The sequence below is a fragment of the Schistocerca gregaria genome, chromosome 5 (genome assembly GCF_023897955.1).
Source record: "Schistocerca gregaria isolate iqSchGreg1 chromosome 5, iqSchGreg1.2, whole genome shotgun sequence".
Taxonomy (NCBI): domain Eukaryota; kingdom Metazoa; phylum Arthropoda; class Insecta; order Orthoptera; family Acrididae; genus Schistocerca; species Schistocerca gregaria.
Genome location: NC_064924.1, coordinates 18,780,711 through 18,852,799, shown reverse-complemented (window position 1 = coordinate 18,852,799; position 72,089 = coordinate 18,780,711).

Genomic DNA, 72,089 nt, shown 5'->3' with positions numbered 1-72,089 from the left:
TCCCGATGCAATTTCTGTGTTTTATCAACATTCGGAACGTCCACAGATTACATGAAGCCACCAGATGTCATTCGGAAAGTAATACTGGTGCCCCATGGAATGATCAAAGCGTAGACAGTTTGAGACATTACTCCCATGGAGAAAAGACTGCATGGTGCTTGTTGCATTCAATCCCGATGCAATTTCTGTGCTTCATCAACACTCTGAACGTCCACAGATCACAGGAAGCCTCCAGATGTGCTTCGGAAACTACTGCTGGTCTCCCAGGGAACGATCAAATCGTAGAAAGTTTGAGACATTACTGCCAAGGAGAAAAGTCCGCAATTGGCGTGTTGTATTCAATCCCGATGCAATCTCTGTTTTTCATAAACACTCTGAATGTCCACAGATTACAGAATGCCTCCAGATGTGCTTCGGAATCTAGTACTGGTCTCCCAGGAATCGACCAAATTGGTGACAGTTTGAAACGTAACTCCCATTGAGAAAAGACCGCATAGTGCCTGTTGTATTCAATCCCGATTCAATTTCTGTGATTCATCAACACTCTGCACGTAGACAGATTAAAGGAAGCCTTCAGATGTGCTTCGGAAACTGTAACTGGTTTCCCAGGGAACGATAAAAGTGTAGACATTTTGAGACATTACTCCAATGGAGAAAAGTCCGCATAGTGCCTGTTGTATTCAATCCCGATGCAATTTCTTTGATTAATTATCACTCTGAAAGTCCATAGTTTATATGAAGCATCCAGATGTGCTTCGGAAACTACTGCTGGTCTCCCAGGAATCTATCAAAGCGTAGACAGTTTGGGATATTACTCCCATGCAGAAATTTCCGCATGGTGCCTATTGTATTCAATCCCGATGAAATTTCTCTGTTTCGTCAATATTCTGAACGTCCACAGATTACAGGAAGCCTTCATATGTGCTTTGGAAACTACTACTGGTCTCCCAGGGAACGATCAAAGCGTAGACAGAATGAGATTTTCACTCTGAAGCGGATTGTGCGCTGATATGAATTTTCCTGGCGGATTACAACTGTGTGCCCGACCGAGACTCGAACTAGGGACATTTGCCTTTTGCGGGCAAGTGCTCTACCATCTGAGCTACCGAAGCACGACTCTCGCCCGGTACACACAGCTTTACTTCTGCCAGTATCTCGTCTCTTTCCTTCCAAACCTTACAGACGCTCTAATTCTGGAAACATCCCCCAGGCTGTGGCTAAGCCATGTCTCGGCTACATCCTTTCTTTCAGGGGTGCTAGATCAGCAAGTTTCGCATTAGAGCTTCTGTAAAGTTTGGAAGGTAGGAGACGAGGTACTGGCAGAAGTAAAGCAATGAGTACCGGGCATGAGTTGTGCTTCGGTAGCTCAGATGGTAGAGCACTTGCCCGCGAAAGGCAAAGGTCCCGAGTTCGAGTTACGGTCGGGCATACAGTTTTAATCTGCCAGGAAGTTTCAAAGTGTAGACAGTTTGAGACTTTATTCCCGTGCAGGATAGTCCGCATGGTGACTGTTGTATTCAATCCCGCCGCAATTTCTGTGTTTCATCTACACCCTGAACATCCACAGATTACCGAATGCCTCCATATGTGCTTCGGAAACCACTACATGTCTCCCAGGAATCGATCAAAGCTTAGACAGTTTGAGACATTACTCATATGGAGAAATGTCCGCATAGTGCCTGTTGTATTCAATCCCGATGCAATTTCTGTGTTTCATCAGCACTCTGAAGGTCCACAGATTACAGGATGCCTCTAGAAGTGCTTCGGAACCTACTACCGATCTCCAAGGAATCGATCAAATCGTAGACAGTTTGAGACATTACTCCCATGGAGAAAAGTACGCATTAGGCCTGTTGTATTCAATCCCGATGCAAATTCTGTGTTTCATCATCACTCTGAACGTCCACAGATTACAGCAAGCTCCCAGATTTGTTACTTAAAATACTACTGGTCTCCCAGGGTACGGTCAAAGCGTAGACAGTTTGCGACATTACTCCCATTTAGAAATGTCCGCATAGTGCTTGTATTTAATCCCGATGCAATTTCTGTGTTTCATCAACACTGTGAAGGACCACAGATTGCAGGATCCCTCCAGATGTGCTTGGGAAGCTACTACTAGTCTCCCAAGAATCGATCAAAGTGTAGACAGTTTGAGACATTAGTCCCATTGAGCAATATCCGCATGGAGCCTGTAGTATTTAATCCCGATGCAATTTCTGTCTTTCATCAACACTATTTAGGTCCACAGATTACATAATGCCTCCAGATGTGCTTCGAAAACTACTACTGGTCTCCCAGGAATCGATCAAAGCGTAGACTGTTTGAGACATTACTCCCATGGAGAAAAGTCCGCATTTGGCCCTTTGGTTTCAATCCCGATTCAATTTCTGTGTTTCATCAATATTCTAAACGTCCACAGATTACAAAAAGCTTCCAGATATGCCTCGGAAACTACTACTGGTCTCCCAGGTATCGACTAAAGTGTAGACAGTTTGAAACGTAACTCCCATTGGGAAAAGACCGCATGGTGCCGGTTGTATTCAATCCCGATGAAATATCTGTGCTTTATCAACACACTGAACGTCCATATATTACACAATGCCACCAGATATGCTTCGGAAAGTACTACTGTTCTCCGAGGATTGGATTAAAGCGTGGAGAGTTTGTGACTTTACTCCCTATGACAAAAGTCTTCATTGTGTCTGTTGTATTCAATCTCGATGCAATCTCTGTGTTTCACCAACACTCTGAACGTGCACAGATTACAGAAAGCTTCGAGATGTGCTGCGGAAACTACTACTGGTCTTCGAGGAGTCGATCAAAGCGTAGACAGTTTGAGACATTACTCCCATTTAGAAATATCCGCATAGTGCTTGTATTCAATCCCGATGCCATTTCGGTGTTTCATCAACACTCTGCACGTCCACAGATTACAGGAAGCCTCCCGATGTGCTTTGGAAACTTCAACTGGTCTCCCAAACGACGATCTAAGCGTAGAAAGCTCGTGACATTACTCCCATAGGGAAACGTTCGCATGGTGCCTATTCTATTCAATCCCGATGCAATTTTTGTGTTTAATCAACACTCTGAACGTCGACAGATTATAGGATGCCTCCAGATTTGCTTCAGAAACTACTTGTGGTCTCAAAGGGAACAATCAAAGCGTAGACAGTTTGAGACACTACTGCCATGGAGAAAACTCCCCATTGTGCCTTTTGTATTCAATCCCGATGCAATTTCTGTCTTTCATCAACACTCTTTAGGTCCACAGATTACAGCATTCCTACAGATGTGCTTCGAAAACTACTACTGGTCTCCCAGGAATCGATGAAACCATATGGAGAAAAATCATCATTTGTCCTTTTGTTTTCAATCCCGATTCAATTTCTGTGTTACATCGATATTCCAAACATCCACAGATTACAAGATGATCACAGATGTGCTTCGGAAGCTACTACTGGTCTCCCAGGTATCGACCAAAGTGTAGACAGTTTGAAACGTAACTCCCATTGGAAAAAGACCGCATGGTGCCTGTTGTATTCAATCCCGATGAAATATGCTTGGGAAGCTACTACTAGTCTCCCAGGAATCGATCAAAGCGTAGATAGTTTGAGACATTAGTCCAATTGAGCAATCTCCGCATGGTGGCTGTTGTATTTAATACCGATGCAATTTCTGTCTTTCATCAACACTCTTTAGGTCCACAGATTACATAATGACTCCAGATGTGCTTCGAAAACTACTACTGGTCTCCCAGGAATCGATCAAAGCGTAGACTGATTGAGACATTACTCCCCTGGAGAAAAGTCCGCATTTGGCCCTTTGTTTTCAATCCCGATTCAATTTTTGTGTTTCATCAACACTCTGAACGTCCACAGATTACAGGAAGCCTTCAGATGTGCTTCGGAAGCTACTACTGGTTTCCCAGGGAACGATAAAAGTGTAGACAGTTTGAGACATTACTCCCATGGAGAAAAGTCCGCATGGTGTCTGTTGTATTCAATCCCGATGCAATTTCTGTGATTTATTAACACTCTGAACGTCCATAGATTATATGAAGCCTCCAGAAGTGTTTCGGAAACTACTGCTGGTCTCCCAGGAATGTATCAAAGCGTAGACAGTTTCGGACATTACTCAAATTCAGAAATTTCCGCATGGTGCCTGTTGTATTCAATCCCGATGCAATTTCTGTGTTGCATCAACATTCAGGACGTCCACAGATTACAGGAAGCATTCAGATGTGCTTTGGAAACTACTACTGGTCTCTCAGGGAACGATCAAAGCGTTGACAGAATGAGATTTTCACTCTGCAGGATTGTGCGCTGATACGAATTTTCCTGGCAGATTACAACCGTGTGCCTGACAGAGACTCGTACTAGGGACATTTGGCTTTTGCGGGCAAGTGCTCTACCATCTGAGCTACCGAAGCACGACTCTCGCCCGTTACTCACAGCGTTACTTCTGCCAGAATCTTGTGTCCTACCTTCCAAACTTTACAGAAGCTCTAATTCTTTAAACATCCCCTAAGCTGTGGCTCAGCCATGTAGCGGCTATATCCTTTCTTTCAGGGGTGCAAGATCTGCAAGTTTCTCTTTAGAGCTTCTGTAAAGTTTGGAAGGTAGGAGACGAGATACTGGCAGAAGTAAAGCAATGAGTACCGATCGTGAGTTGTGCTTCGGTAGCTCAGATGGTAGAGCACTTGCCCGCGAAACGCAAAGGTCCCGAGTTCAACTTTCGGTCGGGCACACACTTTTAATCTGCCAGGAAGTTTCAAAGTGTAGACAGTTTGAGACTTTATTCCCGTGGAGGATGGTCCGCATGGTGACTGTTGTATTCAATCCCGATGCAATTTTTGTGTTCATCAACACTGTAAAAGTCGACAGATTACAGGATGCCTCCAGATTTGCTTCAGAAACTACTACTGGTCTCAAAGCGTAGACAGTTTGGGACATTACTCCTATGCAGAAATTTCCGCATGGTGCCTCTTGTATTCAATCCCGATGCAATTTCTGTGTTTCATCAACATTCTGAACGTCCACAGATTACATGAAGCCACCAGAAGTGCTTCGGAAACTACTACTGGTCTCCCAGGGAACGATCAAAGCGTAGACAGTTTGAGACATTACTCCCATGGAGAAAAGACTGCATGGTGGCTGTTGCACTCAATCCCGATGCAATTTCTGTGTTTCATCAACACTTTGAACGTCAACAGATCACAGGAAGCCTCCAGATGTGCTTCGGAAACTACTGCTGGTCTCCCAGGGAACGATCAAATCGTAGACAGTCTGACACATTACTGCCATGGAGAAAAGTCCGCATTTGGCGTGTTGTATTTAATCCCGATGCAATCTCTGTGTTTCATAAACACTCTGAATGTCCACAGATTACAGAATGCCTCCAGATGTGCTTCGGAACCTAGTACTGATCTCCCAGAATCAACCAAAGTGTAGAAACTTTGAAACGTAACTCAAATTGAGAAAAGACCGCATAGTGCCTGTTGTATTCAATCCTGATTCAATTTCTGTGATTCATTAACACTCTGAACGTCCACAGATTACAGGAAGCCTTCAGATGTGCTCCGGAAACTGTAACAGGTTTCCCAGGAAACGATAAAATTGTAGACAGGTTGAGACATTACTCCCATGGAGAAAGGTCCGCATGGTGCCTGTTGTATTCAATCCCGATGCAATTTCTGTGATTAATTAACTCTCTGATCGTCCATAGTTTATATGAAGCCTTCAGATGTGCCTCGTAAACTACTGCTGGTCTTCCAGGAATCTATCAAAGCGTAGAAAGTTTGAGACATTACTCCCATTGAGCAAAGTCCGCATGGTGCTCTTGTATTCAATCCCAACGCAATTTCTGTGTTTCATCAACACTCTGAAGGTCCACAGATTACAGATTGCCTCCAGATGTGCTTCGGAAACTACTACTGGTCTCCCAGGAATCAATCAAACCTTAGAAAGTTAGAGACATTACTCCCATGGAGGTATGTCCGCATAGTGACTGATGTATTCAATCCCGATGCAATTTCTGTGTTTCATCAACTCTCTGAACGTCCACAGATTACAGCAAGCCCTCAGATGTGTTACCTAAAATACTATTGGTCGCCCAGGGTACGATCAAAGCGCAGACAGTTTGAGACATTACTCCCATTGTGAAAAAACCGCATGGTGCCTGTTGTATTCGATCCCGATTCAATTTCTGTGCTTCATCAACACTCTGATCCTCCACAGATTACATGAAGCCTCCAGTTGTGCTTCGGAAACTACTACTGGTCTCCCAGGAATCGACCAAAGTGTAGAAAGTTTGAGACATAACTCCCATTGAGAAAAGTCCGCATGGTGCCTGTTGTATTCAATCCCGATGCAATTTCTGTGTTTCATCAACACACTGAACGTCCAAAGATCACAGGAAGCCTACAGATGTGCTTCGGAAACTACTACTGGTATCCCAGGGAACGATCAAAGCATAGACAGTTTGAGACATTAGTCAAATTTCGAAAATTCCGCATTTTGCGTGTTGTATTGAGTCCCGATGCAATCTGTGTGTTTCATAAACACTCTGCATGTCCACAGATTACAGAATGCCTCCCGATGTGCTTCGGAACCTAGTGCTGGTCTCCTAGGAATCGACCAAAGTGTAGACAGTTTGAGACATTACTCCCATTGAGAAAAGTCCGCATAGTGCCCGTTGTATTCAATCCCGATGCAATTTCTACGTTTCATCAACACACTGAACGTCCATATATTACAGAATAATTCCAGATATGCTTCGGAAACTACTACTGGTCTCCCAGGAATCGATTAAACAGTAGAGAGTTTGAGACATTACTCGACCTGACAAGAGTCTACATGGTGTCTGTTGAATTCAATCCCGATGCAATTTCTGTGTTTCATCAACACTCTGAACGTCCACAGATTACAGGAAGCTTCGAAATGTGCTGCGGAAACTACTACTGGTCTCCCAGGTTTTGATCAAAGCGTAGACAGTTTGAGACATTACTCCCATTTAGAAATATCCGCATAGTGCTTGTATTCAATCCCGATGCAATTTCTGTGTTTCATCAACACTCTGAAGGACCACAGATTACAGGATGCCTCCAGATGTGCTTGGGAGCGTACTACTGGTCTCCCAGGAATCGAACAAAGCACAGACAATTTGAGACAGTACTCCCACGGATAAAAGTCCTCATGGTGCCTGTTGTATGCAATTCCGATTCAATTTCTGTGTTTCATCAACACTCAGAACGTACACAGATTACAGGAAGCCTTCAGATGTGCTTCGGAAACTACTGCTGGTCTCCCAGGGAACGATCAAATCGTAGAAAGTTTGAGACATTACTGCCAAGGAGAAAAGTCCGCAATTGGCGTGTTGTATTCAATCCCGATGCAATCTCTGTTTTTCATAAACACTCTGAATGTCCACAGATTACAGAATGCTTCCAGATGTGCTTCGGAATCTAGTACTGGTCTCCCAGGAATCGACCAAATTGGAGACAGTTTGAAACGTAACTCCCATTGAGAAAAGACCGCATAGTGCCTGTTGTATTCAATCCCGATTCAATTTCTGTGATTCATCAACACTCTGCACGTAGACAGATTAAAGGAAGCCTTCAGATGTGCTTCGGAAACTGTAACTGGTTTCCCAGGGAACGATAAAAGTGTAGACATTTTGAGACATTACTCCAATGGAGAAAAGTCCGCATAGTGCCTGTTGTATTCAATCCCGATGCTATTTCTGTGATTAATTATCACTCTGAACGTCCATAGTTTATATGAAGCATCCAGATGTGCTTCGGAAACTACTGCTGGTCTCCCAGGAATCTATCAAAGCGTAGACAGTTTAGGATATTACTCCCATGCAGAAATTTCCTCATGGTGCCTATTGTATTCAATCCCGATGAAATTTCTCTGTTTCGTCAATATTCTGAACGTCCACAGATTACAGGAAGCCTTCATATGTGCTTTGGAAACTACTACTGGTCTTCCAGGGAACGATCAAAGCGTAGACAGAATGAGATTTTCACTCTGCTGCGGATTGTGCGCTGAAATGAATTTTCCTGGCGGATTACAACTGTGTGCCCGACCGAGACTCGAACTAGGGACATTTGCCTTTTGCGGGCAAGTGCTCTACCATCTGAGCTACCGAAGCACGACTCTCGCCCGGTACTCACAGCTTTACTTCTGCCAGTATCTCGTCTCCTACCTTCCAAACCTTACAGAAGCTCTAATTCTGGAAACATCCCCCAGGCTGTGGCTAAGCCATGTCTCGGCTACATCCTTTCTTTCAGGGGTGCTAGATCTGCAAGTTTCGCATTAGAGTTTCTGTAAAGTTTGGAAGGTAGGAGACGAGATACTGGCAGAAGTATAGCAATGAGTACCGGGCATGAGTTGTGCTTCGGTAGCTCAGATGGTAGAGCACTTGCCCGCGAAAGGCAAAGGTCCCGAGTTCGAGTTACGGTCGGGCATACAGTTTTAATCTGCCAGGAAGTTTCAAAGTGTAGACAGTTTGAGACTTTATTCCCGTGCAGGATAGTCCGCATGGTGACTGTTGTATTCAATCCCGCCGCAATTTCTGTGTTTCATCTACACCCTGAACATCCACAGATTACCGAATGCCTCCATATGTGCTTCGGAAACCACTACATGTCTCCCAGGAATCGATCAAAGCTTAGACAGTTTGAGACATTACTCCCATGGAGAAAAGTACGCATTAGGCCTGTTGTATTCAATCCCGATGCAAATTCTGTGTTTCATCATCACTCTGAACGTCCACAGATTACAGCAAGCTCCCAGATTTGTTACTTAAAATACTACTGGTCTCCCAGGGTACGGTCAAAGCGTAGACAGTTTGCGACATTACTCCCATTTAGAAATGTCCGCATAGTGCTTGTATTTAATCCCGATTCAATTTCTGTGTTTCATCAACACTGTGAAGGACCACAGATTGCAGGATCCCTCCAGATGTGCTTGGGAAGCTACTACTAGTCTCCCAAGAATCGATCAAAGTGTAGACAGTTTGAGACATTAGTCCCATTGAGCAATATCCGCATGGAGCCTGTAGTATTTAATCCCGATGCAATTTCTGTCTTTCATCAACACTATTTAGGTCCACAGATTACATAATGCCTCCAGATGTGCTTCGAAAACTACTACTGGTCTCCCAGGAATCGATCAAAGCGTAGACTGTTTGAGACATTACTCCCATGGAGAAAAGTCCGCATTTGGCCCTTTGGTTTCAATCCCGATTCAATTTCTGTGTTTCATCAATATTCTAAACGTCCACAGATTACAGAAAGCATCCAGATATGCCTCGGAAACTACTACTGGTCTCCCAGGGAACGATCAAAGCGTTGACAGTTTGAGGCATTACTCCCATGGCGAAAAGTCCGCATGGTTAGTTTTGTAAACAATGCCGATGAAATTTCTGTGTTTCATCCATACTCTAAACTTCAACAGATTACAGGAAGCCTCCCCATGTGCTTCGAAAACTACTACTGGTTTCCCAGGAATCTATGAATCCATAGACTGTTTGGGACATTACTCCCATGGAGAAAAGTCATCATTTGACCTTTTGTTTTCAATCCCGATTCAATTTCTGTGTTTCATCTATATTCCAAACGTCCACAGATTACAAGAAGATCCCAGATGTGCTTCGGAAGCTACTACTGGTCTCCCAGGTATCGACTAAAGTGTAGACAGTTTGAAACGTAACTCCTATTGGGAAAAGACCGCATGGTGCCGGTTGTATTCAATCCCGATGAAATATCTGTGTTTCATCAACACACTGTTCGTCCATATATTACACAATGCCACCAGATATGCTTCGGAAAGTACTACTGTTCTCCGAGGTTTGGATTAAAGCGTGGAGAGTTTGTGACTTTACTCCCTATGACAAAAGTCTTCATTGTGTCTGTTGTATTCAATCTCGATGCAATCTCTGTGTTTCACCAACACTCTGAACGTGCACAGATTACAGGAAGCTTCGAGATGTGCTGCGGAAACTACTACTGGTCTTCGAGGAGTCGATCAAAGCGTAGACAGTTTGAGACATTACTCCCATTTAGAAATATCCGCATAGTGCTTGTATTCAATCCCGATGCCATTTCGGTGTTTCATCAACACTCTGCACGTCCACAGATTACAGGAAGCCTCCCGATGTGCTTTGGAAACTTCAACTGGTCTCCCAAACGACGATCTAAGCGTAGACAGCTCGTGACATTACTCCCATAGGGAAACGTTCGCATGGTGCCTATTCTATTCAATCCCGATGCAATTTTTGTGTTTAATCAACACTCTGAACGTCGACAGATTATAGGATGCCTCCAGATTTGCTTCAGAAACTACTTGTGGTCTCAAAGGGAACAATCAAAGCGTAGACAGTTTGAGACACTACTGCCATGGAGAAAAGTCCCCATTGTGCCTGTTGTATTCAATCCCGATGCAATTTCTGTCTTTCATCAACACTCTTTAGGTCCACAGATTACAGCATTCCTACAGATGTGCTTCGAAAACTACTACTGGTCTCCCAGGAATCGATGAAACCATATGGAGAAAAATCATCATTTGTCCTTTTGTTTTCAATCCCGATTCAATTTCTGTGTTACATCGATATTCCAAACAACAACAGGTTACAAGATGATCCCAGATGTGCTTCTGAAGCTACTACTGGCCTCGCAGGTATCGACCAAAGTGTAGACAGTTTGAAACGTAACTCCCATTGGAAAAAGACCGCATGGTGCCTGTTGTATTCAATCCCGATGAAATACGCTTGGGAAGCTACTACTAGTCTCCCAGGAATCGATCAAAGCGTAGATAGTTTGAGACATTAGTCCAATTGAGCAATCTCCGCATGGTGGCTGTTGTATTTAATACCGATGCAATTTCTGTCTTTCATCAACACTCTTTAGGTCCACAGATTACATAATGACTCCAGATGTGCTTCGAAAACTACTACTGGTCTCCCAGGAATCGATCAAAGCGTAGACTGATTGAGACATTACTCCCCTGGAGAAAAGTCCGCATTTGGCCCTTTGTTTTCAATCCCGATTCAATTTCTGTGTTTCATCAACACTCTGAACGTCCACAGATTACAGGAAGCCTTCAGATGTGCTTCGGAAGCTACTACTGGTTTCCCAGGGAACGATAAAAGTGTAGACAGTTTGAGACATTACTCCCATGGAGAAAAGTCGCATGGTGTCTGTTGTATTCAATCCCGATGCAATTTCTGTGATTTATTAACACTCTGAACGTCCACAGATTACAGGAAGCCTTCAGATGTGCTCCGGAAACTGTAACAGGTTTCCCAGGAAACGATAAAATTGTAGACAGGTTGAGACATTACTCCCCTGGAGAAAAGTCCGCATTTGGCCCTTTGTTTTCAATCCCGATTCAATTTCTGTGTTTCATCAACACTCTGAACGTCCACAGATTACAGGAAGCCTTCAGATGTGCCTCGGAAATTACTGCTGGTCTCCCAGGAATCTATCAAAGCGTAGAAAGTTTGAGACATTACTCCCATTGAGCAAAGTCCGCATGGTGCTCTTGTATTCAATCCCAATGCAATTTCTGTGTTTCATCAACACTCTGAAGGTCCACAGATTACAGATTGCCTCCAGATGTGCTTCGGAAACTACTACTGGTCTCCCAGGAATCAATCAAACCTTAGAAAGTTAGAGACATTACTCCCATGAAGATATGTCCGCATAGTGACTGTTGTATTCAATCCCGATGCAATTTCTGTGTTTCATCAATTCTCTGAACGTCCACAGATTACAGCAAGCCCTCAGATGTGTTACCTAAAATACTACTGGTCGCCCAGGGTACGATCAAAGCGTAGACAGTTTGAGACATTACTCCCATTGTGAAAAAACCGCATGGTGCCTGTTGTATTCGATCCCGATTCAATTTCTGTGCTTCATCAACACTCTGATCCTCCACAGATTACATGAAGCCTCCAGTTGTGCTTCGGAAACTACTACTGGTCTCCCAGGAATCGACCAAAGTGTAGAAAGTTTGAGACATAACTCCCATTGAGAAAAGTCCGCATGCTGCCTGTTGTATTCAATCCCGATGCAATTTCTGTGTTTCATCAACACACTGAACGTCCAAAGATCACAGAAAGCCTACAGATGTGCTTCGGAAACTACTACTGGTCTCCCAGGGAACGATCAAAGCATAGACAGTTTGAGACATTAGTCAAATTTCGAAAATTCCGCATTTGGGGTGTTGTATTGAGTCCCGGTGCAATCTGTGTGTTTCATAAACACTCTGCATGTCCACAGATTACAGAATGCCTCCCGATGTGCTTCGGAACCTAGTGCTGGTCTCCTAGGAATCGACCAAAGTGTAGACAGTTTGAGACATTACTCCCATTGAGAAAAGTCCGCATAGTGCCCGTTGTATTCAATCCCGATGCAATATTTACGTTTCTTCAACACACTGAACGTCCATATATTACAGAATAATTCCAGATATGCTTCGGAAACTACTACTGGTCTCCCAGGAATCGATTAAACAGTAGAGAGTTTGAGACATTACTCGACCTGACAAGAGTCTACATGGTGTCTGTTGTATTCAATCCCGATGCAATTTCTGTGTTTCATCAACACTCTGAACGTCCACAGATTACAGGAAGCTTCGTAATGTGCTGCGGAAACTACTACTGGTCTCCCAGGTTTTGATCAAAGCGTAGACAGTTTGAGACATTACTCCCATTTAGAAATATCCGCATAGTGCTTGTAATCAATCCCGATGCAATTTCTGTGTTTCATCAACACTCTGAAGGACCACAGATTACAGGATGCCTCCAGATGTGCTTGGGAGCGTACTACTGGTCTCCCAGGAATCGAACAAAGCACAGACAATTTGAGACAGTACTCCCACGGATAAAAGTCCTCATGGTGCCTGTTGTATGCAATTCCGATTCAATTTCTGTGTTTCATCAACACTCAGAACGTACACAGATTACAGGAAGCCTTCAGATGTGCTTCGGAAACTACTACTGGTCTCCCAGGGAACGATCAATTTAAACAGTTAGAGACATTACTTCTATGGAGAAAAGTCCGCATGGTGCCTGTTGTATTCAATCCCGATTCAATTTCTGTGCTTCATCAACGCTCAGATCGTCCACAGATTACATGAAGCCTCCAGTTGTGCTTCGGAAACTACTACTGGTATCTCAGGCGTCGATCAAATCGTAGACATTTAGAGACATTACTCCCATGGAGAAAAGTCCGCATGGTGCCTGTTGTATTCAATCCCGATGCAATTTCTGTGTTTGATCAACACTCTGAACGTCCACAGATTACAGGAAGCTTCAGATGTGCTTCGGAAACTACTACTGGTATTCCAGGGAACGATCAAAGAATAGACATGGAGAAAAGTCCGCATGATGCCTGTTGTATTCAATCCCGATGCAATTTCAGTGTTTCATTGACACTCTGAACGTCTACAGACTACAGGAAACCTCCAGGTGTGCTTCGTAACCTACTACCCTACTAATGGTCTCCCAGGAATCGAACAAAGTGTAGAAAGTGTGAGACATAACTCCCATTGAGAAAAGTCCGCATAGTCACTGTTGTATTCAATCCCGATGCGCTTTCTGTGTTTATCAACACACTGAACGTTCATAGAATACAGAATGCCTCCAGATGCACTTCGGTAACTACTACTGGTCTCCCAGGGAACAATCAAAGCATAGACAGTTTGAGACATTACTCCCATGGAGTATAGTCCTCATGGTGACTGCTGTATTCAATCCCGTTGCAATATGTGTGTTTCACCAACACTCTAAGCGTCCACAGATTACAGAATGCCCCAAGATGTGCTTCGTAAACTACTACTGGTCTCCCAGGAATCGATCAAAACGTAGACAGTTTGAGACGTTACTCCCATTGAGCAAAGTCAACATGGTGCTGTTGTATTCAATCCCAATGCAATTTCTGTGTTTCATCAACACTCTGAAGGTCCACAGATTACAGATTGCCTCCAGATGTGCTTCGGAAACTAGTACTGGTCTCCCAGTAAACAAACAAAGCGTAGACAGTTTGAGACATTACTCCCATGGACAAAAGTCCGCATTTAGCGTGTTGTATTAAATCCCGATGCAATTTCAGTGGTTCATCAACACTCTGAATGTCCACAGATTACAGAATGATTCCAGTTGTGCTTCGGAAACTACTACTGGTCTCCCAGGAATCTACCAAAGCGTAGACAGTTTGAGACGTAACTCCCATTGAGAACAGTCCACATGGTGCCTGTTGTATTCAATCCCGTTGCAATTTCCGTGTTTCATCAACACTCTGAACGTCCATAGATTCAGAATGCCTCCAGATGTGCTTCGGAAACTACTACTGGTCTCAAAGGAATCTATCAAAGCGTAGACAGTTTGGGACATTACTGCTATGCAGAAATTTCCCCATGGTGCCTGTTGTATTCAATCTCGATGCAAGTTCTGTGCTTCATCAGCACTCTGAACGTCCATAGATTACAGGAAGCCTTCAGATGTGCTTTGGAAACTACTACTGGTCTCCTAGGGTACGATCAAAGCGTAGACACAATGAGATTTTCACTCTTCAGCGGAGTGTGCGCTGATATGAATCATCCTGGCGGATTACAACTGTGTGCCCGACCGAGACTCAAACTAGGGACATTTGCCTTTTGCGGGCAAGTGCTCTACCATCTGAGCTACCGAAGCCCGACTCACGCCCGGTACCCAAAGCTTTACTCCAGCCAGTATCTAGTCTCCTACCTTCCAAACTTTACAGATGCTCTAATTCTGGAAACTTCCCCCAGGCTGTGGCCAAGCCATGTCTCCGCTATATCCTTTCTTTGAGGGGTGATAGATCTGCAAGTTTCGCATTAGAGCTTCTGTAAAGTTTGGAAGATAGGAGATGAGATACTGGCACAAGTTAAAATCTGAGTACTGGGCGGGAGTCGTGGTTCGGTAGCTCAGATGGTAGAGCACTCGCCCGCGAAAGGCAAAGGTTCCGAGTTCAAGTTTCGAACGAGCACACAGTTTTAATCAGCCAAGAAGTTTAAAAGCGTAGACAGTTTGAGACCTTATTCCGTGGAGAAAAGTCCCCTAGGTGCCTGTTGTAATCAATCAAGATGCAATTTCTGTGTTTCATCTACACTCTGAACGTTCACAGTTTACAGAATGCCTCCATATGTGCTTTGGAAATTACTACTGGTCTCCCAGAAATCGAACAAAGCTTAGACGGTTTGAGACATTACTCCCATGGAGAAATGTCCGCATAGTGGCTCTTGTATTCAATGGCGGGTCAATTTCTGTGTTTCATCAACACTCTGATCGTCCACAGATTACATGAATCCTCCAGTTGTGCTTCTGAAACAACTACTGGTATCTCAGGAGTCGATCAAATCGTAGACAGTTTGAGACATTACTCCCATGGAGAAAAGTCTGCATGGTGCCTGTTGTATTCAATCCCGATACAATTTCTGTGCTTCATGAACGCTCTGATCGTCCACAGATTACATGAAGCCTCCAGTTGTGCTTCGGAAACAACTACTGGTATCCCAGGAGTCGATCAAATCGTAGACAGTTTGAGACATTACTCCCATGGAGAAAAGTCCCCTAGGTGCCTGTTGTATTCAATCCCGATGCAATTTCTGTTTCTTTTTTTCAACACTGAGAGAGACCACAGATTACAGGATGCCTCCAGATGTGCTTGGGAAGCTGCTACTGGTCTCCCATTAATCGATCAACTCGTAGACAGTTTGAGACATTACTCTCACGGAGAAAAGTCCGCATGGTGCCTGTTGTATTCAATCCCGGTACAATTTCTGTGCTTCATGAACGCTCTGATCGTCCACAGATTACATGAAGCCTCCAGTTGTGCTTCTGAAACAACTACTGGTATCTCAGGAGTCGATCAAATCGTAGACAGTTTGAGACATTACTCCCATGGAGAAAAGTCTGCATGGTGCCTGTTGTATTCAATCCCGAAGCAATTTCTGTGTTTTATCAACACTCTGAATGTCCACAGATTAAATTAAGCCTCCAGATGTGCTTCGGAAACTACTACTGGTCTCCCATTAATCGATCAACGCGTAGACAGTTTGAGATATTACTCCCATGGAGAAAAGTCCGCAGGGTGCCTGTTGTATTCAATCCCGATACAATTTCTGTGCTTCATGAACGCTCTGATCGTCCACAGATTACATGAAGCCTCCAGTTGTGCTTCGGAAACAACTACTGGTATCCCAGGAGTCGATCAAATCGTAGACAGTTTGAGACATTACTCCCATGGAGAAAAGTCCCCTAGGTGCCTGTTGTATTCAATCCCGATGCAATTTTTTTTTTTCAACACTGAGAGAGACCACAGATTACAGGATGCCTCCAGATGTGCTTGGGAAGCTGCTACTGGTCTCCCATTAATCGATCAACTCGTAGACAGTATGAGACATTACTCTCACGGAGAAAAGTCCGCATGGTGCCTGTTGTATTCAATCCCGATACAATTTCTGTGCTTCATGAACGCTCTGATCGTCCACAGATTACATGAAGCCTCCAGTTGTGTTTCGGAAACAACTACTGGTATCACAGGAGTCAATCAAATCGTAGACAGTTTGAGACATGACTCCCATGGAGAAAAGTCTGCATGGTGCCTGTTGTATTCAATCCCGAAGAAATTTCTGTGTTTTATCAACACTCTGAATGTCCACAGATTACATTAAGCCTCCAGATGTGCTTCAGAAACTACTACTGGTCTCCCAGGAATCGATCAAATGGTAGAGAGTTTGAGAAATTACTCCCATGGTTAAAAGTCCGCATTTGGCCTGCTCTATCCAATTACGATTAATTTTCTGTGTTTCAACCATACTCTGAACGTCCACAGATTACCTGAAGCCTCCAGATGTGCTTCTTAAACTAGTAATGATCTTCCAGGGAACGTTCAAAGCGTAGACAGTTTGAGACATTACTCCCATGGAGAAAAGTAATTATGTGCCTGTTGTATTCAATCCCTATGGAATTTCATCAACACTCTGAACATCTACAGATTACAGCAAGCCTCCAGATGTGTTTCCTAAAATACTACTTTTCTACCAGGGTACGATCAAAGCGTAGACAGTTTGAGACATTACTCCCATTTAGAAATGTACGCATAGTGTTTCTATTCAATCCCGATGCAATTTATGTGTTTCATCAACACTGTGAACGTCCACTGATTACAGAATGCCTCCAGATGTGCTTGGGAAACTGCTACTGGTCTCCCAGGAATCGATAAAAGCGTAGACTGTTTGAGACATTACTAGAATTGAGAAAAGACCGCATCAATCCTGTTGTATTCAATCCCGATGCAATTACTGTGTTTCATCAACACTCTGAAGGTCCACAGATTACAGGAAGCTGCCAGATATGCTGCGAAATCTACTACTGGTCTCCCAGGAATCGATGAAAGCGTAGTGAGTTTGAGACATTACTCCCATTTAGTAATGTCCGCATAGTGCTTGTATTCAACCCCGATGCAATTTCTGTGTTTCATGAACACTCTAAACGCCCAAAGATTACAGGAAGCTTCCAGATGTGCTTCGGAAACTACTACTGGTCTCCCAGGAATCGATCAAAGCGTAGACCGTTTGAGACATTACTCTCATGGAGGAAAGTCCGCATGGTGCCTGTTGTATTCAATCCCGATTCAATTTCTGTGCTTCATGAACGCTCTGATCGTCCACAGATTACATGAAGCCTCCAGTTGTTCTTCGGATTCCACTACCGGTCTCCCAGGGAACGATCAAAGCGTAGACAATTTGAGACATTACTCCCATGGAGAAAAGTCTGCATGGTGCCTGTTGTATTCAATCCCGAAGCAAATTCTGTGTTTTATCAACACTCTGAATGTCCACAGATTACATTAGGACTCCAGATGTGTTTCGGAAACTACTACTGGTCTCCCAGGAATCGAACAATTGGTAGACAGTTTGAGAAATTACTCCCATGGTTAAAAGTCCGCATTTGGACTGCTCTATTCAATTACGATGAATTTTCTGTGTTTCAACCATACTCTGAACGTCCACAGATTACATGAAGCCTCCACATGTACTTCTTAAACTACTACTGATCTTCCAGGAAACGTTCAAAGCGTCGACAGTTTGAGACATGACTCCCATGGAGAAAAGTAATCATGATGCCTGTTGTATTCAATCCCTATGGAATTTCTGTATTTCATCAACACTCTGAAAGTCCCCCGATTACAGAATGCCCCCCAGATGTGCTTCGGAATCTATTACTGGTCTCCCAGGAATCGATCAAATCGTAGACAGTTTGAGACATTACTCCCGTGGAGGAAAGTGCGCATTTGCCCTGTTGTATTCAATCCCGATGCAATCTCTGTGTTTCATCAACACTCTGAAAGTCCACAGATTACAGAATGCCTCCAGATGTGCTTCGGAACCTACTAATGGTCTCCCAGGAATCGACCAAAGTGTAGACAGTTTGAGACATAACTCCCAATGAGAAAAGTGCGCATTTGCCCTGTTGTATTCAATCCCGATGCAATCTCTGTGTTTCATCAACACTCTGAACATCTACAGATTACAGCAAGCCTCCAGATGTGTTTCCTAAAGTACTACTGTTCTACCAGGGTACGATCAAAGCGTACACAGTTTGAGACATTACTCCCAAAGTGAAAAGTTCGCATGGTGCACTTTGTATTCAATCCCGATGCAATTTCTGTGTTTCATCAACACTCTGAACGTCCACAGATTACAGAATGCCTCCAGATGTGCTGTGGAAACTACTACTGTCTCCCAGGAATCGATAAAAGCGTTGAGAGTTTGAGACATTACTCACTATGACAAAAGTTTTCATGGTGTCTGTTATATTCAATCCCGATGTAATTTCAGTGTTTCATTAACACTCTGAACGTCCACAGATTACAGGAGGCCTCCAGATGTGCTTCGGATTCCACTACCGGTCTCCCAGGAAACAATCAAATCGTAGACAGTTTGAGACATTACACCCATGGTGAAAAGTCCACATGGTGACTGTTGTATTCAATCCCGATGCAATATCTGTGTTTCATCAACACTCTGAACGTCCACAGATTACAGGAAGCCTCCAGATGTGCTTCGGATTCCACTACCGGTCTCCCAGGGAAAGATCAGAGCGTAGACAGTTTGAGACATTACTCCCATGGAGCACAGTCCGCAAGGTCCCTGTTGTAATCAATGCCGATTCAATTTCTGAGTTTCATCAACACTCTGAATGTCCACAGATTACTGAATGCTTCCAGATGTGCTTCGGAAACTACTAATGGTCTCCCAGGAATAGACCAAAGTGTAGACAGTTTGAGACATAACTCCCATTGAGAAAAGTCCGCATGGTGCTTATTGTATTCAATCCCGATGCAATTTCTGTGTTTCATCAACATACTGAATGTCCATAGATTACAGAATGCCTCCAGATGTGCTTCGGAAACTACTACTTTGCTCCCAGAAATCTATCAAAGCGTTGACAGTTTGGGACACTACTCCCATGCAGAAATTTCCGCATGGTGCCTGTTGTATTCAATCCCGAACCAATTTCTGTGTTTCATCAACACGCTGAACGTCCACAGATTACATGAAGCTCCCAGATGTCCTTCGGAAACTACTACTGGCCTCCCAGGAATCGATCAAAGCGTAGACAGTTTGAGACATTACTCCCATGGAGAAATGTCCGCATAGTGGCTGTTGTATTCAATGCCGGTGTAATTTCTGTGTTTCATCAACACTCTGAACATCTACAGATTACAGCGAGCCTCCAGATGTGTTTCTTAGAATACTACTGGTCTACCATTGTACGATCAAAGCGTAGACAGTTTGAGACATTACTCCCATGGAGAAAAGTCCGCATGGTGCCTGTTGTATTCAATCCCGATGCAATTTCTGTGTTTCATCAACACTCTGAAGAGCCACAGATTACAGGAAGCTGCCAGATGTGGTGCGAAATCTACTACTGGTCTCCCAGGAATCGATCAAAGTATAGACAGTTTGAGACATTACTCCCATTTAGTAATATCCGCATAGTGCTTGTATTCAAACCTGATGCAATTTCTGTGTTTCATCAACACTCTAAACGCCCACAGATTACAGGAAGCTTGCAGATGTGCTTCGGAAACTACTAATGATCTCCCAGGAATCGATCAAAGCGTAGACCGTTTGAGACATTACTCCCATTTATAAATGTCCGTATAGTGTTTGTATTCAATCCCGATGCAATTTCTGTTTTTTATCAACACTGAGAAGGACCACAGATTACAGGATGCTCCAGATGTGCATGGGAAGCTGCTACTGGTCTCCCATTAATCGATCAACGCGTAGACAGTTTGAGACATTACTCCCATGGAGAAAAGTCCGCATGGTGCCTGTTGTATTCAATCCCGATACAATTTCTGTGCTTCATGAACGCTCTGATCGTCCACAGATTACATGAAGCCTCCAGTTGTGCTTCGGAAACAACTACTGGTATCCCAGGAGTCGATCAAAACGTAGACAGTTTGAGACATTACTCCCATGGAGAAAAGTCTGCATGGTGCCTGTTGTATTCAATCCCGAAGAAATTTCTGTGTTTTATCAACACTCTGAATGTCCACAGATTACATTAATCCTCCAGATGTGCTTCGGAAACTACTACTGGTCTCCCAGGAATCGATCAAATGGTAGACAGTTTGAGAAATTACTCCCATGGTTAAAAGTCCGCATTTGGCCTGCTCTATTGAATTACGATGAATTTTCTGTGTTTCAACCATACTCTGAACGTCCACAAATTACATAAAGCCTCCAGATGTGCTTGGGAAACTGCTACTGGTCTCCCAGGAATCGATCAAATCGAAGACTGTTTGAGACATTACTCGAATTGAGAAAAGTCCGCATGAATCCTGTTGTATTCAATCCCGATGCAATTTCTGTGTTTCATCAACACTCTGAAGGTCCACAGATTACAGGAAGCTGCCAGATGTGCTGCGAAATCTACTAATGGTCTCCCAGGAATCGATGAAAGCGTAGACAGTTTGAGACATTACTCCCATTTAGTAATGTCCTCATAGTGCTTGTATTCAACCCCGATCCAATTTCTGTGTTTCATCAACACTCTAAACGCCCACAGATTACAGGAAGCTTCCAGATGTGCTTCGGAGTATAATACTGGTCTCCCAGGAATCGATCAAATCGTAGACAGTTTGAGATATTACTCCCATGGAGAAATGTCCGCATTTGCCCTGTTGTATTCAATCCCGATACAATCTCTGTGTTTCATCAACACTCTGTACATCTACAGACTACAGCAAGCCTCCAGATGTGTTTCTTAAAATACTACTGTTCTACCAGGGTACGATCAAAGCGTAGACAGTTTGATTCATTACTCCCATATAGTAATGTCCTCATAGTGCTTGTATTCAACCCCGATCCAATTTCTGTGTTTCATCAACACTCTAAACGCCCAGACATTACACGAAGCTTCCAGATGTGCTTCGGAGTATACTACTGGTCTCCCAGGAATCGATCAAAGCGTAGACCGTTTGAGACATTACTCCCTATGACAGAAGTTTTCATGGTGGCTGTTGTATTCATTCCCGATGTAATTTCTTTGTTCCATCAACACTCTGAACGTCCACAGATTACAGGAAGACTCCAGATGTACTTCGGAAACTACTTCTTGTCTCCCAGGTATCGATCAAAGCGTAGACAGTTTGATACATTACTACCATGGAGAAAAGTCCGCATGGTCCTTGTTGTATTCAATCCCGATGCAATATCTGTGTTTGATCTACACTCTGAACGTCCACAGATTACAGGAACCTTCAGATGTGCTTCACAATCTACTACTGGTCTCCCAGAGAACGATCAAAGCGTAGACAGTTAGAGACATTACCCCCATGGAGAAAAGTCCGCATGGTGCCTGTTGTATTAAATCCCGATGCATTTCCTGTGTTTCATCAACACACTGAACGTCAACAGATTACAGAAAGCCTTCAGATGTACTTCGGAAACTACTACTGGTCCGACAGGGAACGATCAAATCGTAGACAGTTTGAGACATTGCTCCCATAGTGAAAAGTTTGCATGGTGCCTGTTGTATTCAATTCCGATGCAATTTCTGTGTTTCATCAACACTCTGAACGCTCACAGATTACAGAATGCCTCCAGATGTGCTGTGGAAACTACTACTGGTCTCCCAGAAATCGATCAAAGCGTAGAGAGTTTGAGACATTACTCCCTATGACAAAAGTATTCATGGTGCCTGTTATATTCAATCCCGATGCAATTTCAGTGTTTCATTAACACTCTGAACGTCCACAGATAACAGGAAGACTCAACATGTGCTTCGGAAACTACCCCTCGTCTCCCAGGTATCGATCAGAGCGTAGACAGTTTGAGACATAACTCACATGGAGAAAAGTCTTCATGGTGCCTATTGTATTCAGTCCCGATGCAATTTCTGTGTTTCATCACCATACTGAACGTCCATAGATTACAGAATGCCTCCAGATGTGCATCGTAAACTACTACTGGTCTCCCAGAAATCTATCAAAGCGTAGACAGTTTGGAACACTACTCCCATGCAGAAATTTCCGAATGGTGCCTGTTGTATTCAATCCCGAAGATATTTCTGTGTTTCAGGAACACGCTGAACGTCCACAGATTACATGAAGCCTCCAGATGTCGTTCGGAAACTACTACTGGTCTCCCAGGAATCGATCAAAACGTAGACAGTTTGAGACATTACTCCCACGGAGAAAAGTCCGCATGGTGCCTTGTGTATTCAATCCCGATGCAATTTCTGTGTTTCATCAACACTCGGAACGTCCACAGATTACAGGAAGAGTCAACATGTGCTTCGGAAACTACCTCTGGTCTCCCAGGTATCGATCAAAGCGTAGACAGTTTGAGACATAACTCCCATGGAGAAAAGTCTTCATGGTGCCTGTTGCATTCAATCCCAAAGCAATATCTGTGTTTCATCAACACTCCGAACGTCCACAGATTACAGAAAGCCTCCAGATGTACTACGAAAACTACTACTGGTCCCCCAGGGAACGATCAAATCGTAGACAGTTTGAGACATAACTACCATGGAGAAAATTTTGCATGGTGCCTATTATATTGAATCCCGATGCTATTTTTGTGTTTCATCAACGATCTGAACGTCGACAGATTACAGGATGCCTCCAGATTTGCTTCGGAAACTACTACTGGTCTCCCAGGGAACAATCGAAGCGTAGACAGTTTGAGACATTACTCCCATGGAGAATAAGTCCGCATGGTGCCTGTTGTATTCAATCCCGATGCAATTCCAGTGTTTGATCTACACTCTGAACGTCCACAGATTACAGGAACCTTCAGATGTACTTCGCAAACTACTACTGGTCTCCCAGGGAACAATCAAAGCGTAGACAGTTTGAGACATAGGTCCCATTGAGAAAAGTCCGCATGGTTCCTGTTGTATTCAATCCCGAAGCAATTTCTGTGTTTCATTAACACGCAAAACGTTCACAGATTCCATGAAGCCTCCAGATGTGCTTCGGAAACTACTACTGGTCTCCCAGGATTCGATCAAAGCATAGACAGTTTGAGACATTACTCCCATAGAGAAAAGTCCGCATGGTGCCGGTAGTATTCAATCCCGATGTAATTTCTGTGTTTCATCAACACTCAGGACGTCCACAGATTACATGTAGCATCCAGATGTGCTACGGAAACTACTACTGGTCTCCCAGGGAACGATCAAATCGTAGACAGTTGAGACATGACTACCATGGAGAAAATTTTGCATGGTGCCTATTATATTCAATCCCGATGCAATTTTTGTGTTTCATCAACGCTCTGAACGTCGACAGATTACAGGATGCCTCCAGATTTGCTTCGGAAACTACTACTGGGCTCCCAGGGAATAATCAAAACGTAGACAATTTGAGACATTACTCCCATGGAGAAAAGTCCGCATGGTGCCTTGTGTATACAATCCTGATGTAATTTCTGTGTTTCATCAACACTCGGAACGTCCACACACTACATGAAGCCTCCAGATGTGCTTCGGAAACTACTACTGGTCTCCCAGGAATCGATCAAAGCGTAGACAGTTTGAGATATTACTCCCATGGAGAAAAGTCCGCATGGTGCCTGTTGTATTCAATCCCGATGCAATTACTGTGTTTGATCTACACTCTGAACGTCCACAGATATCAGGAACCTTCAGATGTGCTTCGCAAACTACTACTGGTCTCCCAGGGAACGATCAAAGCGTAGACAGTTAGAGACATAACTCCCATGGAGAAATCTAGGCATGGTGCCTGTTGTATTCAATCCCGATGCAATTTCTGTGTTTCATCAAAACTCTGAACGTCCACATATTACAGAAAGCCTTCAGATATACTTCAAAAACTACTACTGGTCTCCCAGGGAACGATCGAATCGTAGACAGTTTGAGACATTACTCCCATAGTGAAAAGTTCGCATTGTGCCATTTGTATTCAATCCCGATGCAATTTCTGTGTTTCATCAACACTCTGAAAGTCCACAGATTACAGATTGCCTCCTGATGTGTTCCGGAAACTACTACAGGTCTCCCAGTAAAAGATAAAAGCTTAGACAGTTTGAGACATTACTCCCATTGAGCAAAGTCCGAATGTGGCCTGTTTTATTAAATCCCGATGCAATTTCAGTGTTTCATCAACACACTGAATGTCCACGGATTACAGAATGATTCCAGTTTTGCTTCGGAAACTGCTACCGGTCTCCCAGGAATCGATTAAAGGGTAGAGAGTTTGTGACATTACTCCCTATGACAAAATTCTTCTTGGGGTCTGTAGTATTCAATCCCGATTAAATTTCTGTGTTTCATCAACACTCAGAACGTCCACAGATTACAGGAAGCTTCCAGATGTGCTGCGGAAACTACTAGTGGTCTCGCAGGAATCGATCAAAGTATAGACAGTTTGAGACAGAACTCCCATGTAGAGAAGTCCGCATGGTGCCTGTTGTATTCAATTACGATGCAATTTCTGTGTTTCATTAACATTCTGAACGTCCATAGATTTCATTAAGCCTCCATATATGCTTTGGAAACTACTACTGGTCTCCCAGGAATCTATCAAAGCGTTGACAGTTTGGGACATTACCACCATGCAGAATTTTCCGCATGGTGCCTGTTGTATTCAATCCTGATGCAATTTCTGTGTTTCATCAACACGTTGAACGTCCACAGATTACATGAAACCTCCAGATGTGCCTCGGAAACTACTACTGGTCTCCCAGGAATCGATCAGAGCGTAGACAGATTGAGACATTACTCCCATGGAGAAAAGTCCGCATGGTGCCTGTTGTATTCAATCCCGATGCAATTTCTGTGTTTGATCTACTCTCTGAACGTCCACAAATTACAGAAAGCCTTCAGATTTACTTCGGAAACTACTACTGGTCTCCCAGGGAACGATCAAATCGTAGACAGTTTGAGACATTACTCCCATAGTGAAAAGTTCTCATGGTGCCTTTTGTATTCAATCCCGATGCAATTTCTGTGTTTCATCAACACTCTGAACGTCCACAGATTACAGAATGCCTCCAGATGTGCTTCGGATTCCACTACCGGTCAGCCAGGAAGCGATCAAAGCGTAGACAGTTTGAGACATTACTCCCATGGAGAAAAGTCCGCATGGTGACTTGTGTATTCAATCCCGATGCAATTTCCGTGTTTCATCAACACTGAACATCCACAGATTACAGGAAGACTCCAGATGTGCTTCGGAAACTACTCTGGTCTACCAGGTATCGATCAAAGCGTAGACAGTTTGAGACATTACCCCCATGGAGAAAAGTCCGCATGGTACCTGTTGCATTCAATCCCAAAGCAATATCTCTGTTTCATCAACACTCTGAACGTCCACAGATTACAGGAAGCCTCCGGATGTACTACGAAAACTACTACTGGTCCCCCAGGGAACGATCAAATCGTAGACAGTTTGAGACATAACTACCATGGAGAAAATTTTGCATGGTGCCTATTATATTGAATCCCGATCCTATTTTTGTGTTTCATCAACGATCTGAACGTCGACAGATTACAGGATGCCTCCAGATTTGCTTCGGAAACTACTACTGGTCTCCCAGGGAACAATCGAAGCGTAGACAGTTTGAGACATTACTCTCATGGAGAATAAGTCCGCATGGTGCCTGTTGTATTCAATCCCGATGCAATTCCAGTGTTTGATCTACACTCTGAACGTCCACAGATTACAGGAACCTTCAGATGTACTTCGCAAACTACTACTGGTCTCCCAGGGAACAATCAAAGCGTAGACAGTTTGAGACACAGGTCCCATTGAGAAAAGTCCGCATGGTTCCTGTTGTATTCAATCCCGAAGCAATTTCTGTGTTTCATTAACACGCAAAACGTTCACAGATTCCATGAAGCCTCCAGATGTGCTTCGGAAACTACTACTGGTCTCCCAGGATTCGATCAAAGCATAGACAGTTTGAGACATTACTCCCATAGAGAAAAGTCCGCATGGTGCCGGTAGTATTCAATCCCGATGTAATTTCTGTGTTTCATCAACACTCAGGACGTCCACAGATTACATGTAGCATCCAGATGTGCTACGGAAACTACTACTGGTCTCCCAGGGAACGATCAAATCGTAGACAGTTGAGACATGACTACCATGGAGAAAATTCGGCATGGTGCCTATTATATTCAATCCCGATGCAATTTTTGTGTTTCATCAACGCTCTGAACGTCGACAGATTACAGGATGCCTCCAGATTTGCTTCGGAAACTACTACTGGGCTCCCAGGGAATAATCAAAACGTAGACAATTTGAGACATCACTCCCATGGAGAAAAGTCCGCATGGTGCCTTGTGTATACAATCCTGATGTAATTTCTGTGTTTCATCAACACTCGGAACGTCCACACACTACATGAAGCCTCCAGATGTGCTTCGGAAACTACTACTGGTCTCCCAGGAATCGATCAAAGCGTAGACAGTTTGAGATATTACTCCCATGGAGAAAAGTCCGCATGGTGCCTGTTGTATTCAATCCCGATGCAATTACTGTGTTTGATCTACACTCTGAACGTCCACAGATATCAGGAACCTTCAGATGTGCTTCGCAAACTACTACTGGTCTCCCAGGGAACGATCAAAGCGTAGACAGTTAGAGACATAACTCCCATGGAGAAATCTAGGCATGGTGCCTGTTGTATTCAATCCCGATGCAATTTCTGTGTTTCATCAAAACTCTGAACGTCCACATATTACAGAAAGCCTTCAGATATACTTCAAAAACTACTACTGGTCTCAAAGGGAACGATCGAATCGTAGACAGTTTGAGACATTACTCCCATAGTGAAAAGTTCGCATTGTGCCATTTGTATTCAATCCCGATGCAATTTCTGTGTTTCATCAACACTCTGAAAGTCCACAGATTACAGATTGCCTCCTGATGTGTTCCGGAAACTACTACAGGTCTCCCAGTAAAAGATAAAAGCTTAGACAGTTTGAGACATTACTCCCATTGAGCAAAGTCCGAATGTGGCCTGTTTTATTAAATCCCGATGCAATTTCAGTGTTTCATCAACACACTGAATGTCCACGGATTACAGAATGATTCCAGTTTTGCTTCGGAAACTGCTACCGGTCTCCCAGGAATCGATTAAAGGGTAGAGAGTTTGTGACATTACTCCCTATGACAAAATTCTTCTTGGGGTCTGTAGTATTCAATCCCGATTAAATTTCTGTGTTTCATCAACACTCAGAACGTCCACAGATTACAGGAAGCTTCCAGATGTGCTGCGGAAACTACTAGTGGTCTCGCAGGAATCGATCAAAGTATAGACAGTTTGAGACAGAACTCCCATGTAGAGAAGTCCGCATGGTGCCTGTTGTATTCAATTACGATGCAATTTCTGTGTTTCATTAACATTCTGAACGTCCATAGATTTCATTAAGCCTCCATATATGCTTTGGAAACTACTACTGGTCTCCCAGGAATCTATCAAAGCGTTGACAGTTTGGGACATTACCACCATGCAGAATTTTCCGCATGGTGCCTGTTGTATTCAATCCTGATGAAATTTCTGTGTTTCATCAACACGTTGAACGTCCACAGATTACATGAAACCTCCAGATGTGCCTCGGAAACTACTACTGGTCTCCCAGGAATCGATCAGAGCGTAGACAGATTGAGACATTACTCCCATGGAGAAAAGTCCGCATGGTGCCTGTTGTATTCAATCCCGATGCAATTTCTGTGTTTGATCTACTCTCTGAACGTCCACAAATTACAGAAAGCCTTCAGATTTACTTCGGAAACTACTACTGGTCTCCCAGGGAACGATCAAATCGTAGACAGTTTGAGACATTACTCCCATAGTGAAAAGTTCGCATGGTGCCTTTTGTATTCAATCCCGATGCAATTTCTGTGTTTCATCAACACTCTGAACGTCCACAGATTACAGAATGCCTCCAGATGTGCTTCGGATTAAACTACCGGTCTGCCAGGAAGCGATCAAAGCGTAGACAGTTTGAGACATTACTCCCATGGAGAAAAGTCCGCATGGTGACTTGTGTATTCAATCCCGATGCAATTTCCGTGTTTCATCAACACTGAACATCCACAGATTACAGGAAGACTCCAGATGTGCTTCGGAAACTACTCTGGTCTACCAGGTATCGATCAAAGCGTAGACAGTTTGAGACATTACCCCCATGGAGAAAAGTCCGCATGGTACCTGTTGCATTCAATCCCAAAGCAATATCTCTGTTTCATCAACACTCTGAACGTCCACAGATTACAGGAAGCCTCCGGATGTGCTTCGGAAACTACTACTGGTCTCCCAGGAATCGCTGAAAGCGCAGGCTGTTTTTCAGAAATTACTACCATGGAGAAAAGTCAGCATTTGGCCTTTTGTTTCCAATCCCGATGCAATTTATGTGTTTCATCAATATTCTAAACGTCCACAGATTACATGAAGTTTCCAGAAGTCCTTCGGAATCTACTACTGGTCTCCCAGGGAACGATCAAAGAATAGACAATTTGAGACATTACTCCCATGGAGAAAAGTACGCACAGTGCCTGTTGCTTTCAATCCCGATGCAATATCTGTGTTTCATCAACACTCTGAACGTCCACAGGTTACAGGAAGTCTCCAGCTTTGCTTCGGAAACTACTACTGGTCCCCCAGGAATCGATCAAAGCGTAGACAGTTTGAGACATCATTCCCATGGAGAAAAGTCCGCATAGTGCCTGTTTTTTTCAATCCCGATGCAATTTCTGGGTTTCATCAACACTCGGAACGTCCTCAGATTACATGAAACTCTAGATGTACTTCGGAAACTACTACTGGTCTCCCAGGGAACGATCAAATCGTAGACAGTTTGAGACATTACTCCCATAGTGAAAAGTTCGCATGGTGCCTTTTGTATTCAATCCCGATGCAATTTCTGTGTTTCATCAACACTCTGAACGTCCACAGATTACAGAATGCCTCCAGGTGTGCTTCGGAAACTACTACTGGTCCCCCAGGAATCGATCAAAGCGTAGACAGTTTGAGACATTATTCCCATAGAAAAAAGTCCGCATAGTGCCCGTTTTATTCAATCCCGATGCAATTTCTGTGTTTCATCAACACGTTGAACGTCCACAGATTACATGAAACCTCCATATGTGCCTCGGAAACTACTACTGGTCTCCCAGGAATCGATCAAAACGTAGACAGTTTGAGACATAACTCCCATTGAGAAAATTCCGCATGGTGCCTGTTCTATTCAATCCCGATGCAATTTTTGTGTTTCATCAACACTCTGAACGTCGACAGTTTACAGGATGCCTTCAGATGTGCTACGGAAACTACTACTGGTCTCCCAGGGATGAATCAAAACGTAGGCAGTTTGAGACACTACTCCCATGGAGAAAAGTCCGCATGGTGCCTTGTGTATTCAATCCCGACGCAATTTCCGTGTTACATCAGCACTGAACATCCACAGATTACAGGAAGTCTCCAGATGTGATTCGGAAACTACTCGGGTCTCCCAGGTATCGATCAAAGCGTAGACAGTGTGAGACATTACTCCCATTGAGCAAAGTCCGAATGTGGCCTGTTTTATTAAATCCCGATGCAATTTCAGTGTTTCATCAACACACTGAATGTCCACGGATTACAGAATGATTCCAGGTTTGCTTCGGAAACTGCTACCGGTCTCCCAGGAATCGATTAAAGGGTAGAGAGTTTGTGACATTACTCCCTATGACAAAATTCTTCTTGGGGTCTGTAGTATTCAATCCCGATTAAATTTCTGTGTTTCATCAACACTCAGAACGTCCACAGATTACAGGAAGCTTCCAGATGTGCTGCGGAAACTACTAGTGGTCTCGCAGGAATCGATCAAAGTATAGACAGTTTGAGACAGAACTCCCATGTAGAGAAGTCCGCATGGTGCCTGTTGTATTCAATTACGATGCAATTTCTGTGTTTCATTAACATTCTGAACGTCCATAGATTTCATTAAGCCTCCATATATGCTTTGGAAACTACTACTGGTCTCCCAGGAATCTATCAAAGCGTTGACAGTTTGGGACATTACCACCATGCAGAATTTTCCGCATGGTGCCTGTTGTATTCAATCCTGATGCAATTTCTGTGTTTGATCTACTCTCTGAACGTCCACAAATTACAGAAAGCCTTCAGATTTACTTCGGAAACTACTACTGGTCTCCCAGGGAACGATCAAATCGTAGACAGTTTGAGACATTACTCCCATAGTGAAAAGTTCTCATGGTGCCTTTTGTATTCAATCCCGATGCAATTTCTGTGTTTCATCAACACTCTGAACGTCCACAGATTACAGAATGCCTCCAGATGTGCTTCGGATTCCACTACCGGTCAGCCAGGAAGCGATCAAAGCGTAGACAGTTTGAGACATTACTCCCATGGAGAAAAGTCCGCATGGTGACTTGTGTATTCAATCCCGATGCAATTTCCGTGTTTCATCAACACTGAACATCCACAGATTACAGGAAGACTCCAGATGTGCTTCGGAAACTACTCTGGTCTACCAGGTATCGATCAAAGCGTAGACAGTTTGAGACATTACCCCCATGGAGAAAAGTCCGCATGGTACCTGTTGCATTCAATCCCAAAGCAATATCTCTGTTTCATCAACACTCTGAACGTCCACAGATTACAGGAAGCCTCCGGATGTACTACGAAAACTACTACTGGTCCCCCAGGGAACGATCAAATCGTAGACAGTTTGAGACATAACTACCATGGAGAAAATTTTGCATGGTGCCTATTATATTGAATCCCGATGCTATTTTTGTGTTTCATCAACGATCTGAACGTCGACAGATTACAGGATGCCTCCAGATTTGCTTCGGAAACTACTACTGGTCTCCCAGGGAACAATCGAAGCGTAGACAGTTTGAGACATTACTCCCATGGAGAATAAGTCCGCATGGTGCCTGTTGTATTCAATCCCGATGCAATTCCAGTGTTTGATCTACACTCTGAACGTCCACAGATTACAGGAACCTTCAGATGTACTTCGCAAACTACTACTGGTCTCCCAGGGAACAATCAAAGCGTAGACAGTTTGAGACACAGGTCCCATTGAGAAAAGTCCGCATGGTTCCTGTTGTATTCAATCCCGAAGCAATTTCTGTGTTTCATTAACACGCAAAACGTTCACAGATTCCATGAAGCCTCCAGATGTGCTTCGGAAACTACTACTGGTCTCCCAGGATTCGATCAAAGCATAGACAGTTTGAGACATTACTCCCATAGAGAAAAGTCCGCATGGTGCCGGTAGTATTCAATCCCGATGTAATTTCTGTGTTTCATCAACACTCAGGACGTCCACAGATTACATGTAGCATCCAGATGTGCTACGGAAACTACTACTGGTCTCCCAGGGAACGATCAAATCGTAGACAGTTGAGACATGACTACCATGGAGAAAATTCGGCATGGTGCCTATTATATTCAATCCCGATGCAATTTTTGTGTTTCATCAACGCTCTGAACGTCGACAGATTACAGGATGCCTCCAGATTTGCTTCGGAAACTACTACTGGGCTCCCAGGGAATAATCAAAACGTAGACAATTTGAGACATTACTCCCATGGAGAAAAGTCCGCATGGTGCCTTGTGTATACAATCCTGATGTAATTTCTGTGTTTCATCAACACTCGGAACGTCCACACACTACATGAAGCCTCCAGATGTGCTTCGGGAACTACTACTGGTCTCCCAGGAATCGATCAAAGCGTAGACAGTTTGAGATATTACTCCCATGGAGAAAAGTCCGCATGGTGCCTGTTGTATTCAATCCCGATGCAATTACTGTGTTTGATCTACACTCTGAACGTCCACAGATATCAGGAACCTTCAGATGTGCTTCGCAAACTACTACTGGTCTCCCAGGGAACGATCAAAGCGTAGACAGTTAGAGACATAACTCCCATGGAGAAATCTAGGCATGGTGCCTGTTGTATTCAATCCCGATGCAATTTCTGTGTTTCATCAAAACTCTGAACGTCCACATATTACAGAAAGCCTTCAGATATACTTCAAAAACTACTACTGGTCTCAAAGGGAACGATCGAATCGTAGACAGTTTGAGACATTACTCCCATAGTGAAAAGTTCGCATTGTGCCATTTGTATTCAATCCCGATGCAATTTCTGTGTTTCATCAACACTCTGAAAGTCCACAGATTACAGATTGCCTCCTGATGTGTTCCGGAAACTACTACAGGTCTCCCAGTAAAAGATAAAAGCTTAGACAGTTTGAGACATTACTCCCATTGAGCAAAATCCGAATGTGGCCTGTTTTATTAAATCCCGATGCAATTTCAGTGTTTCATCAACACACTGAATGTCCACGGATTACAGAATGATTCCAGTTTTGCTTCGGAAACTGCTACCGGTCTCCCAGGAATCGATTAAAGGGTAGAGAGTTTGTGACATTACTCCCTATGACAAAATTCTTCTTGGGGTCTGTAGTATTCAATCCCGATTAAATTTCTGTGTTTCATCAACACTCAGAACGTCCACAGATTACAGGAAGCTTCCAGATGTGCTGCGGAAACTACTAGTGGTCTCGCAGGAATCGATCAAAGTATAGACAGTTTGAGACAGAACTCCCATGTAGAGAAGTCCGCATGGTGCCTGTTGTATTCAATTACGATGCAATTTCTGTGTTTCATTAACATTCTGAACGTCCATAGATTTCATTAAGCCTCCATATATGCTTTGGAAACTACTACTGGTCTCCCAGGAATCTATCAAAGCGTTGACAGTTTGGGACATTACCACCATGCAGAATTTTCCGCATGGTGCCTGTTGTATTCAATCCTGATGAAATTTCTGTGTTTCATCAACACGTTGAACGTCCACAGATTACATGAAACCTCCAGATGTGCCTCGGAAACTACTACTGGTCTCCCAGGAATCGATCAGAGCGTAGACAGATTGAGACATTACTCCCATGGAGAAAAGTCCGCATGGTGCCTGTTGTATTCAATCCCGATGCAATTTCTGTGTTTGATCTACTCTCTGAACGTCCACAAATTACAGAAAGCCTTCAGATTTACTTCGTTAACTACTACTGGTCTCCCAGGGAACGATCAAATCGTAGACAGTTTGAGACATTACTTCCATAGTGAAAAGTTCGCATGGTGCCTTTTGTATTCAATCCCGATGCAATTTCTGTGTTTCATCAACACTCTGAACGTCCACAGATTACAGAATGCCTCCAGATGTGCTTCGGATTCCACTACCGGTCTGCCAGGAAGCGATCAAAGCGTAGACAGTTTGAGACATTACTCCCATGGAGAAAAGTCCGCATGGTGACTTGTGTATTCAATCCCGATGCAATTTCCGTGTTTCATCAACACTGAACATCCACAGATTACAGGAAGACTCCAGATGTGCTTCGGAAACTACTCTGGTCTACCAGGTATCGATCAAAGCGTAGACAGTTTGAGACATTACCCCCATGGAGAAAAGTCCGCATGGTACCTGTTGCATTCAATCCCAAAGCAATATCTCTGTTTCATCAACACTCTGAACGTCCACAGATTACAGGAAGCCTCCGGATGTGCTTCGGAAACTACTACTGGTCTCCCAGGAATCGCTGAAAGCGCAGGCTGTTTTTCAGAAATTACTCCCATGGAGAAAAGTCAGCATTTGGCCTTTTGTTTCCAATCCCGATGCAATTTATGTGTTTCATCAATATTCTAAACGTCCACAGATTACATGAAGTTTCCAGAAGTCCTTCGGAAACTACTACTGGTCTCCCAGGGAACGATCAAAGAATAGACAATTTGAGACATTACTCCCATGGAGAAAAGTACGCACAGTGCCTGATGCTTTCAATCCCGATGCAATATCTGTGTTTCATCAACACTCTGAACGTCCACAGGTTACAGGAAGTCTCCAGCTTTGCTTCGGAAACTACTACTGGTCCCCCAGGAATCGATCAAAGCGTAGACAGTTTGAGACATCATTCCCATGGAGAAGAGTCCGCATAGTGCCTGTTTTATTCAATCCCGATGCAATTTCTGGGTTTCATCAACACTCGGAACGTCCTCAGATTACATGAAACTCTAGATGTGCTTCGGAAACTACTACTGGTCTCCCAGGGAACGATCAAATCGTAGACAGTTTGAGACATTACTCCCATAGTGAAAAGTTCGCATGGTGCCTTTTCTATTCAATCCCGATGCAATTTATGTGTTTCATCAACACTCTGAACGTCCACAGATTACAGAATGCCACCAGGTGTGCTTCGGAAACTACTACTGGTCCCCCTGGAATCGATCAAAGCGTAGACAGTTTGAGACATTATTCCCATGGAAAAAAGTCCGCATAGTACCTGTTTTATTCAATCCCGATGCAATTTCTGTGTTTCATCAACACTCGGAACGTCCTCAGATTACATGAAACTCTAGATGTGCTTCGGAAACTTCTACTGGTCTCCCAGGAATCGATCAAAGCGTAGACAGTTTGAGAAATAACTCCCTTGGAGAAAAGTCCGCATGGTGCCTGTTGCATTCAATCAAGATGCATTTTCTGTGTTTCATCAACACTCTGAACGTCCACAGATTACAAGAAGCCTCCAGATGTGCTTCAGAAACTACTACTGGTCTCTACAGAATCGATCAAAGCGTAAAGTTTGATACATTACTCACATGGAGAAAAGATCGCATGGTGCCTGTTGTATTCAATCCCGATGAAATTTCTGTGTTTCATCAACGCTCTGAACGTCCACAGATTACAGGAAGCCTCCAGATGTGCTTCGTAAACTACTACCGATCTCTCAGGAATCGATCAAATCGTAGACTTTTTGAGACATTACTCCCATGGAGAAAATTCCGCATGGTGCCTGATCTATTCAATCCCGATGCAATTTGTCTGTTTCATCAACACTCTGAAAGTCCACAGATCACAGGAAGGCTCCAGATGTGCTTCGGAAACTACTACTGGTCTCCCAGGAATCTATCAAAGCGTTGACAGTTTGGGACAATACTCCCATGCAGGAATTTCCGCATGGTGCCTGTTGTATTCAACCCTGATGCAATTTCTGTGTTTCATCAACACGTTGAACGTCCACAGATTACATGAAACCTCCATATGTGCCTCGGAAACTACTACTGGTCTCCCAGGAATCGATCAAAACGTAGACAGTTTGAGACATTACTCCCTATTGAGAAAAGTCAGCATGGTGAATGTTGTATTCATTCCCGATGTAATTTCTGTGTTTCATCAACACTCTGATCGTCCACAGATTACTGGAGGCCTTCAGATGTGCTTCGGCAACTACTACTGGTCTCCCAGGGAACGATCTAATCTTAGACAGTGTGAGACATTACTCCGATGGAGAAAAGTCTGCATGGTGCCTTGTGTATTCAATCCCGATGCAATTTCTGTGTTTCATCAACACTCGGAACGTCCACGGATTACATGATGCCTCCAGATGTGCTTCGGAAAGTACTGCCGGTCTCCCAGGACTCGATCAAAGCATAGAAAGTTTGAGACATTACTCCCAATTGAGAAAAGTCTGCATGGTGAATGTTGTATTCATTCCCGATGTAATTTCTGTGTTTCATCAAGACTCTGATCGTCCACAGATTACTGGAGGCCTTCAGATGTGCTTCGGAAACTACTACTGGTCTCCCAGGGAACGATCTAATCTTAGACAGTTTGAGACATTACTCCCATAGACAAAATTCCGCGTGGTGCCTGTTGTATTCAAACCCGATGCAATTTCTGTGTTTCATCAACACTCTGGAGTTCCACAGATTACAGAATACCTCCAGAAGTGCTGTGGCAGTTACTACTGGTCTCCCAGGAGTCGATCGCACCGTAGAGAGTTTGAGACATTACTCCCTATGACAAAAGTTTTCATGGTGCCTGTTGTATTCAATCCCGATTCAATTTCAGTGTTTCATTAACACTCTGAACGTCCACGGATTACATGACGCCTCCAGATGTGCTTCGGAAACTACTACCGATCTCCCAAGACTCAATCAAAGCATAGACAGTTTGAGACATAACTCCCATTGAGAAAGTCCGCATATTGCCTGTTGTATTCAATCCCGATGCAATTTCGGTGTTTCATCAAAACACTGAAAGTCCATAGAATAGAGAATGCCTCCAGATGTTCTTCGTAAACTACTAGTGGTCTCCCAGGGAACAATCAAAGCATAGACAGTTAGAGACATTACTCCCTTGGAGAAATGTCCGCATGGTGACAGTTGTATTCAATCCCAATGCAATATCTGTGTTTCATCAACACTCTAAACGTCCACAGATTCCAGAATGCCCCAAGATGTGCTTCGGAAACTACTACTGGTCTCCCAGCGAACGATCAAAACGTAGACAGTTAGAGACATTACTCCCATTGAGCAAAGTCCGCATGGTGCAGTTGTATTCAATCCCAAAGCAATATCTGAGTTTCATATACACTGTGAAGATCCACAGATTACAGATTGCCTCCAGATATGCTTCGGAAACTACTACTGGTCTCCCAGTAAACGATCAAAGCGTAGACAGTTTGAGACATTACTCCCATGGAGAGAAGTCCGCATTTGGCGTGTTGTATTGAACCCCGATGAAATTTCAGTGTTTCATCAACACTCTGAACGTCCACAGATTACAGGAAGCCTCCAGATGTGCTTCGGATTCCACTACCGGTCTCCCAGGGAAAGATCAAAGCGTTGATAGCTTGAGACATTACTCCCATGGAGAAAAGTCCGCATGGTGCCTGTTGTAATCAATGCCGATGCCATTTCTGTGTTTCATCAACACTCTGAATGTCCACAGATTACAGAATGCCTCCAGATGTGCTTCGGAACCTACAAATGGACTCCAAGGGAATCGACCAAAGTGTCGAAAGTTTGGGACATAACTCCCATTGAGGAAAGTCCGCATGGTGCCTGTTGTATTTAATCCCGATGCAATTTTTTGTGTCAAATCAACACACTTACGTTTATAGAATGCAGAATGCCCCAGATGCTCTTCGGAAACTGCTACTGGTCTCCCAGGGAACAATCAAGGCGCAGACAGTTTGAGACATTACTCCCATGGTGAAAAGTCCACACAGTGCCTGTTGCATTCAATCCCGATGCAATATCTGTGATTCATCAACACTCTGAACGTCCACAGGTTACAGGAAGTCTCCAGCTGTGCTTCGGAAACTACTACTGGTCCCCCAGGAATCGATCAAAGCGTAGACAGTTTGAGACATTATTCCCATGGAAAAAAGTCCGCATAGTGCCTGTTTTATTCAATCCCGATGCAATTTCTGTGTTTCATCAACACTCGGAACGTCCTCAGATTTCATGAAACTCTAGATGTACTTCGGAAACTACTACTGGTCTCCCAGGGAACGATCAAATTGTAGACAGTTTGAGACATTACTCCCATAGTGAAAAGTTCGCATGGTGCCTTTTGTATTCAATCCCGATGCAATTTCTGTGTTTCATCAACACTCTGAACGTCCACAGATTACAGAATGCCTCCAGGTGTGCTTCGGAAACTACTACTGGTCCCCCAGGAATCGATCAAAGCGTAGACAGTTTGAGACATTATTCACATAGAAAAAAGTCCGCATAGTGCCCGTTTTATTCAATCCCGATGCAATTTCTGTGTTTCATCAACACGTTGAACGTCCACAGATTACATGAAACCTCCATATGTGCCTCGGAAACTACTACTGGTCTCCCAGGAATCGATCAAAACGTAGACAGTTTGAGACATAACTCCCATTGAGAAAATTCCGCATGGTGCCTGTTCTATTCAATCCCGATGCAATTTTTGTGTTTCATCAACACTCTGAACGTCGACAGTTTACAGGATGCCTTCAGATGTGCTACGGAAACTACTACTGGTCTCCCAGGGATGAATCAAAACGTAGGCAGTTTGAGACACTACTCCCATGGAGAAAAGTCCGCATGGTGCCTTGTGTATTCAATCCCGACGCAATTTCCGTGTTACATCAGCACTGAACATCCACAGATTACAGGAAGTCTCCAGATGTGATTCGGAAACTACTCGGGTCTCCCAGGTATCGATCAAAGCGTAGACAGTGTGAGACATTACTCCCATGGAGAAAAGTCGACATGGTGCCTATTATATTTAATCGCGATGCAATTTTAGTGTTTCATCAACGTTCTGAACGTCGACGGATTACAGGATGCCTCCAGATTTACTTCGGAAACTACTACTGGTCTGCCAGGAAGCGATCAAAGCGTAGACAGTTTGAGACATTACTCCCATGGAGAAAAGTCCGCATGGTGACTTGTGTATTCAATCCCGATGCAATTTCCGTGTTTCATCAACACTGAACATCCACAGATTACAGGAAGACTCCAGATGTGCTTCGGAAACTACTCTGGTCTACCAGGTATCGATCAAAGCGTAGACAGTTTGAGACATTACCCCCATGGAGAAAAGTCCGCATGGTACCTGTTACATTCAATCCCAAAGCAATATCTCTGTTTCATCAACACTCTGAACGTCCACAGATTACAGGAAGCCTCCGGATGTGCTTCGGAAACTACTTCTGGTCTCCCAGGAATCGCTGAAAGCGCAGGCTGTTTTTCAGAAATTACTCCCATGGAAAAAGGTCAGCATTTGGCCTTTTGTTTTCAATCCCGATGGAATTTATGTGTTTCATCAATATTCTAAACGTCCACAGATTACATGAAGTTTCCAGAAGTCCTTCGGAATCTACTACTGGTCTCCCAGGGAACGATCAAAGAATAGACAATTTGAGATATTACTCCCATGGAGAAAAGTCCGCACAGTGCCTGTTGCATTCAATCCCGATGCAATATCTGTGTTTCATCAACACTCTGAACGTCCACAGGTTACAGGAAGTCTCCAGCTGTGCTTCGGAAACTACTACTGGTCCCCCAGGAATCAATCAAAGCGTAGAAAGTTTGAGACATTATTCCCATGGAAAAAAGTCCGCATAGTGCCTGTTTTATTCAATACCGATGCAATTTCTGTGTTTCATCAACACTCGGAACGTCCTCAGATTACATGAAATTTTAGATGTGCTTCGGAAACTACTACTGGTCTCCCAGGGAACGATCAAATCGTAGATAGTTTGAGACATTACTCCCATAGTGAAAAGTTCGCATGGTGCCTTTTCTATTCAATCCCGATGCAATTTCTGTGTTTCATCAACACTCTGAACGTCCACAGATTACAGAATGCCACCAGGTGTGCTTCGGAAACTACTACTGGTCCCCCTGGAATCGATCAAAGCGTAGACAGTTTGAGACATTATTCCCATGGAAAAAAGTCCGCATAGTACCTGTTTTATTCAATCCCGATGCAATTTCTGTGTTTCATCAACACTCGGAACGTCCTCAGATTACATGAAACTCTAGATGTGCTTCGGAAACTTCTACTGGTCTCCCAGGAATCGATCAAAGCGTAGACAGTTTGAGAAATAACTCCCTTGGAGAAAAGTCCGCATGGTGCCTGTTGCATTCAATCAAGATGCATTTTCTGTGTTTCATCAACACTCTGAACGTCCACAGATTACAAGAAGCCTCCAGATGTGCTTCAGAAACTACTACTGGTCTCTACAGAATCGATCAAAGCGTAAAGTTTGATACATTACTCACATGGAGAAAAGATCGCATGGTGCCTGTTGTATTCAATCCCGATGAAATTTCTGTGTTTCATCAACGCTCTGAACGTCCACAGATTACAGGAAGCCTCCAGATGTGCTTCGTAAACTACTACCGATCTCTCAGGAATCGATCAAATCGTAGACTTTTTGAGACATTACTCCCATGGAGAAAATTCCGCATGGTGCCTGATCTATTCAATCCCGATGCAATTTGTCTGTTTCATCAACACTCTGAAAGTCCACAGATCACAGGAAGGCTCCAGATGTGCTTCGGAAACTACTACTGGTCTCCCAGGAATCTATCAAAGCGTTGACAGTTTGGGACAATACTCCCATGCAGGAATTTCCGCATGGTGCCTGTTGTATTCAACCCTGATGCAATTTCTGTGTTTCATCAACACGTTGAACGTCCACAGATTACATGAAACCTCCATATGTGCCTCGGAAACTACTACTGGTCTCCCAGGAATCGATCAAAACGTAGACAGTTTGAGACATTACTCCCTATTGAGAAAAGTCAGCATGGTGAATGTTGTATTCATTCCCGATGTAATTTCTGTGTTTCATCAACACTCTGATCGTCCACAGATTACTGGAGGCCTTCAGATGTGCTTCGGCAACTACTACTGGTCTCCCAGGGAACGATCTAATCTTAGACAGTGTGAGACATTACTCCGATGGAGAAAAGTCTGCATGGTGCCTTGTGTATTCAATCCCGATGCAATTTCTGTGTTTCATCAACACTCGGAACGTCCACGGATTACATGATGCCTCCAGATGTGCTTCGGAAAGTACTGCCGGTCTCCCAGGACTCGATCAAAGCATAGAAAGTTTGAGACATTACTCCCAATTGAGAAAAGTCTGCATGGTGAATGTTGTATTCATTCCCGATGTAATTTCTGTGTTTCATCAAGACTCTGATCGTCCACAGATTACTGGAGGCCTTCAGATGTGCTTCGGAAACTACTACTGGTCTCCCAGGGAACGATCTAATCTTAGACAGTTTGAGACATTACTCCCATAGACAAAATTCCGCGTGGTGCCTGTTGTATTCAAACCCGATGCAATTTCTGTGTTTCATCAACACTCTGGAGTTCCACAGATTACAGAATACCTCCAGAAGTGCTGTGGCAGTTACTACTGGTCTCCCAGGAGTCGATCGCACCGTAGAGAGTTTGAGACATTACTCCCTATGACAAAAGTTTTCATGGTGCCTGTTGTATTCAATCCCGATTCAATTTCAGTGTTTCATTAACACTCTGAACGTCCACGGATTACATGACGCCTCCAGATGTGCTTCGGAAACTACTACCGATCTCCCAAGACTCAATCAAAGCATAGACAGTTTGAGACATAACTCCCATTGAGAAAGTCCGCATATTGCCTGTTGTATTCAATCCCGATGCAATTTCGGTGTTTCATCAAAACACTGAAAGTCCATAGAATAGAGAATGCCTCCAGATGTTCTTCGTAAACTACTAGTGGTCTCCCAGGGAACAATCAAAGCATAGACAGTTAGAGACATTACTCCCTTGGAGAAATGTCCGCATGGTGACAGTTGTATTCAATCCCAATGCAATATCTGTGTTTCATCAACACTCTAAACGTCCACAGATTCCAGAATGCCCCAAGATGTGCTTCGGAAACTACTACTGGTCTCCCAGCGAACGATCAAAACGTAGACAGTTAGAGACATTACTCCCATTGAGCAAAGCCCGCATGGTGCAGTTGTATTCAATCCCAAAGCAATATCTGAGTTTCATATACACTGTGAAGATCCACAGATTACAGATTGCCTCCAGATATGCTTCGGAAACTACTACTGGTCTCCCAGTAAACGATCAAAGCGTAGACAGTTTGAGACATTACTCCCATGGAGAGAAGTCCGCATTTGGCGTGTTGTATTGAACCCCGATGAAATTTCAGTGTTTCATCAACACTCTGAATGTCCACAGATTATAGAATGATTCCAGTTGTGCTTCGGTACCTACTCGTACTCTCCCAGGAATCGACCAAAATGTAGACAGTTCGAGACATAACTCCCATTGAGAGAAGTCCGCATGGTGCCTGTTGTATTCAATCCCGATGAAATTTCTGTGTTTCAGCAACACATTGAACGTCCATAGATTACAGAATGCCTCCAAATGTGCTTCGGAAACTACTACTGCTCTCCCACGAATCGATTAAAAGGTAGAGAGTTTGAGACATTACTCCCGATGACAAAAGTCTTCTTGGTGCCTGTTGTATTCAATCCCGATTAAATTTCTGTGTTTCATCAACACTCAGAACGTCCACAGATTACAGGAAGCTTCCAGATGTGCTGCAGAGGCTACTACAAGTCTCCCAGGAATCGATCAAAGCGTTGACAGTTTGAGAAATAACTCCCATGGAGAAAATTCCGCATGGTGCCTATTATATTCAATCCAGATGCAATTTTTGTGTTTCATCAATTCTCTGAACGTCGACAGATTACAGGATGCCTTTAGATATGCTTCAGAAACTACTACTGGTCTCCCAAGGAACAATCAAAGCGTAGAAATTTTGAGACATTACTCCCATGTAGAGAAGTTGGCATGGTGCCTGTTGTATTCAATCCCGATGCAATTTCAGTGTTTCATTATCACTCTGAACGTCCACAGATTACAGGAAGCCTCCAGATGTGCATCGGATTCCACTACTGGTCTCCCAGGGAACGATCAAAAACGTAGACAGTTTGAGATATTTCTCCCATGGAGCAAAGTCTGCATGGTGCCTGTTGTAATCAATGCCGATGCAATTTCTGTGTTTAATCAACGCTCTGAATGTCCACAGATTACAGAATGCCTCCAGATGTGCTTCGGAACCTACTAATGGTCTCCCAGGAATCGACCAAAGTGTAGAATGTTTGAGACATTACTCCCTATGACAAAAGTCTTCTTGGTGTCTGTTGTATTCAATCCCGATTAAATTTCTGTGTTTCATCAACACTCAGAACGTTCACAGATTACATTAAGCTTCCAGATGTGCTGCGGAAACTACTACTGGTATCCCAGGAATCGATCAGAGCGTAGACATTTTGGGACATTACTCCCATAGAGAAAAGTCCGCTTGGTGCCTGTTGTAATCAATGCCGATGCAATTTCTGTGTTTCATCAACACTCTGAATGTCCACAGATTGCAGATTGCCTAAAGATGTGCTTCGGAACCCACTAATGGTCTCCCAGGAATAGACCAAAGTGTAGAATATTTGAGCATAACTCCCATTGAGAAAAGTCTTCATGGTTCCTGTTGTATTCAATCCCGATGCAATTTCTGTGTTTCATCAACACTCTGAACGTCCACAGATTACAGGAAACCTTCAGATGTGCTTCGGAAACTACTACTGGTCTCCTGGGAATCGATCAGAGCGTAGACAGTTTGAGACATTACTCCCAATGAGCAAAGTCCGCATGGTGCTGTTGTATTAAATCCCAATGCAATTTCTGAGTTTCATCAACACTGTGAAGATCCGCAGATTACAGATTGCCTCCAGATGTGCTTCGGAAACTACTACTGGTCTCCCAGCAAACGATCAAAGCGTAGACAGTTAGAGACATTACTCCCATGGAGAAAAGCCCGCATGGTGCCTGTTGTATTCAATCCCGATGCAATTTCTGTGTTTCATCAACACTCTGAACGTCAACAGATTACAGGAAAACTTCAGATGTGCTTCGGAAACTACTACTGGTCTCCCAGAGAACAATCAAAGCGTAGACAGTTTGAGACACTACTCCCATGGAGAAAAGTCCGCATTTCACCTGTTGTATTGAACCCCGATGCAATTTCAGTGTTTCATCAATACTCTAAATGTCCACAGATTACAGAATGATTCCAGTTGTGCTTCGGAACCTACGAGTGATCTCCCAGGAATCTACCAAAGTGTAGACAGTTTGAGACATAAATCCCATTGAGAGAAGTCCGCATGGTGCCTGTTGTATTCAATCCCGATGCAATTTCTGTGTTTCATCAACACACTGAACGCATAAAGACTACAGAATGCCTCCAGATGTGCATCGGAAACTACTACTGGTCTCCCAGGTATCGATTAAAGGGTAGAGAATTTGAGACATTACTCCCAATGACAAAAGTCTTCATGGTGTCTGTTGTATTCAATCCCGATTAAATTTCTATGTTTCATCAACACTCTGAACGTCCACAGGTTACAGGAAGCTTCCAGATGTGCTGCGGAAGCTACCACGGGTCTCCCAGGATTCGATCAAAGCATTGACAGTTTGAGGAATAACTCCCATGGAGAAAATTCCGCATGGTGCCTATTATATTCAATCCCGATGCAATTTTTGTGTTTCATCAAGGCTCTGAACGTCGACAGATTAGAGGATGCCTTTAGATGTGCTTCGGAAACTACTACTGGTCTCCCAGGGAACAATCAAAGCGTAGAAAGTTTGAGACATTACTCCCAAGTAGAGAAGTCGGCATGGTGCCTGTTTTATTCAATCCCGATGCAATTTCATTGTTTCTTTAACACTCTGAACGTCCACAGATTCAGGAAGCCTCCAGATGTGCTTCGGATTCCACTCCTGGTCTCCCAGGAACCGATCAAAGCGTAGAGAGTTTTTGACATTACTCCCCATGACAAACGTTTTCATGGTGCCTGTTGTATTCAATCCCGATGCAATATCTGTGTTTCATCAATACTCTAAACGTCCACAGATTACAGAATGCCCCAAGATGTGCTTCGGAAACTACTACTGGTCTCCTGGGAATCGATCAGAGCGTAGACAGTTTGAGACATTACTCCCATTGTGCAAAGTCCGCATGGTGCCTGTTGTATTCAATCCCGATGCAATTTCTGTGTTTCATCAACACACTGAACGTCCAAAGATTACAGAATGCCTCAACATGTGCATCGGAAACTACTACTGGTCTCCCAGGAATCGATTAAAGGGTAGAGACTTTGAGACATTACTCCCAATGACAAAAGTCTTCATGGTGTCTGTTGTATTCAATCCCGATTACATTTCTGTGTTTCATCAACACTCTGAACGTCCACAGATTACAGGAAGCTTCCAGATGTGCTGCGGAAATTACTACTGGTCTCCCAGGAATCGATAAAATCGTTGACAGTTTGAGGAACATTTCCCATGCATGGTGCCTGTTATATTCAATCCCGATGCAATTTCTGTGTTTGATTAACGCACTCAACGTCCATAGAATACAGACTGCCTCCAGATGTTCTTCGGAAACTACTACTGCTCTCCCAGGGAACAATCAAAGCGTAGACAGTTTGAGACATTACTCCCATGGAGATTAGTCCGCATGGTGACTGTTGTATTCAATCCCAATGCAATATCTGTGTTTCATCGACACTCAGAACGTCCACAGATTACAGGAAGCTTCCAGATGTGCTGCGGAAACTACTACTGGTCTCCCAGGAATCGATCAAAGTGTAGACAGTTTGGGACATTACTCCCATGCTAAAACTTCCGCATGTTGCCTGTTGTATTCAATCCCGATGCAATTTCTGTGTTTCATCAACGCTCTGAACGTCTACAGATTAGAGGATGCCTCCAGATGTGCTTCGGAAACTACTACTCGTCTCCCAGGGAACGATCAAAGCATAGACAGTTAGAGACATAACTCCCATGGAGAAAAGTCAGCATGGTGCCTGTTGTATTCAATCCCGATGCAATTTCTGTGTTTCATCAACACAGAACGTCCATAGATTACAGGAAGCCTTCAGATGTGCTCCGGAAACTACTACTGGTCTCCCAGAGAACAATCAAAGCGTAGACAGTTTGAGACATTACTCCCATGGAGAAAAATCCGCATGGTGACTGTTGTATTCAATCTCGATGCAATATCTGTGTTTCATCAACACACTAAACGTCCACAGATTACAGAATGCCCCACGATGTGCTTCGGAAACTTCTACTGGTCTCCTGGGAATCGATCAGAGCGTAGACAGTTTGAGACATTACTATCATTGAACAAAGTCCGCATGGTGCTGTTGTATTAAATCCCAATGCAATTTCTGAGTTTCATCAACACTGTGAAGATCCGCAGATTACAGATTGCCTCCAGATGTGCTTCGGAAACTACTTCTGGTCTCCCAGTAAACGATCAAAGCGTAGACATTTTGTGACATTACTCCCATGGAGAAAAGTCCGCATTTTGCCTGTTGAATTAAACCCCGATGCAATTTCAGTGTTTCATCAATACTCTGAATGTCCATAGAATACAGAATGATTCCAGTTGTGCTACGGAACCTACTAGTGATCTCCCAGGAATCGACCAAAGTGTAGAATGTTTGAGTAATAACTCCAACTGAGAAATGTTGGCATGGTGCCTGTTATATTCAATCCCGATGCAATTTCTGTGTTTCATCAACACACTGAACGTCCATAGAATACAGAATGCCTCCAGATGTACTTCGGAAACTACTACTGGTCTCCCAGGGAACGATCAAAGCGTAGACTGTTAGAGACATTGCTCCCATGAAGAAATGTCCGCATGGTGCCTGTTGTATTCAATCCCGATGCAATTTCTGTGTATCATCAACACTCTGAAGGTCCACAGATTACAGAAAGCCTTCAGATGTGCTTCGGAAACTACTACTGGTCTCCCAGGGAACGATCAAATCGTAGACAGTTTAAGTCATTACTCCCATAGAGAAAAGTCCGCTTGGTGCCTGTTGTAATCAATGCCGATGCCATTTCTGTTTTTCATCAACGCTCTGAATGTCCACAAATTACAGATTGCCTCCAGATGTGCTTCGGAACTTACTAATGGTCTCCCAGGAGTCGACCGAAGTGTAGAATGTTTGAGACATTACTCCCGATGACAAAAGTCTTCTTGGTGTCTGTTGTATTCAATCTCGATTAAATTTCTATGTTTCACCAACACTCACAACGTTCACAGATTACAGGAAGCTTCCAGATGTGCTGCGGAAACTACTACTGGTCTCCCAGGAATCGATCAAAGCGTAGACAGTTTGGGACATAACTCCCATGCTGAAACTTCCACATGTTGCCTGTTGTATTCAATCCCGATGCAATTTCTGTGTTTCATCAAGGCTCTGAACGTCGACAGATTACAGGATGCCTTTAGATGTGCTTCGGAAACTACTACTGGTCTCCCAGGGAACAATCAAAGCGTAGAAAGTTTGAGACATTACTCCCATGTAGAGAAGTCGGCATGGTGCCTGTTTTATTCAATCCCGATGCAATTTCATTGTTTCATTAACACTCTGAACGTCCACAGATTCAGGAAGCCTCCAGATGTGCTTCGGATTCCACTACTGGTCTCCCAGGAACCGATCAAAGCGTAGAGAGTTTTTGACATTACTCCCCATGGCAAACGTTTTCATGATGCCTGTTGTATTCAATCCCGATGCAATATCTGTGTTTCATCAATACTCTAAACGTCCACAGATTACAGAATGCCCCAAGATGTGCTTCGGAAACTACTACTGGTCTCCTGGGAATCGATCAGAGCGTAGACAGTTTGAGACATTACTCCCATTGTGCAAAGTCCGCATGGTGCTGTTGTATTCAATCCCGATGCAATTTCTGTGTTTCATCAACACACTGAACGTCCAAAGATTACAGAATGCCTCAACATGTGCATCGGAAACTACTACTGGTCTCCCAGGAATCGATTAAAGGGTAGAGACTTTGAGACATTACTCCCAATGACAAAAGTCTTCATGGTGTCTGTTGTATTCAATCCCGATTACATTTCTGTGTTTCATCAACACTCTGAACGTCCACAGATTACAGGAAGCTTCCAGATGAGCTGCGGAAACTACTACTGGTCTCCCAGGAATCGATAAAAGCGTTGACAGTTTGAGGAACATTTCCCATGCATGGTGCCTGTTATATTCAATCCCGATGCAACTTCTGTGTTTCATTAACACACTCAACGTCCATAGAATACAGACTGCCTCCAGATGTTCTTCGGAAACTACAACTGGTCTCCCAGGGAACAATCAAAGCGTAGACAGTTTGAGACATTACTCCCATGGAGATTAGTCCGCATGGTGACTGTTGTATTCACTCCCGATGCAATATCTGTGTTTCATCGACACTCAGAACGTCCACAGATTACAGGAAGCTTCCAGATGTGCTGCGGAAACTACTACAGGTCTCCCAGGGATCGATCAAAGCTTAGACAGTTTGGGACATTACTCCCATGCAAAAACTTCCGCATGTTGCCTGTTGTATTCAATCCCGATGCAATTTCTGTGTTTCAACAACGCTCTGAACGTCGACAGATTACAGGATGCCTCCAGATGTGCTTCGGAAACTACTACTGGTCTCCCAGGGTACGGCCATGGCGTAGACAGTTAGAGATATTACTCCCATGTAGAAAAGTCCGCTTGGTGCCTGTTGTATTCAATCCAGATGCAATTTCTGTGTTTCATCAACACTCTGAACGTCCACAGATTACAGAAAGCCTTCAGATGTTCATCGGAAACTACTACTGGTCTCCACGGGAACGATCAAATCGTAGACAGTTTGAGACATTACTCCCATAGAGAAAAGTCCGCTTAGTGCCTGTTGTAATCAATGCCGATGCAATGTCTTTGTTTCACCAACACTCTGAATGTCCACAGATTATAGAATGCCTCCAGATGTGCTTCGGAACCTACTAATGGTCTCCCAGGGAACATTGAAAGCGTAGACAGTTTTAGACAATACTCCCAGGGAGAAAAGTCCGCATGGTGCCTGGTGTATTCAATCCCGATGGAATTTCTGTGTTTCATCAACACACTGAACGTCCACAGATTACAGGAAGCTTCCAGATGTGCTGCGGAAACTACCACAGGTCTCCCAGGAATCGATCAAAGCATTGACAGTTTGAGGAATAACTCCCATGGAGGAAATTCCGCATGGTGCCTATTATATTCAATCCCGATGCAATTTTTGTGTTTCATCGAGGCTCTGACGTCGACAGATTACAGGATGCCTTTAGATGTGCTTCGGAAACTACTACTTGCCTCTCAGGGAACAATCACAGCGTAGAAAGTTTGAGACATTACTCCCATATAGGGAAGTCGGCATGGTGCCTGTTTTATTCAATCCCGATGCAATTTCATTGTTTCATTAACACTCTGAACGTCCACAGATTACAGGAAGCCTCCAGTTGTGCTTCGGATTCCACTACTGGTCTCCTAGGAACCGATCAAAGCGTAGAGAGTTTTTGACATTACTCCCCACGACAAACGTTTTCATGGTGCCTGTTGTATTCAATCCCGATGCAATATCTGTGTTTCATCAATACTCTAAACGTCCACAGATTACAGAATGCCCCAAGATGTGCTTCGGAAACTACTACTGGTCTCCTGCGAATCGATCAGAGCGTAGACAGTTTGAGACATTACTCCCATTGTGCAAAGTCGGCATGGTGCTGTTGTATTCAATCCCAATGCAATTTCTGAGTTTCAACAACACTGCGCAGATCCACAGATTACAGATTGCCTCCAGATGTGCTTCGGAAACTACTACTGGTCTCCCAGTAAACAATCAAAGCGTAGACAATTTGAGACATTACTCCCATGGAGATTAGTCCGCATGGTGACTGTTGTATTCAATCCCGATGCAATATCTGTGTTTCATCAACACTCTGAACGTCGACAGATTACAGGATGCCTCCAGATGTGCTTCGGAAACTACTACTGTTCTCCCAGGGAACGATCAAAGCGTAGACAGTTAGAGACATTACTCCCACGGAGAAAAGTCCGCATGGTGCCTGTTGTACTCAATCCCGATGCAATTTCTGTGTATCATCAACACTCCGAGTGTCCACAGATTACAGAATGCCTCCAGATGTGCTTCAGAACCTACTAATGGTCTTACAGGAATCGACCAAATTGTAGATTATTTGAGACATTAATCCCTTTGACAAAAGTCTTCTTGGTGTCTCTTGTATTCAATCCCGATTAAATTTCTGTGTTTCATCAACACACTGAACGTCCATAGATTACAGAAAGCCTCCAGATGTGCATCGGAAACTACTACTGCTCTCCCAGAAATCGATTAAAAGGTAGAGATTTTGAGACATTACTCCCTATGACAAAAGTCTTCTTGGTGTCTGTTGTATTCAATCCCGATTAAATTTCTGTGTTTCATCAACACTCAGAACGTAAACAGATTACAGGAAGCTTCCAGATGTGCTGCGGAAACTACTACAGGTCTCCCAGGAATCGATCAAAGCTTAGACAGTTTCTGACATTACTCCCATGCAAAAACTTCCGCATGTTGCCTGTTGTATTCAATCCCGATGCAATTTCTGTGTTTCAACAACGCTCTGAACGTCGACAGATTACAGGATGCCTCCAGATGTGCTTCGGAAACTACTACTGGTCTCCCAGGGTACGGCCATGGCGTAGACAGTTAGAGATATTACTCCCATGTAGAAAAGTCCGCTTGGTGCCTGTTGTATTCAATCCAGATGCAATTTCTGTGTTTCATCAACACTCTGAACGTCATCAGATTACAGAAAGCCTTCAGATGTTCATCGGAAACTACTACTGGTCTCCACGGGAACGATCAAATCGTAGACAGTTTGAGACATTACTCCCATAGAGAAAAGTCCGCTTAGTGCCTGTTGTAATCAATGCCGATGCAATGTCTTTGTTTCACCAACACTCTGAATGTCCACAGATTATAGAATCCCTCCAGATGTGCTTCGGAACCTACTAATGGTCTCCCAGGGAACATTGAAAGCGTAGACAGTTTCAGACAATACTCCCAGGGAGAAAAGTCCGCATGGTGCCTGGTGTATTCAATCCCGATGCAATTTCTGTGTTTCATTAACACTCTGAACGTCCACAGATTACATGAAGCCTCCAAATGTGCTTCAGAAACTACTACTGGTCTCCCAGGAATCGATCAATGAGTAGACAGTTTGAGACATAACTCCCAAGGAGAAAATTGCGCATGGTGCCTATTATATTCAATCCCGATGCAATTTTTGTGTTTCATCAACGCTCTGAACGTCGACAGATTACAGGATGCCTACAGATTTGCTTCGGAAACTACTACTGGTCTCCCAGGGAACAATCAAAGCGTAGACAGTTTGAGACATTACTCTTAGGGGGAAAAATCCGCATGGTGCCTTGTGTATTTAAGCCCGATGCAATTTCTGTGTTTCATCAACACTCGGAACTTCCACAAATTACATGAAGCCTCCAGATGTGCTTCGGAAACTAATACTGGTCTCCCGTGATTCGATCAAAGCATAGACAGTTTGAGACATTACTCCCATAGAGAAGAGTCCGCATTGTGCCTGCTGCATTCAATCGCGATGTAATTTCTGTGTTTCATCAACACTCAGAACGTCCACAGATTACAGGAAGTCTCCAGATATGCTTCGGAAACTACTTCTGGTCTCAAAGGTAACTATCAAAAAGTAGACAGTTTGAGACATTACTCCCATGGAGAATATTCCGCATGGTGCCTGTTTTATTCAATACCGATGCAATTTTTGTGTTTCATCAACACTCTGAACGTCGACAGATTACATGATGCCTAAAGATGTGCTTCGGAAACTACTATTGGTCTCCCAGGGAACAATCAAAGCGTATACAGTTTGAGACATTACTCATATGGCGAAAATTCTTCATTGTTCCTGTTGCATTCAATCCAAAAGCAATATCTGTGTTTCATCAACACTCTGAACGTCAAAAGATTACAGAATGCCTCCAGATGTGCATCGGAAACTACTACTGGTCTCCCAGGAATCGATTAAAGGGTAGTCAGTTTGAGGCATTACTCCCTATGACGAAAGTCTCCTTGGTGTCTGTTGTATTCAATCCCGATTCAATTTCTGTGTTTCATCAACACTCAGAACGTCCACAGATTACAGGAAGCTTCCAGATGTGCTGTGGAAACTACTACTGGTCTCTCAAGAATCGATGAAAGCGTAGACAGTTTGAGACATTACTCTGATGTAGAGAAGTCCTCATGGTGCCTGTTGATTTCAATCCCATTGCAAATTCTGTGTTTCATTAACACACTGAACGTCCATAGATTACATGAAACCTCCAGATAGGCTTCGGAAACTACTACTGGTCTCCCAGGAATCTATCAAACCGTAGGTAATTTGGGACATTACTCCCATGCAGAAATTTCCGCATGGTGACTGTTGTATTCAATCCCGATGCAATTTCGATGTTTCATCAGCACTCTGAACGTCCACAGATTACATGAAGCCTCCAGATGTGCTTCGGAAACTACTACTTGTCACCCAGGAATCGATCAATGCGTAGACAGTTTGAAACATAACTCCCTTGGAGAAATTTCCGCATGGTTCCTATTATATTCAAACCCGATGCAATTCTTGTGTTTCATCAACGCTCTGAACTTCGACAGGTTACAGGATGCCTCCAGATTTGCTTCGGAAACTACTACTGGTCTCCCAGGGAACAATCAAAGCGTAGACAGATTGAGACATTACTCCCAGGGAGAAAAGTCATTCCCGATGTAATTTCTGTGTTTCATCAACACTCGGAACGTCCACAGATCACAGGAAGACTCCAGATGCGCTTCGGAAACTACTTCTCGTCTTCCAGGTATCGACTAAAAAGTAGATAGTTTGAGACATTACTCCCATGGAGAATATTCCGCATGGTGCCTGTTTTATTCAATACCGATGCAATTTTTGTGTTTCATCAACACTCTGAAGGTCGACAGATTACATGATGCCTCCAGATGTGCTTCGGAAACTACTATTGGTCTCCCAGGGAAAAATCAAAGCGTATACAGTTTGAGACATTACTCATATGGCGAAAATTCTTCATGGTTCCTGTTGCATTCAATCCAAAAGCAATATCTGTGTTTCATCAACACTCTGAACGTCCAAAGATTACAGAATGCCTCCAGATGTGCATCGGAAACTACTACTGGTCTCCCAGGAATCGATTAAAGGGTAGAGAGTTTGAGGCATTACTCCCTATGACGAAAGTCTCCTTGGTGTCTGTTGTATTCAATCCCGATTCAATTTCTGTGTTTCATCAACACTCAGAACGTCCACAGATTACATGAAGCCTCCAGATGTGCTTCGGAAACTACTACTTGTCACCCAGGAATCGATCAATGCGTAGACAGTTTGAAACATAACTCCCTTGGAGAAAATTCCGCATGGTGCCTATTATATTCAATCCCGATGCAATTCTTGTGTTTCATCAACGCTCTGAACTTCGACAGGTTACAGGATGCCTTCAGATTTGCTTCGGAAGCTACTACTGGTCTCCCAGGGAACAATCAAAGCGTAGACAGATTGAGACGTTACTCCCAGGGAGAAAAGTCCGCATGGTGCCTGTTGTATTCAATCCCGATGTAATTTCTATGTTTCATCAACACTCTGAACGTCTACAGATCACTGGAAGACTCCAGATGAGCTTCGGAAACTACTTCTGGTCTCCCAGGTATCGATCAAAAAGTAGACAGTTTGAGACATTACTCCCATAGAGAAAAGTCCGCATGGTGCCTGTTGTATTCAATCCCGATGCAATTTCTGTGTTTGATCAACACTCTGAACGTCCACAGAATCCAGGAAGCTTTCAGATGTGCTTCGGAAACTACTACTGGTCTCCCAGGGACGATCAAAGCGTAGACAGTTCGAGCATTACTCCCATGGAGAAAAGTCCGCATGGTGCCTGTTGTATTCAAACCCGATGCAATTTCTGTGTTTCATCAACACTCAGAACGTCCACAGATTACAGGAAGCTTCCAGATGTGCTGCAGAAACTACTACTGGTCTCCCAGGAATCGACCAAAGCGTAGACAGTTTGAGACATTACTCCCATGTAGAGAAGTAAGCAGTGTGCCTGTTGTATTCATTCCCGATGCAATTTCTGTGTTTTATTAACACTCTGGACGTCCATAGATTACATGAAGCCTCCAGATGTGCTTCGGAAACGACTACTGGTCTCCCAGGAATCGACCAATGCGTAGACAGTTTGAGACATTACTCCCATGGAGAAAATTCCTCATGGTGCCTGTTTTATTCAATCCGGATGCAATTCTTGTGTTTCATCAACGCTCTGAACTTCGACAGGTTACAGGATGCCTTCCGATTTGCTTCGGAATCGACTACTGGTCTCCCAGTAAACGATCAAAGCGTACACAGTTTGAGACATTACTCCCATGGAGAAAAGTCCGCATTTGGTGTGTTGTATTGAATCCAGATGCAATTTCAGTGTTTGATCAACACCATGAATGTCCACAGATAACAGAATGATTCCAGTTGTGCATCGGAACCTACTACTGGTCTCCCAGGATTCGACCAAAGTGTAGACAGTTTGAGAAATAACTTCCAGTGAGAAAAGTCCGAAAGGTGCTTGTTGTATTCAATCCCGATGCAATTTCTGTGTTTCATCAACACTCTGAACGTCCACAGATCACAGGAAGACTCCAGATGCGCTTCGGAAACTACTTCTGGTCTTCCAGGTATCGACCAAAAAGTAGATAGTTTGAGACATTACTCCCATGGAGAAAAGTCCGCATGGTGCCTGTTGTATGTAATCCTGATGCAATTTCTGTGTTTGATCAACACTCTGAACGTCAACAGATTACAGGAAGCCTTCAGATGTGCTTCGGAAACTACTACTGGTCTCCCAGGGACGATCAATGCGTAGACGGTTAGAGACATTACTCCCATGTAGAGAAGGAAGCAGGGTGCCTGTTGTATTCAATCCCGATTCAATTTCTGTGTTTCATCAACACTCAGAACGTCCACAGATTACATGAAGCCTCCAGATGTGCTTCGGAAACTACTACTTGTCACCCAGGAATCGATCAATGCGTAGACAGTTTGAAACATAACTCCCTTGGGGAAAATTCCGCATGGTGCCTATAATATTCAATCCCGATGCAATTCTTGTGTTTCATCAACGCTCTGAACTTCGACAGGTTACAGGATGCCTTCAGATTTGCTTCGGAAGCTACTACTGGTCTCCCAGGGAACAATCAAAGCGTAGACGGATTGAGACATTACACCCAGGGAGAAAAGTCCGCATGGTGCCTGTTGTATTCAATCCCGATGTAATTTCTGAGTTTCATCAACACTCTGAACGTCTACAGATCACTGGAAGACTCCACATGGGCTTCGGAAACTACTTCTGGTCTCCCAGGTATTTATCAAAAAGTAGACAGTTTGAGACATTAATCCCATGGAGAAAAGTCCGCATGGTTCCTGTTGTATTCAATCCCGATGCAATTTCTGTGTTTGATCAATACTCTGAACGTAAGCAGATTACAGGAAGCTTTCAGATGTGCTTCGGAAACTACTACTGGTCTCCCAGGGACGATCAAAGCGTAGACAGTTCGAGACATTACTCCCATGGAGAAAAGTCCGCATTTGGCGTGTTGTATTGAATCCAGATGCAATTTCAGTGTTTGGTCAACACCATGAATGTCCACAGATAACAGAATGATTCCAGTTCTGCATCGGAACCTACTACTGGTCTCCCAGGATTCGACCAAAGTGTAGACAGTTTGAGAAATAACTTCCATTGAGAAAAGTCCGCATGGTGCTTGTTGTATTCAATCCCGATGCAATTTCTGTGTTTCATCAACACTCTGAACGTCCACAGATTACATGAAGCCTCCAGATGTGCTACGTAAACTAGTACTGCTCTGCCAGGAATCGATCAATGCGAAGACAGTTTGAGAAATAACTCCCATGGAGATAATTCCGCATGGTGCCTATTATATTCAATCCGATGCAATTTTTGTGTCTCGTCAACGCTCTGAACGTCGACACATTACAGGATGCCTCCAGATGTGCTTCGGAAACTACTACTGGTCTCCCAGGGAACAATCAAAGCTTATACAGTTTGAGACATTATTCCCATGTAGAGAAGTCGGCATGGTGCCTGTTGTATTCAATCCCGATGCAATTTCTGTGTTTCGTTAACACTCTGAACGTCCATAGATCACATGAAGCCTCCAGATGTGCTTCGGAAACTACTACTGGTCTCCCAGGGAACAATCAATGCGTAGTCAGTTTCAGAAATTACTCCCATGGAGAAAAGTCCGCATGGTGCCTATTATATTCAAACAAGATGCAATCTTTGTGTTTAATCAACGCTCTGAACGTCGACAGATTACAGGATGCCTCCAGATGTGCTTCGGAAACTAATACTGTTCTCCCAGGGAACAATCAATGCGTAGACAGTTTGAGACATTACTCCCACAGAGAAAAGTCCGCATGGTGCCTTGTGTATTCAATCCCGATGCAATTTCTGTGTTTCATCAACACTCGGAACGTCCGCAGATTATATGAAGCCTCCAGATGTGCTTCGGAAACTACTACACGTCTCCCAGAATTCGATCAAAGCATAGATAGTTTGAGACTTTACTCCCATGGAGACATGTCCGCTTGGTGCCTGTTGTATTCAACCCCGACGCAATTTATGTGTTTCATCAACACTCTGAACGTCCACAGATTACAGAATTCCTCCAGATGTGCTGTGGAAACTACTACTGGTCTCCCAGGGAACATTGAAAGCGTTTCCGAAGCACATCTGGAGGATTCATGTAATCTATGGACGTCCAGAGTGTTAATGAAACACAGAAATTGCATCGGGAATGAATACAACAGGCACCCTGCTTCCTTCTCTACATGGGAGTAATGTCTCAAACTGTCTACGCTTTAGTCGATTCCTGGGAGACAAGTAGTAGTTTCTGCAGCACATCTGGCAGCTTCCTGTAATCTGTGGACGTTCTGAGTGTTGATGAAACACAGAAATTGCATAGGGATTGAATACAACAGGCACCATGCGGACTTTTCTCCATGGGAGTAATGTCTCTAACCGTCTACGCATTGATCGTCCCTGGGAGAACAGTAGTAGTTTCCGAAGCACATCTGAAGGCTTCCTGTAATCTGTTGACGTTCAGAGTGTTGATCAAACACAGAAATTGCATCGGGGTTACATACAACAGGCACCATGCGGACTTTTCTCCATGGGAGTAATGTCTCAAACTATCTACTTTTTGGTCGATACCTGGAATACCAGAAGTAGTTTCCGAAGCGCATCTGGAGTGTTCCTGTGATCTGTGGACGTTCAGAGTGTTGATGAAACACAGAAATAGCATCGGGATTGAATACAACAAGCACCATGCGAACTTTTCTCAATGGAAGTTATTTCTCAAACTGTCTTCGCATTGATCGATTCCTGGCAAAGCAGTACTAGTTTCCGTAGCACATCTGGAGGCTTCATGTAATCTGTGGACGTTCAGTGTGTTGATGAAACACAGAAACTGCATCGGGATTGAATACAACAAGTACCATGCGGACTTTTCTCAATGGGATCGATCAAAAAGGTAGACAGTTTGAGACATTACTCCCATGGAGAAAAGTCCGCATGGTGCCAGTTGTATTCAATCCCGATGCAATTTCTGTGTTTGATCAACACTCTGAACGTCCACAGATTACAGGAAGCTTTCAGATGTGCTTCGGAAACTACTACTGGTCTCCCAGGGACGATCAAAGCGTAGACAGTTCGAGACATTACTCCCATGGAGAAAACTCCGCATGGTGCCTGTTGTATTCAATCCCGATGCAATTTCTGTGTTTCATCAACACTCAGAACGTCCACAGATTACAGGAAGCTTCCAGATGTGCTGCAGAAACTACTACTGGTCTCCCAGGAATCGACCAAAGCGTAGACAGTTTGAGACATTACTCCCATGTAGAGAAGTAAGCAGGGTGCCTGTTGTATTCATTCCTGATGCAATTTCTGTGTTTCATTAACACTCTGGACGTCCATAGATTACATGAAGCCTCCAGATGTGCTTCGGAAACTACTACTGGTCTCCCAGGAATCGACCAATGCGTAGACAGTTTGAGACATTACTCCCATGGAGAAAATTCCGCATGGTGCCTGTTTTATTCAATACCGATGCAATTTTTGCGTTTCATCAACACTCTGAACGTCGACAGATTACAGGATGCCTCCAGATGTGCTTCGGAATCGACTGCTGGTCTCCCAGTAAACGATCAAAGCGTACACAGTTTGAGACATTACTCCCATGGAGAAAAGTCCGCATTTCGCGTGTTGTATTGAATCCAGATGCAATTTCAGTGTTTGATCAACACCATGAATGTCCACAGATAACAGAATGATTCCAGTTGTGCATCGGAACCTACTACTGGTCTCCCAGGATTCGACCAAAGTGTAGACAGTTTGAGAAATAACTTCCATTGAGAAAAGTCCGCATGGTGCTTGTTGTATTCAATCCCGATGCAATTACTGTGTTCATCAACACTCTGAACGTCCACAGATCACAGGAAGACTCCAGATGCGCTTCGGAAACTACTTCTGGTCTTCCAGGTATCGACCAAAAAGTAGATAGTTTGAGACATTACTCCCATGGAGAAAAGTCCGCATGGTGCCTGTTGTATGTAATCCCGATGCAATTTCTGTGTTTGATCAACACTCTGAACGTCAACAGATTACAGGAAGCCTTCAGATGTGCTTCGGAAACTACTACTGTTCTCCCAGGGACGATCAATGCGTAGACGGTTAGAGACATTACTCCCATGGGGAAAAGTCCGCATGGTGCCTGTTGTATTCAATCCCGATGCAATTTCTGTGTTTCATCAACACTCAGAACGTCCACAGATTACAGGAAGCTTCCAGATGTGCTGCAGAAACTACTACTTGTCTCCCAGGAATCGACTAAAGCGTAGACAGTTTGAGACATTACTCCCATGTAGAGAAGGAAGCAGGGTGCCTGTTGTATTCATTCCCGATGCAATTTCTGTGTTTCAATAATACTCTGGACGTCCATAGATTACATGAATCCTCCAGATGTGCTTCGGAAACTACTACTGGTATCCCAGGAATCGACCAATGCGTAGACAGTTTGAGACATTACTCCCATGGAGAATATTCCGCATGGAGCCTGTTTTATTCAATACCGATGCAATTATTGTGTTTCATCAACACTCTGAACGTCGACAGATAACATGATGCCTCCAGATGTGCTTCGGAAACTACTATTGGTCTCCCAGGGAACAATCAAAGCGTATACACTTTGAGACATTACTCATATGGCGAAAATTCTTCATGGTTCCTGTTGCATTCAATCCAAAAGCAATATCTGTGTTTCATCAACACTCTGAACGTCCAAAGATTACAGAATGCCTCCAGATGTCCATCGGAAACTACTACTGGTCTCCCAGGAATCGATTAAAGGGTAGGGAGTTTGAGGCATTACTCCCTATGACGAAAGTCTCCTCGGTGTCTGTTGTATTCAATCCCGATTCAATTTCTGTGTTTCATCAACACTCTGAACGTCCACAGATTACATGAAGCCTCCAGATGTGCTACGGAAACTAGTACTGCTCTGCCAGGAATCGATCAATGCGAAGACAGTTTGAGAAATAACTCCCATGGAGATAATTCCGCATGGTGCCTATTATATTCAATCCCGATGCAATTCTTGTGTTTCATCAACGCTCTGAACTTCGACAGGTTACAGGATGCCTTCAGATTTGCTTCGGAAGCTACTACTGGTTTCCCAGGGAACAATCAAAGCGTAGACAGATTGAGACATTACTCCCAGGGAGAAAAGTCCGCATGGTGCCTGTTGTATTCAATCCCGATGCAATTTCTGTGTTTGATCATTACTCTGAACGTAAGCAGATTACAGGAAGCTTTCAGATGTGCTTCGGAAACTACTACTGGTCTCCCAGGGACGATCAAAGCGTAGACAGTTCGAGACATTACTCCCATGGAGAAAAGTCCGCATTTGGCGTGTTGTATTGAATCCAGATGCAATTTCAGTGTTTGGTCAACACCATGAATGTCCACAGATAACAGAATGATTCCAGTTGTACATCGGAACCTACTAGATGTCTCCCAGGATTCGACCAAAGTGTAGACAGTTTGAGAAATAACTTCCATTGAGAAAAGTCCGCATGGTGCTTTTTGTATTCAATCCCGATGCAATTTCTGTGTTTCATCAACACTCTGAACGTCCACAGATTACATGAAGCCTCCAGATGTGCTACGGAAACTAGTACTGCTCTGCCAGGAATCGATCAATGCGAAGACAGTTTGAGAAATAACTCCCATGGAGATAATTCCGCATGGTGCCTATTATATTCAATCCCGATGCAATTTTTGTGTTTCTTCAACGCTCTGAACGTCGACACATTACAGGATGCCCCCAGATCTGCTTCGGAAACTACTACTGGTCTCCCAGGGAACAATCAAAGCTTATACAGTTTGAGACATTAATCCCATGTAGAGAAGTCGGCATGGTGCCTGTTGTATTCAATCCCGATGCAATTTCTGTGTTTCGTTAACACTCTGAACGTCCATAGATTACACGAAGCCTCCAGATGTGCTTCGGAAACTACTACTGGTCTCCCAGGGAACAATCAATGAGTAGTCAGTTTCAGAAATTACTCCCATGGAGAAAAGTCCGCATGGTGCCTATTATATTCAAACAAGATGCAATCTTTGTGTTTAATCAACGCTCTAAACGTCGACAGATTACAGGATGCCTCCAGATGTGCTTCGGAAACTAATACTTGCCTCCCAGGGAACAACCAATGCGTAGACAGTTTGAGATATTACTCCCACAGAGAAAAGTCCGCATGGTGCCTTGTGTATTCAATCCCGATGCAATTTCTGTGTTTCATCAACACTCGGAACGTCCGCAGATTATATGAAGCCTCCAGATGTGCTTCGGAAACTACTACACGTCTCCCAGGATTCGATCAAAGCATACATAGTTTGAGACTTTACTCCCATGGAGACATGTCCGCTTGGTGCCTGTTGTATTCAACCCCGACGCAATTTCTGTGTTTCATCAACACACTGAACGTCCACAGATTACAGAATTCCTCCAGATGTGCTGTGGAAACTACTACTGGTCTCCCAGGGAACATCGAAAGCGTAGACAGTTTCAGACAATACTCCCAGGGAGAAAAGTCCGCATGGTGCCTGGTGTATTCAATCCCGATGCAATTTCTGTGTTTCATTAACACTCTGAACGTCCACAGATTACATGAAGCCTCCAAATGTGCTTCGGAAACTACTACTGGTCTCCCAGGGAACAATCAAAGCGTAGACAGTTTGAGACATTACTCCTAGGGGGAAAAATCCGCATGGTGCCTTGTGTATTTAAGCCTGATGCAATTTCTGTGTTTCATCAACACTCGGAACTTCCACAAATTACATGAAGCCTCCAGATGTGCTTCGGAAACTAATACTGGTCTCCCGTGATTCGATCAAAGCATAGACAGTTTGAGACATTACTCCCATAGAGAAGAGTCCGCATGGTGCCTGCTGCATTCAATCGCGATGTAATTTCTGTGTTTCATCAACACTCAGAACGTCCACAGATTACAGGAAGTCTCCAGATGTGCTTCGGAAACTACTTCTGGTCTCAAAGGTAACGATCAAAAAGTAGACAGTTTGAGACATTACTCCCATGGAGAGAAGTCCGCATGGTGACTGTTGTATACAATCCCGATGCAATATCTGTGTCTCATCAAAACTCTAAATGCCACAGACTACAGAATGCCCCAAGATGTGCTTCAGAAACTAGTACTGGTCTCCCAGGAATCGATCAAAGCGTAGACAGTTTGAGACATTACTCCGATGGAGAAAAGTCCGCATTTTTCGTGTTGTATTGAATCCAGATGCAATTTCAATGTTTGATCAACACTCTGAATGTCAACAGATTACAGAAGGATTCCTTTTGTGCATCGGAACCTACTACTGGTCTCCCAGGATTCGACCAAAGTGTAGACAGTTTGAGACATAACTCCCATTGAGAAAAGTCCGCATGATACTTGTTGTATTCAATCCCGATGCAGTTTCTGTGTTTCATCAACACACTGAACGTCCACAGATTACATGAAGCCTCCAGATGTGCTACGGAAACTAGTACTGCTCTGCCAGGAATCGATCAATGCGAAGACAGTTTGAGAAATAACTCCCATGGAGAAAATCCCGCATGGTGCCTATTATATTTAATCCCGATGCAATTTTTGTGTTTCGTCAACGCTCTGAACGTCGACAGATTACACGATGCCTCCAGATGTGCTTCGGAAACTACTACTGGTCTCCCAGGAACAATCAAAGCGTATACAGTTTAAGACATTACTCCCATGTAGAGAAGTCGGCATGGTGCCTGTTGTATTCAATCCCGATGCAATTTCTGTGTTTCATTAACACTCCGCACGTCCATAGATTACATGATGCCTCCAGATGTGCTTCGGAAACTACTACTGGTCTCCCAGGGAACAATCAATGCGTAGTCAGTTTGAGACATTACTCTCATTGAGAATAGTCCGCATGGTGCCTATTATAATCAAACAAGATGCAATCTTTGTGTTTCATCATCGCTCTGAACGTCGACTGATTAAAGGATGCCTCCAGATGTGCTTCGGAAACTAATATTGGTCTCCCAGGGAAAAATCAAAGCGTAGACAGTTTGAGACATTACTCCCATGGAGGAAAGTCAACATGGTGCCTTGTGTATTCAATCCCGATGCAATTTCTGTGTTTCATCAACACTTGGAACGTCCGCAGATTATATTAAGCCTCCAGATGTGCTTCGGAAACTACTACACGTCTCCCAGGAATCGATCAAATCATGGACAGTTTGAGACATTACTCCCATGGAGACATGTCCGCTTGGTGCCTGTTGTATTCAATCCCGATGCAATTTCTGTGTTTCATCAACACTCGGAACGTCCACAGATTACAGAATGCCTCCAGAAGTGCTGTGGAAACTACTACTGGTCTCCCAGGAATCGATCAAAGCGTAGAGAGTTTGAGACATTATTCGATGTGACAAAAGTTCTCATGGTGCCTGTTGTATTAAATCCCGATGCAATTTCTGTGTTTCATCAACACTCTAAACGTCAACATATTACAGAATGAACCAAGATGTGCTTCGGAAACTACTACTGGTCTCCCAGGAATCGATCAAAGCGTAGACAGTTTGAGACATTACTCCCGTTGAGCGAAGTCCGCATGGTGCTGTTGTAATCAATCCCAATGCAATTTCTGTGTTTCATCAACACTCTGAAGGTCCACAGATTACAGAATGCCTCCAGATGTGCTTCGGAAACAACTACTGGTCTCCCAGTAAACGATCAAAGCATAGACAGTTTGAGACATTATTCCCATGGAGAAAAGTCCGCCTTTGGCGTGTCGTATTGAAACCAGATGCTATTTCAGTGTTACATCAACACTCGAATGTCCACAAATTACAGAATGATTCCAGTTGTGCTTCGGATCCTACTACTGGTCTCGCAGGAGTCGACCAAAGTGTAGACAGTTGAGACACAACTCCCATTGAGAAAAGTCCGCATGGTGCCTGTTGTATTCAATCCCGATGCAATTTCTGTGTTTCATCAACACACTGAACGTCCATAGATTACAGAATTCCTTCAGATGTGCATCGGTAATTACTACTGGTCTCCAAGGAATCGATTAGAGGTTAGAGAGTTTGAGACATTACTCCCTATGACAAAAGTCTTCTTGGTGTCTGTTGTATTCAATCCAGATTAAATTTCTGTGTTTCATCAACACTCAGAACGTCCACAGATTACAGGAAGCTTCCAGATGTGCTGTGGAAGCTACCACTGGTCTCTCAAGAATCGATGAAAGCGTAGACAGTTTGAGACATTACTCTGATGTAGAGAAGTCCTCATGGTGCCTGTTGATTTCAATCCCATTGCAAATTCTGTGTTTCATTAACACTCTGAACGTCCATAGATTACATGAAACCTCCAGATGTGCTTCGGAAACTACTACTGGTCTCCCAGGAATCTATCAAACCGTAGGTAATTTGGGACATTACTCCCATGCAGAAATTTCCGCATGGTGCCTGTTGTATTCAATCCCGATGCAATTTCGGTGTTTCATCAACGCTCTGAACTTCGACAGGTTACAGGATGCCTTCAGATTTGCTTCGGAAGCTACTACTGGTCTCCCAGGGAACAATCAAAGCGTAGACAGATTGAGACATTACTCCCAGGGAGAAAAGTCCGCATGGTGCCTGTTGTATTCAATCCCGATGTAATTTCTGGGTTTCATCAACACTCTGAACGTCTACAGATCACTGGAAGACTCCAGATGAGCTTCGGAAACTACTTCTGGTGTCCCAGTTATCGATCAAAAAGTAGACAGGTTGAGACATTACTGCCATGGAGAAAAGTCCGCATTGTGCCTGTTGTATTCAATCCCGATGCAATTTCTGTGTTTGATCAACACTCTGAACGTCCACAGATTACAGGAAGCTTTCAGATGTGCTTCGGAAACTACTACTGGTCTCCCAGGGACGATCAAAGCGTAGACAGTTCGAGACATTACTCCCATGGAAAAAAGTCCGCATGGTGCCTGTTGTATTCAATCCCGATGCAATTTCTGTGTTTCATTAACACTCCGCACGTCCATAGATTACATGATGCCTCCAGATGTGCTTCGGAAACTACTACTGGTCTCCCAGGGAACAATCAATGCGTAGTCAGTTTGAGACATTACTCTCATTGAGAATAGTCCGCATGGTGCCTATTATAATCAAACAAGATGCAATCTTTGTGTTTCATCATCGCTCTGAACGTCGACTGATTAAAGGATGCCTCCAGATGTGCTTCGGAAACTAATATTGGTCTCCCAGGGAAAAATCAAAGCGTAGACAGTTTGAGACATTACTCCCATGGAGGAAAGTCAACATGGTGCCTTGTGTATTCAATCCCGATGCAATTTCTGTGTTTCATCAACACTTGGAACGTCCGCAGATTATATTAAGCCTCCAGATGTGCTTCGGAAACTACTACACGTCTCCCAGGAATCGATCAAATCATGGACAGTTTGAGACATTACTCCCATGGAGACATGTCCGCTTGGTGCCTGTTGTATTCAATCCCGATGCAATTTCTGTGTTTCATCAACACTCGAAACGTCCACAGATTACAGAATGCCTCCAGAAGTGCTGTGGAAACTACTACTGGTCTCCCAGGAATCGATCAAAGCGTAGAGAGTTTGAGACATTATTCGATGTGACAAAAGTTCTCATGGTGCCTGTTGTATTAAATCCCGATGCAATTTCTGTGTTTCATCAACACTCTAAACGTCCACATATTACAGAATGAACCAAGATGTGCTTCGGAAACTACTACTGGTCTCCCAGGAATCGATCAAAGCGTAGACAGTTTGAGACATTACTCCCGTTGAGCGAAGTCCGCATGGTGCTGTTGTAATCAATCCCAATGCAATTTCTGTGTTTCATCAACACTCTGAAGGTCCACAGATTACAGAATGCCTCCAGATGTGCTTCGGAAACAACTACTGGTCTCCCAGTAAACGATCAAAGCATAGACAGTTTGAGACATTATTCCCATGGAGAAAAGTCCGCCTTTGGCGTGTCGTATTGAAACCAGATGCTATTTCAGTGTTACATCAACACTCGAATGTCCACAAATTACAGATTGATTCCAGTTGTGCTTCGGATCCTACTACTGGTCTCGCAGGAGTCGACCAAAGTGTAGACAGTTGAGACACAACTCCCATTGAGAAAAGTCCGCATGGTGCCTGTTGTATTCAATCCCGATGCAATTTCTGTGTTTCGTCAACACACTGAACGTCCATAGATTATAGAATTCCTTCAGATGTGCATCGGTAATTACTACTGGTCTCCAAGGAATCGATTAGAGGTTAGAGAGTTTGAGACATTACTCCCTATGACAAAAGTCTTCTTGGTGTCTGTTGTATTCAATCCAGATTAAATTTCTGTGTTTCATCAACACTCAGAACGTCCACAGATTACAGGAAGCTTCCAGATGTGCTGTGGAAGCTACCACTGGTCTCTCAAGAATCGATGAAAGCGTAGACAGTTTGAGACATTACTCTGATGTAGAGAAGTCCTCATGGTGCCTGTTGATTTCAATCCCATTGCAAATTCTGTGTTTCATTAACACTCTGAACGTCCATAGATTACATGAAACCTCCAGATGTGCTTCGGAAACTACTACTGGTCTCCCAGGAATCTATCAAACCGTAGGTAATTTGGGACATTACTCCCATGCAGAAATTTCCGCATGGTGCCTGTTGTATTCAATCCCGATGCAATTTCGGTGTTTCATCAACGCTCTGAACTTCGACAGGTTACAGGATGCCTTCAGATTTGCTTCGGAAGCTACTACTGGTCTCCCAGGGAACAATCAAAGCGTAGACAGATTGAGACATTACTCCCAGGGAGAAAAGTCCGCATGGTGCCTGTTGTATTCAATCCCGATGTAATTTCTGGGTTTCATCAACACTCTGAACGTCTACAGATCACTGGAAGACTCCAGATGAGCTTCGGAAACTACTTCTGGTGTCCCAGTTATCGATCAAAAAGTAGACAGGTTGAGACATTACTCCCATGGAGAAAAGTCCGCATTGTGCCTGTTGTATTCAATCCCGATGCAATTTCTGTGTTTGATCAACACTCTGAACGTCCACAGATTACAGGAAGCTTTCAGATGTGCTTCGGAAACTACTACTGGTCTCCCAGGGACGATCAAAGCGTAGACAGTTCGAGACATTACTCCCATGGAAAAAAGTCCGCATGGTGCCTGTTGTATTCAATCCCGATGCAATTTCTGTGTTTCATCAACACTCAGAACGTCCACAGATTACAGGAAGCTTCCAGATGTGCTGCAGAAACTACTACTGGTCTCCCAGGAATCGACCAAAGCGTAGACAGTTTGAGACATTACTCCCATGTAGAGAAGTAAGCAGGGTGCCTGTTGTATTCATTGCCGATGCAATTTCTGTGTTTCATTAACACTCTGGACGTCCATAGATTACATGAAGCCTCCAGATGTGCTTCGGAAACTACTACTGGTCTCCCAGGAATCGACCAATGCGTAGACAGTTTGAGACATTACTCCCATGGGGAAAATTCCGCATGGTGCCTGTTTTATTCAATACCGATGCAATTTTTGCGTTTCATCAACACTCTGAACGTCGACAGATTACATGATGCCTCCAGATGTGCTTCGGAAACTACTATTGGTCTCCCAGGGAACAATCAAAGCGTATACAGTTTGAGACATTACTCATATGGAGAAAATACTTCATGGTGCCTGTTGCATTCAATCCCAAAGCAATATCTGTGTTTCATCAACACTCTGAACGTCCAAAATTACAGAATGCCTACAGATGTGCATCGGAAACTACTACTGGTCTCCCAGGAATCGATTAAAGGGTAGGGAGTTTGAGGCATTACTCCCTATGACGAAAGTCTCCTTGGTGTCTGTTGTATTCAATCCCGATTCAATTTCTGTGTTTCATCAACACTCAGAACGTCCACAGATTACATGAAACCTCCAGATGTGCTTCGGAATCTACTACTTGTCACCCAGGAATCGATCAATGCGTAGACAGTTTGAAACATAACTCCCTTGGGGAAAATTCCGCATGGTGCCTATTATATTCAATCCAGATGCAATTCTTGTGTTTCATCAACGCTCTGAACTTCGACAGGTTACAGGATGCCTTCAGATTTGCTTCGGAAGCTACTACTGGTCTCCCAGGGAACAATCAAAGCGTAGACGGATTGAGACATTACTCCCAGGGAGAAAAGTCCGCATGGTGCCTGTTGTATTCAATCCCGATGTAATTTCTGAATTTCATCAACACTCTGAACGTCGACAGATTACAGGATGCCTCCAGATGTGCTTCGGAATCGACTACTGGTCTCCCAGTAAACGATCAAAGCGTACACAGTTTGAGACATTACTCCCATGGTGAAAAGTCCGCATTTGGCGTGTTGTATTGAATCCAGATGCAATTTCAGTGTTTGATCAACACCATGAATGTCCACAGATAACAGAATGATTCCAGTTGTGCATCGGAACCTACTACTGGTCCCCCAGGATTCGACCAAAGTGTAGACAGTTTGAGAAATAACTTCCATTGAGAAAAGTCCGCATGGTGCTTGTTGTATTCAATCCCGATGCAATTTCTGTGTTTCATCAACACTCTGAACGTCCACAGATCACAGGAAGACTAAAGATGCGCTTCGGAAACTACTTCTGGTCTTCAAGGTATCGACCAAAAGTAGATAGTTTGAGACATTACTCCCATGGAGAAAAGTCCGCATGGTGCCTGTTGTATGTAATCCCGATGCAATTTCTGTGTTTGATCAACACTCTGAACGTCAACAGATTACAGGAAGCCTTCAGATGTGCTTCGGAAACTACTACTGTTCTCCCAGGGACGATCAATGCGTAGACGGTTAGAGACATTACTCCCATGGAGAAAAGTCCGCATGGTGCCTGTTGTATTCAATCCCGATGCAATTTCTGTGTTTCATCAACACTCAGAACGTCCACAGACTACAGGAAGCTTCCAGATGTGCTGCAGAAACTACTACTGGTCTCCCAGGAATCGACTAAAGCGTAGACAGTTTGAGACATTACTCCCATATAGAGAAGGAAGCAGGGTGCCTGTTGTATTCATTCCCGATGCAATTTCTGTGTTTCATTAACACTCTGGACGTCCATAGATTACATGAAGCCTCCAAATGTGCTTCGGAAACTACTACTGGTCTCCCAGGGAACAATCAAAGCGTAGACAGTTTGAGACATTACTCCTAGGGGGAAAAATCCGCATGGTGCCTTGTGTATTTAAGCCTGATGCAATTTCTGTGTTTCATCAACACTCGGAACTTCCACAAATTACATGAAGCCTCCAGATGTGCTTCGGAAACTAATACTGGTCTCCCGTGATTCGATCAAAGCATAGACAGTTTGAGACATTACTCCCATAGAGAAGAGTCCGCATGGTGCCTGCTGCATTCAATCGCGATGTAATTTCTGTGTTTCATCAACACTCAGAACGTCCACAGATTACAGAAAGTCTCCAGATGTGCTTCGGAAACTACTTCTGGTCTCAAAGGTAACGATCAAAAAGTAGACAGTTTGAGACATTACTCCCATGGAGAGAAGTCCGCATGGTGACTGTTGTATACAATCCCGATGCAATATCTGTGTCTCATCAAAACTCTAAATGCCACAGACTACAGAATGCCCCAAGATGTGCTTCAGAAACTAGTACTGGTCTCCCAGGAATCGATCAAAGCGTAGACAGTTTGAGACATTACTCCGATGGAGAAAAGTCCGCATTTTTCGTGTTGTATTGAATCCAGATGCAATTTCAGTGTTTGATCAACACTCTGAATGTCAACAGATTACAGAAGGATTCCTGTTGTGCATCGGAACCTACTACTGGTCTCCCAGGATTCGACCAAAGTGTAGACAGTTTGAGACATAACTCCCATTGAGAAAAGTCCGCATGATACTTGTTGTATTCAATCCCGATGCAGTTTCTGTGTTTCATCAACACACTGAACGTCCACAGATTACATGAAGCCTCCAGATGTGCTACGGAAACTAGTACTGCTCTGCCAGGAATCGATCAATGCGAAGACAGTTTGAGAAATAACTCCCATGGAGAAAATCCCGCATGGTGCCTATTATATTTAATTTTTGTGTTTCGTCAACGCTCTGAACGTCGACAGATTACACGATGCCTCCAGATGTGCTTCGGTAACTACTACTGGTCTCCCAGGAACAATCAAAGCGTAGACAGATTGAGACATTACTCCCAGGGAGAAAAGTCCGCATGGTGCCTGTTGTATTCAATCCCGATGTAATTTCTGGGTTTCATCAACACTCTGAACGGTTACAGATCACTGGAAGACTCCAGATGAGCTTCGGAAACTACTTCTGGTCTCCCAGGTATCGATCAAAAAGTAGACAGTTTGAGACTTTACTCCCATGGAGAAAAGTCCGCATGGTGCCTGTTGTATTCAATCCCGATGCAATTTCTGTGTTTGATCAACACTCTGAACGTCCACAGATTACAGGAAGCTTTCAGATGTGCTTCGGAAACTACTACTGGTCTCCCAGGGACGATCAAAGCGTAGACAGTTCGAGACATTACTCCCATGGAGAAAAGTCCGCATGGTGGCTGTTGTATTCAATCCCGATGCAATTTCTGTGTTTCATCAACACTCTAAACGTCCACATATTACAGAATGAACCAAGATGTGCTTCGGAAACTACTACTGGTCTCCCACGAATCGATCAATGCGTAGACAGTTTGAGACATTACTCCCATTGAGCAAAGTCCGCAGGGTGCTGTTGTATTCAATACCAATGCAATTTCTGTGTTTCATCAACACTCTGAAGGTCCACAGATTACAGAATGCCTCCAGATGTGCTTCGGAAGCAACTACTGGTCTCCCAGTAAACGATCAAAGCATAGACAGTTTGAGACATTATTCCCATGGAGAAAAGTCCGCCTTTGGCGTGTCGTATTGAAACCAGATGCAATTTCAGTGTTACATCAACACTCGAATGTCCACAAATTACAGAATGATTCCAGTTGTGCTTCGGATCCTACTACTGGTCTCGCAGGAGTCGACCAAAGTGTAGACAGTTGAGACACAACTCCCATTGAGAAAAGTCCGCATGGTGCCTGTTGTATTCAATCCCGATGCAATTTCTGTGTTTCATCAACACACTGAACGTCCATAGATTACAGAATTCCTTCAGATGTGCATCGGTAATTACTACTGGTCTCCAAGGAATCGATTAGGGGTTAGAGAGTTTGAGACATTACTCCCTATGACAAAAGTCTTCTTGGTGTCTGTTGTATTCAATCCAGATTAAATTTCTGTGTTTCATCAACACTCAGATCGTCCACAGATTACAGGAAGCTTCCAGATGTGCTGTGGAAACTACTACTGGTCTCTCAAGAATCGATGAAAGCGTAGACAGTTTGAGACATTACTCTGATGTAGAGAAGTCCTCATGGTGCCTGTTGATTTCAATCCCATTGCAAATTCTGTGTTTCATTAACACTCTGAACGTCCATAGATTACATGAAACCTCCAGATGTGCTTCGGAAACTACTACTGGTCTCCCAGGAATCTATCAAACCGTAGGTAATTTGGGACATTACTCCCATGCAGAAATTTCCGCATGGTGCCTGTTGTATTCAATCCCGATACAATTTCGGTGTTTCATCAGCACTCTGAACGTCCACAGATTACATGAAGCTTCCAGATGTGGTTCGGAAACTACTACTTATCACCCAGGAATCGATCAATGCGTAGACAGTTTGAAACATAACTCACTTGGAGAAAATTCCGCATGGATCCTATTATATTCAATCCCGATGCAATTCTTGTGTTTCATCAACGCTCTGAACTTCGACAGGTTACAGGATGCCTCCAGATTTGCTTCGGAAACTACTACTGGTCTCCCAGGGAACAATCAAAGCGTAGACAGATTGAGACATTACTCCCAGGGAGAAAAGTCAATCCAAAAGTAATTTCTGTGTTTCATCAACACTCTGAACGTCCACAGATCACAGGAAGACTCCAGATGCGCTTCGGAAACTACTTCTGGTCTTCCAGGTATCGACCAAAAAGTAGATAGTTTGAGACATTACTCCCATGGAGAATATTCCGCATGGTGCCTGTTTTATTCAATAACGATGCAATTTTTGTGTTTCATCAACACTCTGACCGTCGACAGATTACATGATGATTCCAGATGTGCTTCGGAAACTACTATTGGTCTCCCAGGGAACAATCAAAGCGTAGACAGATTGAGACATTACTCCCAGGGAGAAAAGTCCGCATGGTGCCTGTTGTATTCAATCCCGATGTAATTTCTGGGTTTCATCAACACTCTGAACGTCTACAGATCACTGGAAGACTCCAGATGAGCTTCGGAAACTACTTCTGGTCTCCCAGGTATCGATCAAAAAGTAGACAGTTTGAGACTTTACTCCCATGGAGAAAAGTCCGCATGGTGCCTGTTGTATTCAATCCCGATGCAATTTCTGTGTTTGATCAACACTCTGAACGTCCACAGATTACAGGAAGCTTTCAGATGTGCTTCGGAAACTAC